This window comes from Ornithodoros turicata, chromosome 6 (genome assembly GCF_037126465.1).
Source record: "Ornithodoros turicata isolate Travis chromosome 6, ASM3712646v1, whole genome shotgun sequence".
NCBI classification, from domain to species: Eukaryota; Metazoa; Arthropoda; class Arachnida; order Ixodida; family Argasidae; genus Ornithodoros; species Ornithodoros turicata.
The window spans coordinates 32,281,651-32,353,739 of record NC_088206.1 but is presented as its reverse complement, the minus strand read 5'-3'; the positions used below and the strand labels follow the sequence as shown (position 1 = coordinate 32,353,739).

Here is a 72,089-nt window from a genome sequence, read left to right as displayed (position 1 = left end):
GGTTTCTGTCCCCGTGTCATCCTGTCGTTGTGCCGGCAAATGGGGGTCCTCGACGCGTATTATGTACCGCTTCAGGCGATTCACATTCACGACGTCCCGTTTTCCTCTTCGGTTTTCCACCTCCCAGTCGTTTTCTGCCGTTTGTCTGGTGATGCGGAAGGGCCCGTGGTATGGGTGAAGGAATTTACTGGTCCTCCCTCGCTTTGCCGTTGGCATCTTGACGTAGACCAAGTCGCCCGGGGAGAAGGTCTGGGTCCGTCGCCGCTGGTCGTACCGTGCCTTATTTGTCTCTTGTGCCCTCCTCTCTCTTTCCGCCACTAGCTGCCTCGCCGTTTCCCATCGCTGCAAGACCTCTTCGTTCGGTGAGGATGATGACTCCGGCAGCTGAAGCATGGCATCAATTGGCAACGTAGGCTCCTGTCCGTAGAGAAGGAAGAAGGGGGAGTAACCTGTGGTTTCGTGCACTGAGGAGTTGTAGGCGAAGGTGACGTATGGGAGGAACTCGTCCCAGTCGCGGTGGTTGCTGGAGACATACTTGCTGATCATGTCCGCAAGCGTTTTGTTGAACCGTTCACAGAGGCCGTTGGTCTGCGGGTGATACGCCGTTGTTCGTGTGTGGTTGGTGCCAGTCAGCCGGAATAGTTCCTCCATCATTTCTGCGACGAAGTGCTGGCCTCTGTCTGTCACGACGGTACCTGGCGCGCCGTGACGCAGTACCACGGTCTCCATGAAGGCCTTTGCCGCGTAGAATGCCGTCGCTGCCGGGGTAGCCATGGTTTCCACCCACTTAGTGTGGTAATCAATAATCACCACTACATACTTCTTTCCGTTCTCTGTTTGCGTCAGTGGGCCCAAGAAATCCATGCCGACACGTTGGAATGGTATTTTGGCTGGCGGCAGGGGCTGAAGCATCCCTGCAGGCCTTGTCGATGGGGTTTTTCGTGTCTGGCAGTCAGGGCAAGACAGCACGTAGCGTGTGATATCAGAGAACATCTTTGGCCAGAAGTACCTCTGCTTTATTTTTTCCAGGGTCCGGCGCAATCCGAGGTGTCCCGCCGTGACGTCATCGTGGCAAGAGACGAGAATTTCCCTCCGGAGTGGCTTCGGCACTACCAGCACTAGTCCTTCATTGCCCAGGTGTCTTGTTGAACGATAGAGCACACCGTCCAGATGACGGAATGCCCGTGCGGCGCGCTTCACCTTTCTCGCCACGGATGCCTCGGGGTGTCGTAGGTGCTGTATGATCGGCTTCAAGAAAGGATCAGCCTCCTGCAAAGCGCGGACGTTTGTTCTCTCGTCCCCTGCCACGAACACCGGAAATTCCTCTTGACCTTCCGGTGCAGGGTCGTAGGGCAGCCGTGACAGGGCGTCGGCGTTGCAGTTCCGTGTGCCTGGCCGGTGACGTAGAGTGATGTTGAATTCTTGGAGCAACAGACTCCACCGGATAAGACGTCCGTTCGGGTTCCGAGTTGTCATGAGCCACGTTAGGCTCGCTTGGTCCGTCACAACAGTGAATGGTATGCCAAACACATACGGCCGAAACTGGCGGGTGGCGTAAACGACGGCGAGGCATTCTTGCTCCGTGGCACTGTAGTTTCTTTCTGCCGTGTTCAGATGTCGGCTGGCGTAGCTAACCACGTGCTCTCCCGATTTATCTTTCTGTACCAGTACTGCACCAATCCCATAACCACAGGCGTCCGTGTGGATTTCGACTGGCAAGCTTGGGTTGAATAGCCTTAAAACGGGGTCCGTGGTCAGTCGCCGCCTGAGCTCGCAGAAAGCCTCTTCGCATCTGCTGTCCCAGGACCACTTGACGCCATTTCGGGTGAATTCTGTTAGCGGTTGTGAGATTTTTGCAAAGTCCTTGACAAATCGTCGATAATAGTTGCAAAGTCCTAAGAAGCTTCTTGTCTCTTTTGTGTTCCTTGGCCTCTTGCATTCTTTTACGGCACGGATGTTGTCCGGATCAGGTCGGATGTTTTCTCCGTCGATTACGTGGCCAAGGTAGCGGATGCTGTTTGCCGCGATGATGCATTTCTTCGGCTGAAGGCGCAGGCCCGCTCCGTCCAGCGCGTCCAAAATACTACGAAGATCACGGAGATGCTCCGTAAGGGATTTGGAGAAGATTATGATGTCGTCAAGGTACGCAAGGCAGATTTTCCAAAGTTGACTGGAGAGCACTCTATTGATCATTCGCTGAAAGGTGGCGGGCGCATTGCACAAACCAAAAGGTACTACATTAAACTCATATAGTCCTGAGCTGGTCGTAAAAGCAGTCTTCTTCTTGTCTTCTTCCCGGATGGGCACCTGCCAGTATCCTGACGCCAAGTCCAATGTTGTGAAGTAGCGCGAACCATGGAGGACGTCCAGGATGTCGTCGATCCTCGGAAGTGGGTGTGTAGCGGACGACGACAACGACGACAACGATGGCCACGCGCGTGGAGCACCGGCTTCAGTTCCACCGGCGCGGCCATGGAGATAGGCCACCGTCACCGCCTCTCCGTGGCATACCATCATCGCCGGTCGGGGCTCATGTAGAGGAACTCCACCTCCTCTACATTTGGTGACCCGGACAAAGAACATCACGTCCGGAGCAATTCGGCCCTTCACCATCCCAAATTTCTGACCACGCCATCGAGCAGCACTACCTCCGGCACACACGGCCCACCTTCTCTCCTACCGCACTCTTCGCTCTCTCTCACCTATGCTTCTCTCTTCGCTCAAGTCTTCTCACGCTTCTCACTGCCGGCCGCGACACTCGAGCCTTGCGCTCACCTGCCGGTTGCGGCAGTCGCGGCAGCCGACGCCTCGGCACGCTTAAGCCCGTCTCGGCACCTCACTCACTCCACCTGGGACTATCGAGCTTCGGCTCCCGTGCCGGTCGCGGCACCCCAGGACCACGACACCGAGCACCTCACTCTCTCTGCGACGGATCGCTGTCCCCGTCCACACCCACCACAAGGATGACTACCCACACACGGATCGCTGTTCCCGTCTTCATCCCCTCTGAAACGCCGCCAACGTGTGCCGTGCCCCTGTTCGACCACACGCCACCCCGTCTATACGCCTACCACGGCCGCCCGTTAACTCCAGCTCTTACGATGCGTCCGCAACGCATCCGACGGCCGGGGGACCCCTGTAGCGGACGACGACAACGACGACAACGATGGCCACGCGCGTGGAGCACCGGCTTCAGTTCCACCGGCGCGGCCATGGAGATAGGCCACCGTCACCGCCTCTCCGTGGCATACCAGCATCGCCGGTCGGGGCTCATGTAGAGGAACTCCACCTCCTCTACAGGGTGAACGTCCTTTTTGGTCACAGCATTCAGGCGCCTAAAGTCAACACAGAATCGCCAGGAGGCATCACGCTTGCGAACAAGCACTACCGGTGAAGACCACGGGCTCGACGACTCTCGTATCACGCCCTTCCGCAGCATTTCGTTGACTTGTTCCTCGATCACCTGACGTTCGAATACTGCCTTTCTGTAGGGATTCTGATGAATTGGCCTGGCGTTGCCCGTTTCGATCTCGTGCTCGATCACATGAGTCAATCCCACTGGGCTCTCGTCGGTGGAGAAGAGGTGGCTGTATTGCTGTAGTAACGCTCGGATGGCCTCTTTCTCTTCTGCTGGGACATTGTCGCTGATCTCAACGTCTTGTAGGCGGCCATGTGACCTCTTGGCGTGTGACGTGCTGATCTCTACTTCCTGCAGGGGCGTGGTTCTACCAATTGTGGCACCTCGTGCAATCGTAAGCGCGGACGGCGACGGGTTTGCAATGCGAACGAATCCCCTGTTACATGACACGTTGGTTAGTGTGCGGGCTACAACAGGCTGGGGCGTGTCCTTAAGCTTTATTTCAGGTTCAACAACGAATGTCCCATTCATGGCTATAGAAACTTCGAGGAGGACCTCGGAGTGGGGTGGTACCTTCGTTTGTCGTGTACAGTGCGCGCGGATGGGTTCCTTGTCCCCCAACGGCGGGGAGATATCATCATCCAGGCGAAGCGGGAAAAAATGTCCTTGTAGAAAAACTGCATTATTTGGAAAGTCCAGCACCAAATTCGAGTCCGTGCAAAAAGGTAGTCCACATAAAATGTCGTATGGGCAGCCTGTGAGCACAACAAACGTAGCCTGCACGTGTACGGGCCCTATGTTCACCGCAAGTTCCACCACTCCCTCACTGCTTGCCAGTTCACCATTAACACCGCGCACTGCCGACGTTGCTGGTCGTATAGGTTGTCCTGAACGGCGTGCGAATTCACCGGATGCTATATTTACAGCGGCCCCAGTGTCCAAGATGGCGTCAATGTTGATGCCTTCGATGGTGGCTGGCACGGTGATAAGGTGTGACACATGATAGGTCATGCATACAGGGTCCTCTTGACAGGCTTGGGGTCGGACACCTAGACCCCTGCTAGCCCGTTTCCCTGGTGCTGACTTGGTCCTTGCGCTGGTGCGGCTGCCGCTGGCTGGGAGGCCAGGTAAGCCTGACTCCACTCCGACGCTGGTGGCTGCCGATACTGCTGGTGGGGGCTGCTCTGTTGTTCCAACGTTGGTTGCCGGAATGTCGGAGACAGGCGTGACAGTTGAGCCGCGTGTATTCCTTGTGGGGGGGTTCAACGGGTCGCTCCGGGCACTGTCTCATTATGTGACCCGATCGATGGCAGCGGAAGCACACAGGCTGGCCTGTTTGACTGCGTGCTCGTCGCGGAGGGAATTGCTGTTGCTGCACTTGGCCCATCCTCTCTATGGCTGCCGTCAGTGTCCGCACGCTGTCCTGTAGGGCGCCCAGAATCGCTCTTGTGTCTTGACCCATGTTCGTAGTTGCAGTCCGGTGTCGGTCTTCTCTCGTGTACAACACGCTTGCTGGGTCTGTCGCGAAAGCCGCGTTCGTTGCGAATCCTGGTAAGGGATGAGTCGGCATGGTCAGCAGAGCATGACGGGCCATGGCGCCCACGTGTGTCAGCCTCTGCAGGTGTTGAAGAAAGTCCGCTGGTGTTCGTGGATTTGTAATGGCGACGCGTTCCATCATCTCGGGTCGGAGGCCACGGAGAAGGCACCTGACCTTTTCTGGATCCGTCATCAGAGGGTTCGCTCGGCTGCAGAGCTGTAGTATGCTGGATACGTACTGCTGGGGGGTCTCATTTGGTTGTTGTCGCCGTTCCTGTAGCTGTATGAAGGCCCAGTCTTGAACGTGCTCGCCTCCGAAGTCTCTCTGCAAGGCTTGCTGCCAACCGACCCAGGTGTCTTCCTGCGCTTTCGACCCTCGGAGCTGTGTGACGAACCACTGTCTCGCCTCGCCCTGCAGTGCAACCACCAGGTTGTTCGCTTTTTGTGCGTCGTTCCACGACATCGCTGCCGCGTAACGCTCGTATAGCTTCAACCAGTCATTGACGTCTTCGTCCGGTGTTCCCTTGAAAGTGGGGGGCGGCCCGTATGGCAGGAGGTAGCTGTTGGCGGGGGCTTCATTGACGGCCATGATTTCCGGCTCTTTTGTAGTACCTGGTATGGTTCTGCTTCTTAACACTTTGTCGTTTCCTGCTGACGTTGACATTAATTTTCTTCTTTACTTTAGCATTCTTTCGCAATTGCGAAGATTTTGTTGAAACGTTCGTTTATGCTGCGGGTAACGGCCTCGTCGTAGTCTCGCCACTTCTTGCTGGGGTCCAGAGGCAGCGTGCTCTGAACGCGTGCACGTCGGTCCCTTCGTTGTCTCCCTCTTGACCGTTTCTCGCTTGGATTGTCCATTATATTCGGGGTGTCGAGCCTGCACCTCCACCAATTTGTCGCGAGCAAATAACCGACAAACGCACCGTCACATTTGCGTCACCGTGGCTCGCTTGTCACGACTACTCGGAGTGCCCAACTTGTCCGATACTTCGGGCCCCAACGAGGGCAACAGGGTCGCCGCAGACGCCGGGAGGCCAAAGTGCAGAACAACAGCCGACAGTGGTCAGGGCACAAGAGCAAGACGCTGCTGTCGAGCTGTCGTCGGACACTCGAGTCCCCCGGGCGGTCTCCCGTCTGCCTTTTTAACCCGTTGACCTCGGTGAGGGGGAAGTTTCTGACCTCAATCCCTCTAGGGTACCGGCCCGCCTCGTGGCAGGGCTACAAAGTATGGGCACTCCGGCGCGCCATCCCGCGGGCCACAAGAAAACCATGTTTATTCTAAACGGCATATATCATTGCTCGCTACACTCTGATGCTGGGACACGGTGCGGTTCCGAAGGTTCTGGCACTTAGTTTCTTATATCTTGTCATGCATGCCAATCGCTCGCTTTTGGGAACTGCAAAATAAAGTCGGGATCTAGTCTCTAATTTATGTTGACGAACACTGAAATCTTGAACAACACATTACTTCTACATTATACACTATCGCTTTGGTGTTCAGTTTCAAGTTACTTCTGTACAAGCATATGCTGCTCAAAGCGTTGCACCGGATATTTTACCACCACCACACACACAAAAAAAAAGGAACAATACTGCAACACCACCAATATATACCTGCCAGAAAAGCTAAAAAGCCCTAATTCCAGTAGATATGGGATTTACCCCCCCCCTCTCCCCCCCGGTACACCAAGATGAAAATCGTCTTCGAGAAACAGGAAGTGCATGCACTGAATCCTGTACCGCGCGTGTGCAAAACCTGCGACAGAAGTGCGTTCTGGTACCCTGGTATTAAATTCGTGTATGGTGGCATGCGAAACATGTAACTCTCTATCCCAGCGGATGCATCACAATTACGACAAAAGGCTCCTGTTTCCCAAAGCATTGTGCATACGCGACAAGCTCTCGTGCAACAGCTAGAATGCAAATGCGGATTAACCAGCCCAATGACATCATTACCCTACACTGCGAGGTGTTCCCGGGAACTAATACTGATCAATGCAAACCATTATCAATGTACATCTCGTGGTCGTGCGTTGCGGTGATGTAAATACGCGTACCATCCTGTACGATATCGGATAACAACCTTTGTGCTTCTTCGGGTGTCGTGTTTTATCGCAAATAAAAAAAGAAAAAAGTGAATAGCTTCTTGACTGCGAGAGCACCACGCTTACGGAGACATTCAAGCCGTCCAGCCAACGCGGAGCCCCCTTCACGGCGGCTTCCCCGCATTCTAAAATAAAAGCTTCTCGCTTTGCACTAAAAAAAACTGTAGGCGAAAAATTCACGGAGAGATTGTTCCTTGATACACGACAAGCGTGTTTACTTATCAAAATATTTTTTTTCTGCTTCCACTGGACACACAAGTACATCTGAAAGAGTGCATTACAGCAACCTTATTTCAGAGGAGCAAGTACCTGACGGAGCGCGAGCGCCGCGCCGCGGCCACAATTAGACTCGAGGAATCGAGACCACGCTTTCTCAACGGCGGCTCGGCAGAGTTCGTTCTCCTTACTTCTCCTCCGTGGGCTATACGTAGAGGTGTGCGCCGCGCCGCGCCGCCGGGCAATTTTTGTTCGCCGCTGCCGCCGGTTCTCTGATCGGCGCACCGCGGTCGGTGAACGAAATTTTAATTTTTTCTGCGGATTTTATAAATCAACAGGACCAAAAACATGAGTTCCTGGGAATAATATTGTGACGGTCCCATATTATAGCGTTCGCCATAACATTAGTTATTATGGCGAACTGGAGCTTCAGCTCTCAGCAGCAATGAAAGAGCAATGGTATTGGCACCGCCCGCAAAAGATGATAGCAACTTCGAGGAGTGCATTGTCAGACGTGGAGTAAAAATTGGGAGAAGGAAGACAAACATGCTAGTGTGAAGTCTCCCTCACAAATGCCTATAGCACGTTCGCGATATGTCGTGACACTTTAGGCTAGGTTGGGTTGGGTTAGGGTAGGTTAGTCAAATGAAATCTGAAGATGAACTCACACAGATTCCAACGGTGACAGAAAAAATAAAAGAAAAGAAGAAAAACTCTTTATATCAAGAGGCAACTTCATCACAGAATGAACATCGCGATCATCATATTCGTACGAGAATGTTCCCACCATCTGAGTCGTCACGCTCTGCAGAGAGAAACCCGAATGGCAGATTCCAGGAATACATCGCATTCAATAAGGTGTTATAAGGAAATGTATTTTCTAATTTAGATAGCCTAATAAAAAAAAGTACGGGTTTAGGAAGCAGACAGTTCGTGGACGCGAGTCCGAAATAACCAAGTAAAACGACTGTATCAAGAAATGATGCTACACCAGGTTGATTTTCACATTTCTAAATTGGTTCATATACGAATCAGGCGTGGACCTTAGGGGAGGGGGCATGGCTTGGTCACCCTAAATTTCCTTCAATAAATAGCGCTTCAATTGACTTTAGGTAGCGCATGTGTATAGCATGTTGTCAATGGTCTGAGCCCTATACCCCGAGGAAAATGCTGGATCCTCTAACGCACAGGGTAAACGTAAAGAACAAAACAAAACAAAATATGGGTTTCACCGAATGAAGTGAGCCATGAATAGCATGGCGACGACAGAAATGGGAAATATTTCATGTCAAATTTACCCCATTTCATTACGAAGTACATTCCCTACTACAATGGTGTTGAAGCTGCTAATACAATGATAACCAGAGCCGTAGCGAGGAAAGTTTCCGCCCAGGGCGGGGTTAAAGTCACTGTACCCGGGGGAAGAGTATCGCATTCGCTTTCCCCGTGCCGCCGCCTTGATCATTCGCCGAGGCGCGTCACGTGGTGCGTTTTCCTCCTCTTTGCTTCCAACCTCCCGCCGGGTCTACGGGGAACGCCATAGCTGGGACGCATGTGCGCGTACGTTCGTGCGCCGCTCTTGGTTTTTTGTACGTGAAATGGATCTCAGAGAGCTAAGGAACTACGAACAACCATGTCTGGATGTTGTGCTGCAACGGGACAGAGTCAGGCAAAGCATTTTTCTGCATTCCGGCGGGCAAGAGTGACGAGACGCGTAGATCGGCACAGAACCTGCCGGAAGAACTTCGCGCCTACGAATAACACACGCTTGAGCGAGGTAAATTTCGTGGCGTGTTTATTTTTCATTGCAGAACCTTTGCACACAGTATTGAATAACAGTTCAACTATGTGAAGAACAGCCGGACGTATCAAAGTAGTGCTTGTTGGATCTTGCCATTGCGTTCCTTTTCCTGCGGCGCTAACAAAACGCCACTATCAGGACCACCTCACACGCGATGACTTCGAGGACAAGGAGATTCGAAAGAAGTTGAAGTGGACGGCAGTCCCAAGCAGTTTTGCATACCGGACACCTACGAAGCTGAGGAAGGCTCCTATCTTCCGTTCTTCGCACGCTCCGAGGAGTCAACAAAAGACTTGCACACTGAAGTTGATGACAACCTAGTGTAAGATCAAGGGGCAGTGGAGGATGGTAATGCGTCGAAATATATGTAGATATCCACTATGAAAATTATTGAAACTTATGAAAACTATTTCTAAATACTGAGCTGTAATTGTAAGTGAATCAACTTTGCAGAGGAAGTCAACACCATCACAAATTTCTGTGACCAGAGCATCGAGGAATATGCACAGGAAAAACCTGCAGACAAGTCATGTGATGGTCCCCTCGACGAGGTCGCAGAAACGAGCAAAGGCTGAGACGGAATGTAGTGAGTGGAAGCTCACGGTCTACTCCTCATGGAAGATCAACTGCTTGCGTTGGATCGGGCGATTGGAAGAACAATCCACAGCACTTTATATGCGCGTGGAAAAAAGTTAGCATTCACATAGCCATTGAACGTGTGAAATAGAAATTTAATTGCGAAGGGATGAGAATAAAACTGGTGTAGGTTATTTATGTCGACCTGAAGCCATAGGTGGGCATTTTGGTAAAACCTCACTCGCCCTCACCCTCACGGCCCTCACGGGCTCATTCCCTCACTCGCCCTCACCCTCATGGCCCTCACGAGCACAGGCCCTCACTCGCCCTCACCCTCACGGCACTCACAAACGCAAGCCCTCAGGGTCTTACCCTCATAAGGTCTCCTGTGAGTGCACTCATGAGGTCTGAGGGGCGCCAAGTCTCTGTGAGTGAAGTCACTGGTAAGGCCTGAGGTGTGTGAGGTCAGTATGAGGGCATTCAGAAATGAGGTAAAATGACGCATACCAGACGTGCGCAAATTAAATTATGAAGGCATTGATGATATGGTTCCAGCAACACAACCACCGGCTGTGTACACTTTAAAGGGCTGGTGTGCACGTATTTAGCAATTTCGTCTACGTCGCGCTGGGAACACAGCAAAGCGTCCTGAGCTGACTGATTAGTTGGTGATATGGTTGCAGTGACCCAACTACCGAGAGGGTGCACTTTAAAGGGCTGGTGTGCCGGATTTTAGCAATTTCGTCTACGTCGCGCTGGGAACACAACAAAGCCTCCTGAGCTGACTGATTACTTCATGATATGGTTCCAGCGACCCAACTACTGGCAGGGTGCACTTGGAAGGGGTGGTGTGCACGTTTTTACAAATTTAGTCTATGTCGCGCTGGGAACACAGCAAAGCGTCCTGAGCTGACTGATTAGTTGGTGATATGGTTCCAGTGACCGAACTACCAGCAGGGTGCACTTTAAAGGGCTGGTGTGCCCGTTTTTAGCAATTTCGTCTACGTCGCGCTGGGAACACAGCAAAGCGTCCTGAGGTGACTGATTACTTGGTGATATGGTTCCAGTGACCGAACTACCGGCAGGGTGCACTTTAAAGGGCTGGTGTGCCCGTTTTTAGCAATTTCGTCTATGTCGCACTGGGAACACAGCAAAACGTCCTCAGCTGACTGATTACTTGGCGATATGGTTCCAGCGACACATCTACAGTCAGGATGCACTTTAAAGGGCTGGTGTGCACGTTTTTACAAATTTAGTCTATGTCGCGCTGGGAACACAGCAAAGCGTCCTGAGCTGACTGATTACTTGGCGATATGGTTCCGGCGACCCAACTACCGGCAGGGTGCACTTTAAAGGGCTGGTGTGCCCGTTTTTAGCAATTTCGTGTACATCACGCTGGGAACAGAACAAAGTCTGCAGAGCTGACTGATTACTTCGTGATATGGTTCCAGCGATCCAACGACCGCCAGGGTGCACTTTGTAGGCGCTGGTGTGCCCGTTTTTAGCAATTTCGTCTACGTCGCGGTGAGAAAGAACACAAATCGTCCTGAGCCGACTGATTACTTGGCGATATGACTCCATCGACCCATATACAGGCAGGGTGCACTTCAAAAAGCTGGTGTGCCGGTTTTTAGCAATTTCGTCTGTGTCGCGCTGGGAACACAACAAAACCCAGCACAGTTGGCTGTGTTCCCAGCGCGACGTAGACGAAATTGCTAAAAACATGCACACCAGCCCTTTAAAGTGCACCCTGCCTGTAGTTGGGTCACTGGACCCATATCACCAAGTCATCAGTCAGATCAGGACGCTTTGCTGTGTTCCCAGTGCGATATAGACGAAATTGCTAAAAACGTGCACACGAGCCCTTTAAAGTACGCCCTGCCTGTAGTTGGGTCGCTGGAACTATATCACCAAGTAATTAGTCAGCTCTGGACATGTGGCTGTGTTCCCAGCTCGACGTGGACGAAATTGCTAAAAACGGGCACACCAGCCCTTTAAAGTGCACCCTGCCTGTATAGTTGGGTGGCTGGAACCACGTCACCAAGTAATCAGACAGCCAAGACGCTTTGCTGTGTTTCCAGCGCGACATATACGAAACTGCTAAAAACGGGCAGACCAGCCCTTTAAAGTGCACAGTGCGTGTAGTGGCCGGTGGAACCATGTCACCAAGTAATCAGTCAGCCAAGATGCTTTGCTCTGCTTCCAGCACGACATATACGAAACTGCTAAAAACGGGCGGACGAGCCCTTTAAAGTGCACACTGCGTGTACGTGGGTCGATGGAACCATATCACCAACTAATCAATCAGTTCAGGACGCTTCGCTTTGTTCCCAGCGCGACGTAGACGAAATTGCTAAAAACGGGAACAGCCGCCCTTTAAAGTGCACCCTGCCGGTAGCTGGATCGCTGCCTTCATAACTTGCCCACGTCTCGTAAGCGTCATTTAACCTCATTTCTGAATGCACTCACACTGACCTCACACCCCTCAGGCCTCACCAGTGACTTCGCTCACACAGACATGGCGCCCCTCAGACCTCATGAGTGCACTCACAGGAGGTCTCATGAGGGGCGAAACCTCATGAGTGCACTTACAGGAGACCTCATGAGGGTAAGAACCTCATGAGTGCACTCACGGATGGCCTGATCGCGGGCTTGCCCTCACTCACCCTCACCTCAAAGGCGTGAGGTGAGGGTGAGGGGATGAGTGAGTTCGCCCAGCTATGCCTGAAGCTGCACACACGAGCACTATAGTTTTATGTCCACAAAACAAGTGAACTAAAAGAAAAAAAAATCTGATCTATAGAGCGCAAACGAGACTCGACCATGCCTTTTAGAGTCGAACACGCGCCAACATAATTCGTCTGTTACCTACAGAGTACAACAAACTATACTGTAGTGACGCTTGTGCCCTGTTTCATTGAGTATTAGCCGAGTCCCACCACAGGAAGTCACACAATTTTTGGTGCACAGCCGCGAAATCAACGCGATGTAACACTGACTACAGCTATCCTAACACGCGATCCGCGGCGGCTTGGAAGCAATATGGCTGCCGGAGCAGACGACGCGGAGCGGCTGCGGTACTCTTCCCCCGGTACAGTGACTCTAGGCGGGATAAATCTAAAGCGCCCCCCCTCTCCCACTGCCGTCAGAAGCCCAATAAACAAAGAAATGAAACGCTTGTTTGCGCTGTCGAGATCGTAAATTCAAAGTTTCTTCGTTCCCGCTTTATTTTGTCCAACCAACCTGCTAGGGTCTGCCGCTTTCGGCGCCCTCTCAGGCGAGGGCGCTCAGGGCGGCTGCCCCTCTCGCACCCCCGTCGCTACGGCTCTGATGATAACTACAATGGTAATTTGTCTGTATCTTTACCGAATCTGCGAGTCTCCCTCTCTGCTCGACGATTTTGTTCAGCGATTACCACTGTATCAGGTGAAGTCAGGAATAGTCCAGTAGAATGAGATATATGTTAGATGCGCTTTCTGTCTATGAGAAAAACATTACCTTCACTGTACACACTTCGGAGTTCAGTTGACGCGATTGAAGAGATTGGTTAAAATGGATAAAACGAACTTATCGCGACCTGTGTCGATAACAAGCGCGCCGGTCACGGGTACGCCCATCTGAAAGAGGGCGCTGATTGTGTTCCTGTATGTGATATAAGCGGGGCTGGTGGGAAGTGGAGAGAGTTGTTACTCTGGGAGTATCGGCCGTATTCTGTTCGCTAAGGTATGCAATAAATCCTTGTTTGCTGTTTGAACTTTTTGCTTGCTGTGTCTTCCTCGGCGACGGAGCGGACCGACTGACGCCCCGAGGTTGTGGAAACACGGTTTTTCCACAACTGGCGCCCAACGTTTGGAGTCACAGTTCATCCGTTCGACAGCGGGGAAGACGCAGCACGCGTTGTTCATTTTTCGTTTGGTACGTTTTCTTTTCTTTCTTTCTTTTCTTTCATTCAGAACTCCGCCGGTTTGTTGGTGTTCTTTTTCCGGGGTGTCATTTTTTTTCTTCTTTTTGAGCTAGCGCTTTTGTTTGTTTGAGTGTGTTTGCTTGTATTTGAGTGCTTTAGAGCTCCCACTCGGTGCCCGAGCCCCGGAGCCGATGCGCCATTCGCCGCCAGGCCGATACAACCACCGGAGCAAAGGCCCTGTTCATCAGCGGTCCCGTTCAGAGGAGACTCTGGTTTCGGACAACTCGGCGCCTTCGGAGCCGAAAGGACCAGCCGAGGACAAAGAGGTACATGTAGTGCCTCCGTCCGAAGGTACGCCAACTACGGTACCTGCAGTGCCGCAGTTGGACTCCGCTATAACGACAGAACTTTTGTCACGCATGACGGAGTTATGTTCGTTGGTGGCACAACGCCTTGATGCCGGGTCGGTTTCGCCGCCGCAGGCACAGCGCCCCTGCGACTGAATTTACCGGTCCCTACCTTCTCAGGGTATACCGATAAAAAGTCGGTCGCAGACTTCTTGGATGACCTTACAGCCTATCAGACTGGTATGGGAATCTCAGATGAGGTCCTGATACAACGCATCCTGCAGATTGCTTTGATCGGAGACGCCGCTCGCTGGCTTCGGCTGCAGTCGAGCTTTACTGAAGCGCTGGCGCAAGGGGCACGCACAATTGAAGGCGACCTGTTAACAGAACTCGAGTATCGGCCCCCGCCGCCGCCTGAATTGGCGTTAGAACCGCGCTGTGCGTGGTCGGCGGGAGCAGCCTCGGTTGAGCGCCCACCCGCAGTGGGACTGGATGAGCACAACCGCAATTATTATGCGGAGCCATCACGCCGAGCACCTGATCCCTTCCGTTATGAACAGAGGGCGATCCCCGCTGGAACGAGCCTTGGCAGACCCGTCATGTCCCATAATCATGGTCAACGCGGCTATTTAGCTGGCGAAACCCCAAGGAGGCCGCAGGAGCAGCGGCACGTTCCGCGGCAGCAACGCAGAATGCCAGCCGGCTGTTGGACGTGCGGCAGCCCGAACCACTTTCGTCGGGACTGTCCGCAGCAAAGACAAAACCCCCGAAATGTGCCAACGGGAAACGGTCGCAGCCGACGCCGGTAAACAATCGCTCAGCGACGTCGGCTATCTGCCGAAAGAGCGAACGAACGGTTACAATCCGTGACCCCGATAATTCAGAAGCCGGCTTTGCAAGCAGCAAGAAAAAAGGAGACGCCTTAGCTCCTTTTGCTCTTTCCGTCCGAGATAACATCGAGGACAAAGAGCCAAACATCGCTGTTCAAATTTTGGGGAGAGATTACATCGCCCTTATCGACACGGGAGCTACAGTCTCCCTTATCGGCGATTGTGTTTACGAGCACTGCGCATCACGGAATGTGGAATTGCAATCCACAGATGTCACTCTACGTCTTGCTACCGATGACGTGATTCCAGCACAAACTGCAGTTGTGCTCTGGCTTCGCTTTGATGGGAGACGACGAAAGCAGCGCTTCGTCCACCTTCCTAGCCTGGCAGTGCCCGTTATCCTGGGCAGGGACTTCATCATCTGGCAGAAATTTGTGCTGGACCTGCCCAATGAAGGATACGCTTACCACGGATCGTCAGGATTTTTTCCTTTCGCCGTGCCACAGGACAGCAGTTCAGCTAAGCAAGCTGCAGCAACGTCCGTCGAACCGTCCCCGCTCCCGACTGTCTTGGGGTCATTCCATGGTCCCGAGGAGGAGCGCCGTCAGCTTGAACAAGTACAGCGGCAGTTTGACGGTGTCTTCACGGAAAAACCCGGTAAGTCGTCTGTGTTACAGCATAGCATAGACACGAGTAACGCTAGGCCCTGGCGTTGTAATCCGAGACCATTGAGTGTGCATAAGCGTGCTTTGTTAGACGCTGCTCTTGATGAAATGCTCCAAACCGGTGCAGTTCAAAGGTCCCAAAGCCCTTGGTCGTTTCCTGTCGTCCTGGCTCCGAAACATGTTGGTACGGCTAGGTTATGCGTCGACTTAACGCAGTAACTGTAAGGGACTCTTACCCCTTTCCGTCCATCGAGTCTATTATGTATTCCCTGGGCAACGCTACAGTGTTTTCAAGGCTTGATTGTAGTAGAGGGTTTTTGCAAATCCAAGTTGCCCCGGAGGATGTCCCGAAAACAGCCTTTACCTGTCATAGGGGTTTGTTTGAGTTTGTACGGATGCCTTTCGGTCTGTCTAACTCTCCTGCCAGTTTCCAACGGCTAATGGATACCGTATTGGGAGATGCGAAATATAACTTCGCGATGGCGTACATGGATGATGTCGTAGTGTTTTCCAGAAACTTTCAGGAACACTTGGAACACCTGTCAATCGTCCTTGCAAGGATGAAGCAGGCGGGGCTAACCATCAACCCCCGCAAGGTGCAGCTGGCATCGCCTAGGATCAGCCTTCTCGGCTTCATGATGGACGGAGGAACCATCAGTCCTAGCGATGACAAGCTAAAGGTGATCATGGAGTACCCGGTTCCCGGTAACGTAAAAGCCTTGCAGCGTTTCTTGGGTATGGTTGGTTTCTACAGACAATTCATTCCTAATTGCACTGAGTTAGCGCAGTCGCTTAACCGGTTGTTGCGCAACAATACACCCTGGCACTGGGGAGAGGAGCACGAACGATCATTTCGAGCTCTTTCTCACGCAATCGCTAATACGGCCAGGCTATATTTGCCTGACCTGAACAAACCGTTTGTAGTGCAAACAGATGCTAGCGATTATGGTGTTGACGCAGTTCTCTTGCAGGAACATGACGCTATTCTCTGTCCAGTGGCTTTTGCAAGTCGCACGCTGAATCCGGCAGAACGGAATTACTCCGTCACGGAAAAGGAATGCTGGCGATCATCTTCGCTCTCAGGAAGTTTGATCTGTACCTGGACGGCACCACTTTCACCGTCCAGACTGACCACCAGGCACTTTCTTGGCTGCAGCGGCTCCGCAACCCATCTGGACGTCTTGCCAGGTGGGCCCTGTCGCTACAAGGTTACTCCTTCAACGTGGAGTACAGGCGGGGCTCGACGAACGTGGTAGCAGACGCGCTTTACCGTGCGCCTCTACCGGAGGGGGGAGAGGAAGGCACCGAGGCGCCTTCTCAACTCCTGGCAGCAGCACAAGTGGCACGAGACGTATCTTCGTCTTGGGGCACGGTCGTGAGCAGAGAGCAGCTCCTAGACGCTCAGAGAGCGGACGGCCTTTGTCAGCGGGTGTCTCAATGGTTAGCTGAGCAGGACTCTGCAGGCACCGGAATGACTGACGGACGGCACGACTCCTATCTGCTGGGCGAGGATGGCATCCTGTTCAGATACATACCCCAGGCGGATGACGATGACGGCTCATCCCCATTCAGAGTCGTGGTGCCACGGAAGTTGCGTAAGTCTTTCATACGTTACTTTCATGATTTGGCCTTGGCAGGTCACAGCAGTGGCAGGAAAACTTGTGAAAAGTTATGTCGTGTTGCGACATGGCCAGGAATGAGGCAGGATGTAACTAAGTACGTTCGCACTTGTCCCGTATGCCAGAGAGCAAAACCTCGTGGTGGTTTACCCCCTGGGCGCTTACAGCCTATTCAGAGCAATAGGCCCTGGCAGATAGTTGCTTGTGATGTGATGGGACCGTTTCCACGTAGTCCTAGAGGTAACCAGTATTTGATTGTGGTTACTGATCATTTCACGAAATGGGTTGAACTGTTTCCTCTCAGGACGCTGACTTCCCAGAGAGTGTGGGAAAGACTACTCGACACCTTTTGCCGGTTCGGGTTTCCTGCTCAGCTCATCACAGATAACGCTACCTACTTTACAAGTAAGGTGTTCTCAGATTCTTGCGCTGTCTTAGGCATTCAGCACAAGAAGACTTCCCGATATCACCCTCAGGCTAACATTACCGAACGTGTTAATCGGAACCTGAAAATGATGTTGGTTGCTTTTACTAGTCAGCACCACCGTGATTGGGATCTTCGCCTGGCTTAACTGGCGTTCGCTACACGGACAACAGTAAACAGATCTACAGGCTTCACCCCGGCGTTCCTGAACTTGGGACGAGAGGCACCTTTTCCAGTGGAGAATGCTCTACGCCTCTGGGATGGCATTACCCAGCCTCCTTATTCAAGGTTCGCTGAGGAACTCCAGAGTCGACTGGAAGATGCAGCTCGGACGGCTCGGGAGAATCTGGACGTCGCACGGTTGGACCAGGCTCGCCAGTACAACCAAGGTCGACGGAACCTCACCTACAGCGTCGGTGACCTCGTCCTTCGACGGACTCACCCGCTAAGTGATGCCGCACGTGGCTTTGCAGCTTCACTCGCAGATAGGTGGGATGGCCCCTTCGAGGTAAGTGCGTGCTCCTCCGGCCTCACTTACAAGCTTCGTCGTTGTGACACGGGCGAAGAAACTGGGCCAGTACACATCTCGGACCTGAAAACTTACCACCTCCGAGACCCTGAGGGCGAAGAAGCAGACGATCAGCTTCCTCCTCTAGACCTGGACAAGGATCCCGTTCCCGGACCTTCCAGGCGCTACAGTTTGCGTCCCCGCAGGCGGCGCATGTAGCTGCCACTATCTCCATCGCTAAACGTAGTGCTTGAGACTTAGTGTACAGTGTCTTGTTCGTGGGTAGTTTCATTTTAAATCGAACAACGTGTGAAAGTCGTATTTTTTAATTCGACCAGAAAAAATATATGTTAGAGGACAGTTCAAGCGACGCAAATCGCGCCACGTGCGACGCTCGTGCGTGAAGTAGTTTCCGCGTAGGAGAGGGGGAAAGTCGGAGGCTGCTTGGACGCGCTTTCTTCTGGACCGACTTTGACGGGATCTAGCACCGCTGACTTTATGTCTTGGAACTGGAGGATTTTTGTGATTATAGGCTGCACCATAGACACTGTCCACAGCCACCCGCAGAACTCTGAGAGCCACAGATTTTCTGTTAAAAAATGCCAAGCTTGGCGTAAACGTTCAAAAAGGCCAAACTTTGTTACCAATTTTCGTCATGATGGAACGTCTGAGAACATCGAGCTTAGTGCCATTCGATAGGACGTTGAAAGAGCTTTCGTGCTGTATAGAATTCATTTTTCTCAGCCCAGTTGTTTGTGTTATTAACTTGAGAATCACACATGGTAGGCTAAAATTGCCAATGTTGCATCTCAATTTTCTCAAAAATGCCATCTTCGATTTCTTTGATTATTTTTCAAAAGGTGGCGTCATGTCTGTACTTTACACGTCAAGTGAGACAATCTTTTATTTTTGGCTGAGAGACGCGCAGCGATTTTTTTTTTGTCAGGCAGGGTGCACGAGGCTGCGGCCTTGCGCGCCCCACCCACGACCACGCGACCTTCAACCTCTTCTTTGCTATATGTGTCTCGTTGACGGAGAAATCAATGACCACACTGCGTGAGCTTGTTGTAGTGTCCCCGGAGCATCACTTTACGTTTACCCAATGCTCTCTCAGTTCCGTCAGGCTAATTCAAACCGTGGGAGAGTACATGAGTTGCCTGTTCGCCCTTGACAAGAAGCCCCAGTTCGACGAACATACCGACAAAGCAGCGAGAAGAAACGAAGCACTTCGTAGAGATCTTTATCCACTAGTAACATCTTAGCTTTTGTTTCAGGTTGCCGCCACTCCCTCAGGAAGTGTGAAAGTCACATCCTTTTCATTGGTAAAAGAACGAAGAACGGAAGTTTCGAACAACGTAAAATGTGCCCATTGCGAGATCCCTGCAGGTGGTGGCTGCCACCATTGGATTAGCATCATCCGATAGCTGTACACATGTCCTTTCACATGATATAAGGTGAATGGGTTCAAGCGCGAACAGGCAACTCATGTACTCTCCCACGGTTTGAATGAGCCTGACGGAACTGAGAGACCATTGGGTAAACGTAAAGTGATGCTCCGGGGACACTACAACAAGCTCACACAGTGTGGTCATTGATTTCTCCGTCAACGAGACACATATAGCAAAGAAGAGGTTGAAGGTCGCGTGGTCGTGGGTGGGGCGCGCAAGGCCGCAGCCTCGTGCACCCTGCCTGACAAAAAAAAATCGCTGCGCGTCTCTCAGCCAAAAATAAAAGATTGTCTCACTTGACGTCTAAAGTACAGACATGACGCCACCTTTTGAAAAATAATCAAAGAAATCGAAGATGGCATTTTTGAGAAAATTGAGATGCAACATTGGCAATTTTAGCCTACCATGTGTGATTCTCAAGTTAATAACACAGAAACAACTGGGCTGAGAAAAATGAATTCTATACAGCACGAAAGCTCTTTCAACGTCCTATCGAATGGCACTAAGCTCGATGTTCTCAGACGTTCCATCATGACGAAAATTGGTAACAAAGTTTGGCCTTTTTGAACGTTTACGCCAAGTTTGGCATTTTTTAACAGAAAATCTGTGGCTCTCAGACTTCTGCGGGTGGCTGTGGACAGTGTCTATGGTGCAGCCTATAATCACAAAAATCCTCCAGTTCCAAGACATAAAGTCAGCGGTGCTAGATCCCGTCAAAGTCGGTCCAGAAGAAAGCGCGTCCAAGCAGCCTCCGACTTTCCCCCTCTCCTACGCGGAAACTACTTCACGCACGAGCGTCGCACGTGGCGCGATTTGCGTCGCTTGAACTGTCCTCTAACATATATTTTTTCTGGTCGAATTAAAAAATACGACTTTCACACGTTGTTCGATTTAAAATGAAACTACCCTCGTGTGATTACCGTTTCTTTCATGACATATGCACGAGGGCCTTGCCAGACCCTCGCCGTTAGGTGTTTCCACTTGACGGTCTCTCTGTTTTTCAATTTTTTCAGTGATGGCTCCGAAACAAAGCACACAGAAGGTTGCGGCCGGCCCAGCTCGTCAGCATCAGCCGGCCCCGACAGGACGTCGAAACCGTCGAGACCTGAGAGCATCCATACCACCGAGGTCTTCGTCAGTTGCCACCTGGACGGTGGTGGCGTACAACCGTCCCGTCTCTTGGGCATCCAGGGCCCGCTGGTCCTCCCAGCCCAGGCCACTCCGCGGAAGCGACCCGAGCCAGGTCCCTCCTCCCTTTCGAGGACTCACGCTACAAGACAGGCACCCCGCCGACCCCCCGATTGCCCTCACCGAGAATGAGAAACGTCTACTGTGCCCCGTCTGCGGGGTGCCTGAACTTCACCGTGCTGCCCACCGCCGTGGTCCCCTACATCGAGCCACAATCGACGCACTGAGAGAAGGCAGGAGGACTGTCTCGGACGTAGCAGTGGCTGTCCTCCAGCGGCACCGCCCGGACCTGCTCCAGAGACAGGAAGGAGTCCCAGCGATCCCCGACGACGTTGTGCTGGACATGCCCGATGTGTGAGGGCCGTATTTACTTGGACTTTGGGGGGGGGGGGGGGGGGGGGTATCGCGACCTGTGTCGATAACAAGCGCGTCAGTCACGGGTACGCCCATCTGAAAGAGGGCGCTGATTGTGTTCTTGTATGTGATATAAGCGGGGTTGGTGGGAAGTGGAGAGAGTTGTTACTCTGGGAGTATCGGCCGTATTCTGTTCGCTAAGGTATGCAATAAATCCTTGTTTGTTGTTTGAACTTTTTGCTTGCTGTGTCTTCCTCGGCGACGGAGCGGACCGACTGACGCCCCGAGGTTGTGGAAACACGGTTTTTCCACAACTGGCGCCCAACGTTTGGGGTCACAGTTCGTCCGTTCGACAGCGGGGAAGACGCAGCACGCGTTGTTCATTTTTCGTTTGGTACGTTTTCTTTTTCAGTCAGTATTATATTCAGTATTCAGTCATGCCATGACTGAGACTCTCATGATTTCGCCAATGTATCATGACTGGTTCAACAACCACTGGATTTTGCAGTGTCATGCGGTGTGTTATGACTGCTTTTTGTCATTATGACACTTCATGATGATTTTCATGATATGCGCCATGAATCAATTTAATGGGACTATTGCTGCTTCAAACAGTGTCATACCGTGTTTTATGACCAACGACAGTCATTACTACTTTCCATGACTATTTTCATGATATGCGCCATGAATCAATTTTATGGGACAACCGCTGCTTCAGTGTCATACAGTGTTTTATGACCTGACGACGGTCATTATGACCTTCCATCACTATTTTCATGATATGTTCCATGAATCACTTTTATGGGACTACCGCTGCTGCAAACAGTGCCATGCAGTGTCTTATGACTATCGATGGTCATTAAAACATTCCATGACTATTTTCATGAAATGTGCATTGAACCAATTTTATGGGAGCAGCGCTGATTGAAACAGTGTCATACAGTGTTTTATAACTACCGACGATCATTATGACATTCCATAACTATTTTTGTTATCTGCCATGAATCCATTTTATGGGACTACCGCTGCTTCAGACAGTGTCATACAGTGGTTTATGACTACCGAAGTTCAATATGACATTTCGTGACCATTTTCACGATATGCGCCATGAATCGATATTATGGGACTACCACTACTTCAAACAGTGTCATACAGTGTTTTATGACTGCCGACGGTCATTATGACATTCTGTGACTATTTTCATGTTATCTGCCATGAATCAATCTTACTGGACAACCGCTGCTTCAAACAGTGTCATGCAGTGTTTTATGACTACCGACAGTGATTATGACATTTCAAGACTATGTTCATGGTATGTGCCACGAATCACTTTTATGGGACTACCGGTGCTTCAAACAGTGTCATACAGTGTTATATGACTACTGATGTTCAATATGACATTTCGTGACTATTTTCGTGATATGCGCCATGAATCGCTATTATGGGACTACCGCTGCTTCAAACAGTGTCATACAGTGTTTTATGACTGCCGACGGTCATTATGACATTCCATGACTATGTTCATGATATGTGCTATGAATCAATCTTACGGGACTACCGCTGCTTCAACCAGCGTCATGGAGTGTTTTATGACTACCGAGAGTCAGTATGACATTTCCAGACTATTTTCATCGTATGTGCCATGAATCATTTTTATGGGACTACGACTGTTTCAAACAGTGTCATGTAGTGTGTTATGACTACCGATGGTCATGACATTTCGTGACTATTTTCGTGATATGCGCCATGAATCGCTATTATGGGACTACCGCTGCTTCAAACAGTGTCATACAGTGTTTTATGACTGCCGACGGTCATTATGACATTCCATGACTATGTTCATGATATGTGCTATGAATCAATCTTACGGGACTACCGCTGCTTCAACCAGCGTCATGGAGTGTTTTATGACTACCGAGAGTCAGTATGACATTTCCAGACTATTTTCATCGTATGTGCCATGAATCATTTTTATGGGACTACGACTGTTTCAAACAGTGTCATGTAGTGTGTTATGACTACCGATGGTCATGACATTTTGTGACTATTTTCATGACATATGCCATGAATCAATTTTATGGGACTGCCGCTGTTTCATACAGTGGCATGCAGTGTTTTAAGACATTTCGTGACTATTTTCATGATGTGCGCTATGAATCAATTTTATGGGACTACCGCTGTTTCAAACAGTGTCATACAGTGTTTTATGGCTACCAGTGGTCATTATGACGTTCAATCACTATTTTCATGATATGTGCCATGAATCGATTTTATGGGACTACGGCTGCTTCACACAGGGTCATCCAGTGGTTTGTGACGACCGATGGTCGCTAAGCTATTCATATTCATAAAACACTCTATAACACGATGTGAAGCAGCTGAGTTACATCGAGTCGGTCATGGTAGATATCATGTAAATATGATGGAGTGTCATAATGAGCGTCAGCAATCATAAAACACTATAGGACACCGTGTGAAGCAGCGGTAGTCCCAGAACATGTTGGTTTCATCAAAATTGGAATATGCAGCCCGTGTGTGGAGTTTCAGGGATATTTGTGTGACAGGCTAGAGTTTTTTCAGAACAATGCTATGAGGTTCATATTTAATATACGTGTTCGCAGAGCAAGTATGTCCGAGATTACAAGGCGTTATAAAAATACGTTATTGGCAGTGAGACGTAAAATAGCTTGGCTTGTTCTTATACATAAATTATATCATTCTGGTTCTTATGTTACCCCTGCTCATTTTTCCTCGTCGTGTAGAACGTCCTTACAAGCTAGAATCAAAACTAAATAAGTTACAGACGCACATAGATACTCCACACTGCGACTGGGTATTAGCGAATGGAACGACTTGCCAGCAGATGTTGCCGCACTCTCAGGTCATTGTAGCTTTCAGATAGCCTCCGAGAACATGTTCTTTCGATTGTAACAGTCAAACTTGCCTAAAAATTTCTATTTTGTGTATCTTTTTCTTCCACTTATGTGACGCTTTTACGTAGAGGGTTTTTAGGGAAATGAAATGAAACGAAATAACGTCGGTTCATGCCACCTATAATGGAAATTGTCATGTGATGTCAAAATGGCCGTCTGTAGTCTCAAACACTTGTGACACTGTATGAAGCAACGACAGTTGAATGAAGCCGAGCTATGACCCATATCATGAACATAGTCATGAAATGTATTAAAGACCATTAGTAGTCACAAAACACTATGACGTTGTTTCAAGTGCCACTACAGACTAAATCTCATGTCTTCAGAATCCCACCAAAGTTATGTTATTGAAATAGTCGTCTCACTTTACATTCCTGCAAAATATCTTTGCTCTATGTGACGCGAAAGCCAGAGAAAAGTAATTTTTATCTTTGAGAACTGTGACATCATGTTAGGCTCCGACGGAGCCCCCGGCTCTCATGTGGCAACGTTGTTGCCCTTGGCGTCTTCCGTGGGGCTCACTTTTTGCTACCACATATTTTGCTTACATATTCTGCTACCTTCGAAAAAACACAGGGAGGGGGGAAGACATCTATCCCATTTTCGCCTTTTTCAGTCAGCGTCACGTGACTTCTCTACCACGTGACCCTCCTCGGACTCCGGTGTCGTGGCTTGGAGAAGAGTGCCCTCTCTAGAACATGTCATCATCACAATTTGCGGCTTATGGTTACGTCACCCGCTCTTGACGTCATCGAAACTTGAGGAGGATCAACGGACCTTCAAAAATTGACCGAAATGCACAGTGTTCTCAAATAGGATTGAAATTTCCTGTATAAAGTCCTTGAGTCACCTTCTTTTCGTGGACTACATAAAATAAATGCTGTTTTCAGAGTCCGGAGTGGCACTTTAAAGCGGCGCTAGTCCCGTAAAATTGATTCATGGCACATATCCCGAGAATACTCATGAAATGTCATAATGACAGCCAGTAGTCATAACTCACTGCATGGCAGTGTTTGAAGCAGCGGTAGTCCAGTAAGATTGATTCATGGCAAATAACATGAAAATAGTCATGGAATGTCATAATGACCATCGCTAGTCATAAAACACTGCATGACACTGTCTGAAACGCTGTAGTCCCATAAAACTGATTCACGGAGCACAACTTGAAAATAATCATCGAATGTCGTAACGACCGTCGGTAGTATAAAACTCTGCACGACACTCTTTGAAGCGGCGGTAGTCACATAAAATTGGTTCATAACAAATACCATGACTTAGTCATGGAATGTCATAATGGCCGTCGGTGGTCATAAAACACTGTATGAGAATGTTTGAAGCAGCGGTAGTCCCATAAAATGGATTCGTGGCGTATATCATGAAAATAGTTTTGGAATGTCATAATGACTCTCGGTAATTATAAAACACTGCATGAAACACCGGTAGTCCCATAAAATTGATTCATAGCACATATCATGAAAATAGTCATTGGACGTAATAATGTCAGCTGGTAGTCAGAAAAGACTGTATGACATTGTATGGAACGCCGGTAGTCCCATAAAATTCATTCATGGCACATATCATGAAAACTGTCACGAAAAGTCATGTTGACCATCGGTAGTCATAAAACACTATGGCACTGTTTGAAACAGTGGTAGTTCCATCAAATTGATTCATGGCACTTATCATGAAAATAGTCACGAAATGTCATATTGATCATCGGTAGTCATAAACCACTGCATGACTGTTTGAAACAGCGGTAGTCTCCTAAAAATGATTCATGGCACATACCACGAAAATAGTCACGAAATGTCATAATGACCACCGGTAGTCACAAAACACTGTATGACACTGTTTGCAGCAGCAGTAACCCCGTCAGATTGATTCATGGCACATATCATGAAAATAGTTCTGGAATCTCATAAGGACCGTCGGTGGTCATAAAGCACTGTACGACACTGTTTGAAGTGGCGGTAGTCCCATAAAATCGATTCATGGCGTATCATGAAAATAGTCATGAAATGTCATATTGACCGTCGGTAGTCACAAACCGCTGCATGACACTGTTTTAAGCAGCGGTAGTCCCGTAAGATTGATTCGTGACACATAACATGAAAATAGTCATGGAATGTCATAATGATTGTCGGTAGTTATAAAAGGCTCTGTGACACTGTTTGAATCAGCGGTAGTCCCAAAATTGGTTCAATGGACATATCATGAAAATAGTCATGGAATGTCTTAATGACCATCGGTAGTCATGAGACACTGCACGACACTGTTTGCAGCAGCGGTAGTCCCATAAAATTGATTCGTGACGCATATCATGAAATGTCATAATGACTGTCTGTGGTAATAAAACACTGTATGCCACTGTTTGAAGCAGCAATAGTCCCATAAAATTGATTCATGGCACATATCATGAAAATAGTCATGAAATGTCATAATACCGTCGGTAGTCACAAACAACCAGTATGACCCTGTCTGAAGCAGCGGTAGTCCCATAAAATGGATTCATGGCAGATAACATGAAAATAGTCATACAATGTCATAATGATGGTCGGTAATTAAAAACACATACTGTTTGAATCAGCGGTAGTTCCATAAAATTCGTTCAATGCACATATCATGAAAATATCATGGAATGTCTTAATGACCATTGGTAGTCATAAGACACTGCATGACACTGTTTGCAGCAGCGGTAGTCCCATCAAATTGATTTGCGGCGCATATCATGAAAATAGTCATGGAATGTAATAATGGCTGTCGGTGGTCATAAAACACTGTATGACACTGTTTGAAGCAGCAATAGTCCCATAAAATTGATTCATGGCACATATCATGAAAATCATCATGAAGTGTCATAATGACAAAAAGCAGTCATAACACACCGCATGACACTGCAAAATCCAGTGGTTGTTGAACCAGTCATGATACATCAGCGAAATCATGAAAGTCTCAGTCATGGCATGACTGAATACACACTGAATACATTTACACGTGTTGCTTGGATTAAATTGAGTAGCACTTGGATTAAACAGGTTGGTGTATGGATTAATTTGGTTCACCACTGGATTAAATTGGGTAGCGCTTGGATTAAATTTAGTGACCAATGGATTAAAATGAGCAGGAAAACCTGTAGTTGTGTGAGTCCGCTCGGTTTTCTAGGGCTATTCGTACCGTACGCTTTCAATCGTCACCTTGCTTCGGTCACACCGTACCTGAATTGATAGCTTCTAAAAGTAATGCCATACCACACAAACTGTTGCGTCGTTGGGTGCACAAGTACGTATGAGAAAGCAGGGTGTAGAAAAATTAGTACTTGTTTGTGTGGACAGAAAAATGGTCCCGCAGGCTCCTGCGCGCCCAAAAATACAGGGGCGTGGTTAGGGATAACCGATGAAACACATCACAGTTGACCGAGTGTTACCTGTTACCATTAGCTCTCCCCATTTGTTGAAAAAGGAGACATAGGTCTTTCTTTTCCATGTGTTAATAGATAATAATATCTGCACAACATTCACTAAGTAACATAAAAGCGACATCATTTGTTGGTCAGGCACGAGTTTTGAGTTTAAGAAGAGTTTAAGAAAGCTTGAATGTAAAAAAAGAGGAGGCACCAGTTTTGCAGTTGTTATACAGTTCTCCCCTACATCATTTCCCTGTCAATGTTTATGGATAATAAAAGCTCTCGCCCTCTCATTCATTGCCTTTACAACTCCGCTTCTGCTGAAGATACGGTTCATCGACATATAAAGTATGACAACCGTAAAACCTGTCTGACCAGCAATAGGAATTCACTAGCATCCAGGTTGAATTGGGAACTACATCCAAATAGAGTCACTAAATATTTTTGTGACTCTAGTTGAACGAACCCCACGTACAGCGAGCGTGAGGTCGGAGCCAGGAGAAGGTAACGTGCCTTTTTGCTTACTCCTCTGTAATCCGTCCTGTTATAAAAGAACGCGGGTACCATTTTCCCGGCATATCTGCAAGAAATCGGGTTGTCTGTACTCCACTGAATAAAAGAGAGAGAGAGTAACAGAAGGAACTGACAGAATGCGCTCAATACAACTGGTGCAGCGAATGTAATTGCTTTTATGTACCTCACTAGATGGTGTGCAGCTTTTATAGTTCATTAACATCAATGTTAATTTAGAAAGCCTATGTCTCCCAATTTGAACAAACCAGGAGGGCAGATGATCGCACTTGGTCCACTAGGATCTGGTTAATCGGCTCTCCACATCGACTGCTCTATTTTTGGGCGCCTGGAACCCTGCGGGACCATTATTTCCGCCCACGCAACCAGGGACCATCTTTTTTCGGGACCCGAGAGTGCCCCACCTGGTACAAAGCCCCACAGTTTACTGCCAAATCCACATGATGTGGACACGAGAACAAGATGGGTATCGACCGTCAAACGTACGTGTAACAAAATAAGCTACTCTGTCGATTCTATCTGTCTTCTTTTATGCCAATGATCCTAATTAGTTGCCATATTAAGACCGTATATCGTTTGTGTTGTGTTGAGTGATGTTATGATGCGTGCTCTCAATCCAGACACAAACTTCCAACTAGCTTGGACCTTGTCGCTTTGTCCGACTCAGCTAACGAGACTTCTGCATCCCTTTGCTGTAGGTGCAACCTTTGCAACGTTGCTGTAAAAAGGGTAAAAGAAAACACACGCAAGTGCGGGGCGCACGAAGAAAAGCTAGAAGAATTTCAATAACACTGACATGCCTTAATGACCCCGAAAGTAGTCGTTCAGAGTTTAAAGCAATTGAATTCCGCAAAGTTACACAGCTTATTCACACGTTTTTGATTTTCATGAAGCCTGCCACATACACTCTTGACCGGTTTTGATATCGGACGGCTCACACAAAACTTCACTTTCACTTTCCCACCACTACGTGGCTGCGCAAAGCGCCACGTTTAGTCTGTGCACGAGGCGTATTGGGAGAACTTTTGGGAGACTTTTCTAAATTTAGACGTCCATTAGACATTTACTATCCCACATTCTGAACTTTTTTATGTGCCTATAAGCTCCCCTAATCATGGATATTGCTCAATACAGGTCGCCTACCAATACATGAACCCATAAACATATACCCCCTCAAGAGGACGAAAATGAGAAGACGCAAAATTTTTCATATTCGGAATTAAACGGGCGATGTGGTCCAGTTCAGATAGTCTTGTCATTTCGTAACATACTGCTACAGCTATTGAAAACTTTAAGTGTCAAGCATCCAAACACAGCACAAATTTGCATTTATCCTCTTTATATTATACCAAAAAGGAATTCAAAATTGAAAAACTAGAAATTGTAACAAGTAAATAACATACAGAGAGCTGTCCAAAGATGCAAGTCCTGCGCCACAATGCACATTATACAACCACATACATTCATCATTGAATGAAAGGAAAACAGATCTACATTTAAGATAAATAATGTTAATTTGCTAATGTTTCATCAGAAATGTCAACATTGCACTTTGAAATAAATAGTGTACAGTAGCCATATGTAAATATAAAATCTCACAAAATAATGAACGGACTTAACTATTCTGTACAACCTACTCACATGAAGCTGCTTAGCATAGCCAAGACACAAATACCTCACATCAGGACATGAGAAGCTCATGACCAAGAAGAAAGACTGGAAACTTTGGGAGATGGTGAGGCATATTTAAAAACCTACAATGCATCAAGGAACAGGACAGGATGAGTTTGTCATGCAGACCAGGTAACATTCACCTGTGTAATTGCTCTGGCTGGACCTTTTGTTAACCACACTCTCTCACTGCAGGCAACAATGACTTTTGTGGCTCTTATGAGCCACTGTAAGGTGAAAATACACCCAACAAAGGGGAAGTGATGGAAGCATAGAGCATAACACGGCCAAAGAGGAAGTGAATCAGTCATACACTGTTCCTTCTTACAGTTGGTGTCTAGACAAGACATTCACTCCATAATAACCCTTTACGTTTAATCTCAGGTTTAGCATATATGTTCACCTTGTTTAAAAATTGCCGCTTGTCACAGCCCTCAATTTGAAATCACAAGGAATAAAGGTAGAGCTTGTGCCACAAATGTGAGGAAGGCTGTTTCAGTGAGTCTTTATGTGAGCATTTTGATCTGGCAACTGTACAATTTAGTCGCATGCACATTACCGTTGGCATTACTATGTTGAACCGTACAGTGCTCTTAGATGTCATACATTCCTGTATCGCAAAACGTCATAGAATACATAATTGGTGCCAGACTTCCTGCGCTATATTGCTATTCCCAGTTATTTTCTCCCACAATGTGTGTTTAATATACCAGAAGAGCTACAATTATACAGAACTGCTTAATTTCTGTAGGTGGTGGTTTTAGCACGACAAATAAAAACAAGCCCGTACTCTACAGTATTTCTTCTTTTTAAATTCACTGACAGATTTTATATTAAAAAAACTATGACAGCAGCATACATGTAGTTTTTGCAGCGTTGCAGCCAAGTTGCAGCCAAGTTGTACGGCCAGGGGGGCATCCTTTCGAAGAGTGTATGTACCAAGACGACTAATTTCAGAGGTGTTTCAGGATTTGCATTTTAGGATTCTTTAAAAATGGAATGGCTTTCAACAAAAATGCCCAGAATCCCCTAATTGAAGAGTTAAGTTATGAATTTGAGGTAGTCATCTTGTACGAGGGTATGGATGTAAACAGCAAGATAGAAACACTACTCACAGAGGATGAGTTCGAAGATGAATACACCAGACAAATAGATTATCAGAACTGAATTGGCACCATAACGTTCAAGACAAAGGAGTTCTTGTCGGCAATGAGGAATGCTCCGTCAACGATTGCCGGAACACCCAACGCCACTACCGATGGAATAATTCTGCAATGTCCGAAAGCTCCTCAATCTAACCAAACCTCACAGACACAGGATCATGTGGCAGTACGACTTCCTAAATTGGACCTCATGAAATTTGACAGAAAAAGACAGTGCAGGGCCAGTGCGACGTAGAAACGACGAGGAAAAGTGTACGAGCAGAGGAGCAACGTACTGTCATTCGTTTCCTGCACAGTGAAGGGCTGAAACCCATTGAAATTCACCGATGAATGAGTATTCAGTACGGTACTGCATGTTTGTCACTGTCACAAGTCTATGAGTGGACGAGAAAGCTCCAAGATGGAGCATTCAGTAACCGGTTCGCCATAACTAGGTCAGGCATGCCGAGTGGAGAGAACACATTGCGCAGCAGCTGAGACTATCGCGAAGGAAAATCGCCGCATAAAAGTGGATGAAATAGGCACACGTCTTGGTATGAGCCATTGGTCAGCAGAGGTGAGCATTCCTCACGAGGGCAAATGAGGGTGAGGGTGCCCTCACCCTAAACATTTCTAAAAGAAAAATTGAGGTGAGGTGAGGTGAGGAAAAATTCTCAAAAGAGATTGAGGTGATGTGAGGAAAATGTTTCGAGAGGGAGGTTGAGGTGAGGTGAGGAAAATTTTTTGACAAGCACGTTGAGGTGAGGTGAGGTGAGTGAGGAAAAAATTCCAAAATTGAGATTGAGGTGAGGTGATAAAACTTTTTTGAGAGGGATATTGAGGACATGTGGAGCGGCTATTTTCAATTGCACGATCTCTTAAAAGGGCACCGAGAGCCAGCTTCTTTTATTACCAATGTAGCAGAAATTTTTTTGTACTGTGAGCATAGGCTCTCTACACCAAAATGTGTTCGCTGTAAGCGCGTTAGTTTCAGACTTTCAGTTGAGTCAGATACATGATACACGTGTTAGATACACGCACAAGTGAATATAGCTTATGTGTGCTTTATGTATTGAGCTTAGATTTCAATACAATCAAACCAGTCATTTGAGTCCCATACATCATGTGAGACACATGAACAAGTCATTATAGTTCCGTATGCTTTGAGTGTTTAGATTTCAACAAAGCCAAACTAGTCAGTCTGTAAGCAGATGTCTTTCACGTATTATTTGGAACGATATAGTACATGACAACCAATGACCTTGTCAGAGACTGATGTATGAAATGGAAGCAAAAACACGGGTTTTAAGTGCAGTAAGCGCAAATAATGGCATATATTCCATATTGCCACAAGTTGAAATATTGAGCTTTTAGTACGGCAATGAAGTTAGGTGAAAAGGCACAAGATGTCTGTGTCTACATAAAGTAATTTAATTAGTGAGTCAACACATAAGTCACTATAGTAATCTGTATAGCACGTGTACCTGATTGCTTTAAAACAAGGGTCTTGAAGAAAAGGTCCCCGAATTCCGGCTACAAATGAATACGTCTGCTATTTAAATAATATTGATTGATAATATAAAGTCATAACAGACAAAAATGCAAAATGTACAAGTAATTCGAAGTATAGCTGCATACCATCCCGAAAACAACTTCCGCATCTCCATTATCATTCTCGCTTGAGCGATACTCTATAAAAGCCATTCCTGCCTTGCCAGCATGAAAAACAAACTCAAAATTCAATGTTGTTCCAGCCTGTTTCCAGCCAGAACAACAGTTCTCTCATGTTCAAAATTGCTCGCTTTGTGCAACTTCTCTACCCATGCACCCTACGTCCAATTTTTACTGATCGTACATGTAGTGGACACTTGTTTCAAGAAGGGCGAACCAACCAAGGTAATGAATCTTAGTTGTGGGTACTTGTAACTTGTTGTCAGGAATCAACCAATGAAGCAGTAAAAAGCCAACTACAACGTATACACCTACCCGCTCCTAATAGTTTTTTTATTCTGTGTTAGCGCCGCGAAGCAACTGTGGCTATGAGCGACGCCACTCCTAATCGAAAGAGCAATTGCGAAGTGAAAACGTTTTACAGAAACAGGTTAAGGTAGGCTCGACGAGGCAAAAATTATAACAAGTGAATATAATTTAGAAAGAAGGTTGAGGTGAGGTGAGGTGAGGAAGATACTTCAGAAAGGGTGAGGTGAGGAAAATTTTTCAGAAAAAAATGAGGTGAGGTGAGGAAAAGTGTTCTGAAAAATCTTGAGGTGAGGAATATTTTTCAGAAACAAACTGAGGTGAGGGGAGGAAAATAATTTTAAAAGGGAAGTTGAGGTGAGGTGAGGAATGAAGTTCCCCAAAAAATGAGGTGAGGTGAGGAAAAACATCTGTGACAGAAACTGAGGTGAGGGCAAAGATCGTGAGGGTATTTGCCCACCTCTGTTGGTCAGCACACCACATAGTCTACGATCTCCTTCAGCTCCACAGAGTGTCCGCAAGGTAGATGCCTTGCCAACTGACAGCAGAAACGGCGTGTGGATGCCTGTCAAGCGCTATTACAACACTTCAAGGCAGAAGGCGAGGGCTCTCTGGGAAGAATCGTAACAGAAGATGAAACCTGGGTGCACTAACACTAGCCAGAAACAAAGAGAGCGAGCAAAGAATGGTGGCATATCACGTCACTGAACCCGAAAATATTCCACACTAAACCATCAGCGGGGAAGGTAATGCCTACTCTCTTTTTGGGATGCAAATGGTGTGATTTTGTGGCACTACACCATGAGATGGCACCAGTGTGACCAGTGCAACATACACAGATCTTCCACCTTCACCCTTCCATCAAGTCCAAACAGCATGGACTGCTGAGATGGACGTTCTGTTGCAGCACGACAATGCTCTTCTTCATACCAAGTGTTCAACTGTCTCAAAAATTCAAAAGCTGCACTTGGAATGTCTGCCACTCCTGCCATATTCCCCAACCATGCCCCGTGTGACTACCACATCATTGGACTGCTCAAAGTAGCAATGGAAGGCAAGTGTTTCATTTGCCGACGACGAAGTGCACGATTGGTTGCGCACACAGCCTTTCTTTCTTTTTCTAAAAGCATCGCAGCACTTCCAAAGCGCTGGAAGACCTATATTGAACACCATGGAGACAACATAGAAAAATTATGTCTTTGTATACCTTGTTTGTTGAATATTATCAGGGGAAAAAAAATATGACTTTCATTTGACTCGCCTTCGTAGTTACATACTCTCTTTCGAGAGGATACCCACCTGGCTGTATAACTGAAATGAAAAAAAAAAAAAACGACATCTATGCTGCTCTCATAGCTTCTGTATATAAAAAGCCCTATATAATGCCATCTCTCCAAGTGTCCCATGCTCAAGGGAATGTAACACGCTAAATGCGTAACACAAAAGTAGTTATTTGTTTACTGCTTTCTCTGACAACGTGCTGCTGGAATGCACCAGAAACATAACTCCCCTAACACAATATGACAGCAGTACACTTTGCTAAGAAACAAAACTGCTTACTGAGCTACATGCCACATTAATGAACGTTTTCACTGTATGCAGAAGAAACAAATGCACATTAGTGCATGGCTTCGTTGGCCAAATACATATCTCATAAAAATAGACTATGGCCGTTGCACGCAGTAAGCTGGCAAAAATTCAGTCATCTCAGTAATCTACAAAGACGTTCACTCAAATGTACAGTAGCCAATGCCAATTTGATGGCAGTAAAACAAAACATCAAATACAACCAAACAAGAAGATATCACATTGAAAAAAAGAAAGAAAAAAAAACATACAACGAATGATATAGACAGTGGTATCAGCTTAGCAGGATGGACTACTACTATAAGGGTTAAAAAGTTAGGCACTATTATTAAACTTACAGGCAATTGAGAATTATGGCAGCGGATGGGTTAAGAAGGTGTACACCCTTGTTCCTCCTGTTACGACCCTCCTGCATGTTATTTATATGCTGCTTATTATTATTACCTGGCTGTACTGGTATAACCTGCAGGAACCTCGTTACTTTGCAAATACACAAAAAGTAGTGAAAAAGAATTGTGCTGTCGATTGCATTTGAGCACTTACCATACAATTCAATAACTTCTTTTTTTTACCAAGGTTGATATTAAATCAGATCAGTGCCTTAGAGGGCAGGTGGTGTATAACTCCACTCAACAAACAATACTATCAAGTTGTAGGTTCAATTCCACAAGCACAAAAAATGGCTTCCAACCTTGAACTTATACTCAGGACATATTTTATAATACATAGTACATAATATAACACATGTATCAAATATAACATAGCAACATATTTTATGAAACATTGTGTATGACAATGGAGAACACAAGGTAGCCTAGGAGATAGCACATACTATGTTGCATCCCTGACAGTGGGTGACCACAGTTATGCATGTTGCTCGATAACACAGAACATAACTGTTATCATATCACACATTACATGCCATAAATTGTGCATCATAAATGTGGCTGGAGCTTTCAATGTATCGACAAGGTCAAGAGCGAGCTCCATGGCTACAAGCGTCTGCTTTGGGGCTCCTTTACGACATCAATGTGCGTTTCCCAACTTTTGCCCAGACACACACCTCTACATACTATTGTAGTGTCAGAGTTCGGTACATGACACCCCGGGCCCTCTGTCGATTGCAATTGAGAACATACTAAATACAATGTATACATTGCTTATGCACTTAAAGCAGTCATTGATGAAGCAAATATCTATATCACGGTGGCCTTAATTGCCATCCCATCATAACCCACATCTATCCATCCAGCATGTCAACCGTAACGACAACTTCTGTACTGGACATTGGACAAACCACATTGCTGAACATTTGAAATAAATCAGAGCAGCACACATACATGAGCCCTGCCTTGGTGCACATGCAAACTTATGCACGTGAGCTGCACTGTTGTAGCTGCACAAAATACCTCAACCTTGCAAGCACTGTTTCTTGTGTCTCTGCTTGTAGAGATAGGTGTGCACCACAAACTGGACAAGTTTTATTCAAGGTGCACATATCTCAAGCTCACTGTATAACGAAAGGTACAAAATAATCAATTTCAAAACACACTAGTGCTATGTAGCATTTTGCCACTAGTGCTGTCTAAAAACCAATAGGTTTGAATTTTTTAGTGTAGAACATAGGTAGAACAGTAGATGAGAGAGCTCATACTTTGGCTCTTTGTGTATGATATGGCTTTTGCAGCTGGCTAATCTTTTTCTGGCCTGTTTTTGCTGCGCTTAGGACTTCTATTGATCATGCACACTATACATACAAGTCACATGTCATAGTTCATGGCCAGTGATTACTAAGGAATCACCAGTCAAACTCAAGACTCAGATCAGGAGATTGAGTGCAAAAGGAGGTTAAAAATTTCTAAATTTCTAAATATGAATAGAGGAAGACTGCACACCAAAACATAAAACAAGGAGACATCTCCAAAGCACTGCTCTATTTGTAGTAAAAGCTCCGAAGGTGTGAAAATTCAGAGTGACAGAACACTTGCAGTGCACAGGTGTACAGACATCTCACCAGTAGCAGACTAACTAGAGAGAAATATAACCAGCCTCCTCCCCGTCTCTGCAGCGTAGTGGCGCCAAAGACGTGAAGCGCCCTCTGCGAGCATGTGATTCTTTTTATGCATGTGGTGCAGTATTTATCGTGTATCGCCTGCTGCGAAAAGGGATCCGTTAATGGAGGGGGGGTGGGTGCAAACAGGTCTCACACCAGATGACGCATACCCTAGTGACCCCATTGAGTGCAATCCTATTAATCTGAACCTGAAGGGGACCAAGGATTTGTTCGAATAAAGCAGAGTTCAAACTAAAGGGAGCCATTCTGAATGAGGGCTTGATGCGTTGGGAGCGCATACCGTAGCATGACCCCCGTTAATCCGACATGCTCACTTTATCACCGGTTTTCTTGGGAACTGTTTCATCGCCATGTAAATCCACCCCGTTAATATGACAATTCACTTATCCGATAATGATCGAGATTTGTGTCATGAGTAGAGTCAAACACATGTATGTCCTCTCATTATTATGACTGTGGCACTTGACCCTCAGACTACCCCGAAGGAGAGGCTACCACGTATTTCAGACAGAGGGCGACATGTGTTACAGTAGGCTGACAAGGTTGGAATGACTCCTGAACTTGGGATATTAACACAGACACGATAAATAAAAGACGAAAAACTCTGAATCCTCAGACCATAACAACATCTGAAAAACATCCTCTAAATATGCAAAATATAAACTCCGAATACCCGGAACCCTACCTACCTATAAGCAGGGATCGGAACCGTTATTTTTTCTGGTTCCGTTCAAGTTCAGCTCTGCAGCAGTGCAAAATATCATTTCGAACCGGTTCAGAAAAGTTAATTTGGAGCAGATCACCATGAGAAAAAGCAAGCACATCCCTACGATTCTCAAATAATACAAATCTACTTTTGTTAGTGCTGTTGTCGACACAGCAGTGGTTCAATGCAATGCTGCATGTTACAGATCTGCATTTCAGGTCCAACGTTATGGTAGCATACTGTATGTTCAGTTATCGTATACACCCTGTTACATCCTGCTGAGGGACTGAACGTATTTTCACACCGTAAAATAAAAACTTCGGGTTGCTGGCTGACAAAAATCGCATACAAGAAGCCTACAACTGCCAAAAGCAAGAAGAAAAATAAAACACAAACAATGACGCTTCTTGTCCTTTCGGACCACATATATTCGTATATTAAATTGTGCCATCTAACATTAAATTGCACGCTTAGTGTTGGCTCAGGCCCGTTGGAAAAACGAGCAGTCAGACACTACCTTTTCTCCTTTAGCAAAAAATTTCAGTTGCCATAGCACGATCTCCAACACAATTGTGTTTCGAATGTCATTTCAACTTACATTTGGTGTCCGAAGTACCCGATGAATGATCGGTGTTACTTCGGCTGGTGAAATCAAGCACTGCCGGATCTCAAAACTAACACAACTGAATGAACGGAATAGCTGCGAGGAGGAAATACCAAATACCTTGTGCATTTGGGTTGAAATTTTGTTTTGTTCAGTTTCGGTTTCGTATTTGTTTGACAATGCGGCTCAATCTGCTGTGTAAATCGCAGTTCCAATCTCTCACAGCGTACATTATGTCTGAACTGTTTCGCGAATCGGTTCTGATCTCTACTTATAAGTTATGAGTAAAATTCACATTTAAAAAATAAAGGTGTCCCTGACGGGCATGCAGCACGTCAGCCGTCGCGCAGCCGATGCTTCGGAGCCAACGCTTAGTCTGGAGCATATGTTAGAATTACTGGGCACTTTGCCCCGTTGAAATACACGCAGCTTTGCCGGGACCCGACCATCAGTTCCGACTGTAATAACCATGAAGACCGGCTACAAATTGCATGCCATGAGCCCTTAGTCTATCTCACTGCATCCAACCACTTCCCCTTGTTGAAGCAATGGAATCATGACCTGGGGCAGCAGGGACTCTTCTGCTATCGCCAGTCAATCCCATAGTGAAAAAGGTTAGCAGACATAAACAGTACTTCTAACCAGCTTTTCTACTCTTCCTGTCTGGGCATTTCAAACATTCACGTTGATAACTAGGTGGTAATTTACGCAACTTCCCTTCTTACTCTTTCGTACATCAGTCCCTTCAACAAAAAATATTTCATGGCTGGCAGTGCCAGACGTTTAAGCAATGCTTCATGCCACAAGGAATCTTCAAAGATGTTGGCAGAAAGTAGAGCGGGTGCTCATACAGATAAACATATCATCCAACAATCCTTTTCAATTCGTTTCAGGAAGATTTCACACCGGTATGTATGTTCTGTTCTGTAGAGACTAAAAGTTGATTGGGTCCACATGAAAAACCCTGTACAAAATGGTCCTTTGAAACAAAGCAATGCTGTGCATGTGTGACATCAACATGCTTGATGCAATATATTAAAAACAGCTTACAACAAAATGGAAGATTGGAATCATGATCCTACACTTAAAACAAAATAGTGTGCAACTGTATGTACATATTCACAGTCACATGTATATGTACATGTATAACTTGTAAATATACTTGCTGAGGGACAGTCTTCAGAGTTCATCGTAGTAGACAGGTCATTTTAGAAAAACGTGGTCCCTGCCATGCATCCAATCCATCCATCCATTTCATCATGCCTTTCCAGTTGTGCTTCATCTGTAACAATGCAAATTAATTGGTTTTGGATTATAGCGCAATAGTACATGTAGATCATCATACAAGTGAACGTAAACAGAGGAATGTAGTCAATGCCTATGCCTAGTGAGGCCAAAATCTCCATTTTATTTTTTCCTTAAAACCAACCAACCAACCAACCAACACAGCAGGTTCTTAGGGATGAAATGTGCAACTTTAGTTCCGCGAATATTGAGATTTTCCAATACGAGTCTGATATGAATATCTGCAAAATTGCCCTTTGAATATCGAATCGACTGTCATGCCATAAGATAAAGGCTTCTAATGGCAACAATTAAGACCAAAGAAACTAGCACGGTCAGAGTTGCATGTTGCTGAACCTTAGAAAAGTATCCCAGGACACGCACTTGGAAAGGGCTAATAATGAGCATGCATTAATGTATTTCCTTAACACAACACATACAAGCTTATCTGTACATGTACAGTCAAATTATGTTTACAATGAAACGATATGGTACTCTCATGAGGCAAACGGAAAAACCATAAAAACAACTTGCACTTGGAAAATCTTTTGTGGACTCTGAACACCTGTGTTGGCATTGTAAGTGCTGGTGAAGTGGACAGACAGAATGGAAGTGACACTTTCAGAACATGGGATGGTTTACTGATGAGCACATCTCAGCTCATAGGCTATCAAGAAGGAAATTGAAGGTAGCAAGTGCTCTCTTCTTGCCGTGGCAATGCCTTCTGCATTTGTCGTGTAAGTGAGAAACAGTATAGTTTCACTGTGCTCTCACACGAGACCATCGTTTCTGACAGTAATGCGCATTTACAATGCTAATTCATTAACGTTGTAGAACCATGATCCTCGACGATGGCCTATGGCTGCGTTTATCTCGTGCGATCATTTCCGTGACGTTTGTGTTCAATGCTTCCTCCATTTCATCTAAAGCCATGTGCGTCTTGCTATCATCTGTAAAAAGAGTTTGTGCAGTTCGAAATGATTCTGCAGCGTTATCATCATCCTATAGTTGGTATTTTTAACCTGCCGTCGCACAACTCCAGGATTAGAGAAAATGTCAAAATACAGACACATCTTACTTCTCGCTTATTGCTGTCATTGCACATCCATGATTCGATTATACTGCTGATGACTGATCCAGCTTCAAAGTATATCAACTAAAAATGTCACTACCATACCTGCCAACCTTACAAACTTTGGAAAATTAGGAAGACTGCCCGCAGCATGAAAGGGGGGGTGGGGCATTAATTTTGTGCACTAGAAATAGCATTGCTCACGTGCCTATTGTGATGCCTCTACATCATCAGTAGCCACTACCAGTTGGAGCTGCAACACACTATTGTTGCTACAGTCAATCGCAATTGCGAAGACAGTCTCAGGCTATCCATCATTGCATTTTAAGCGGCCACACTCATTCCACCAGTGATGACAGTGGTCTTCGTCCGTCCACACCTGTGGCACTTTGCTTCCTCACATTTTGGGAACATCTTCCGGAACAGCGGTCACACGTGGTCGCTTATGCTCCGCGGCTGGTTGTGCTCAACCAGAAAACCCGCGAAAAGGCACTTGGCGCATATGAGGAAATCGTGCAGGTATTTCTTCTGTTTGGAGAGTGCCATCGGAGGAGACAAAACTATCGTACGAGACTGGACTGACGATAGGACGATGGCACGTCTTCTCGAGAACCATGGACACAACGAAACACGTGATCTGCCTTGACCTCCTGCCATAGGTAGTCGTGCCGCGAAACACGTGTCACAGGCTGTCCAATTCTTCAGGAATCCTTCAGGCGCAGTTTTTAGAAGAAAATGAGAGAGTAAAAGCCCAAAGACCCAATTTTGCGAGAGATTAGAGCACGCATCCGTACCATCGGGAGACTGAACGAAATTCGAGAGTCCTCCGAATAATCCTGTAGAGTTGGCAGGCATGTACTACCACAAATATAACCTAAAAAAATTTAACTAACTAAATAATGCGTTCAAGATACTGGTTTTGGCTGTGCATGCAGTGGCAACAGTGAACCGCAGTGTTCAGCTCAGCACCAACAAAATTTCAAAATTTAATCAGTATTTAACCGAGCTGAAGTTCTCACACGGATGTTCAGAGTTTGTTGGCAATAGACGAGTTCAGAAAATCCCAGAGTGCTTGGCGCCGCTCTGAACTGTGGGAGTTTACTAATACGAAAGGAACAGGTGGCCTCCAAACTGTTCCGATTTCTCCCCTACCGGTCCATTGTACGCGACGTGTCAAGGTCAGCGAAAGCGAAATGTGAAGGATTATTCTTAGCTCCCCCGCTCAGCAAGCGTCCAGGATGCAATGCGTGAGCAAAGAGCACTGGGATTTTCTGAACTCGTCTATTAACTGAAGCTGTGAGTGTGTTGGAGACCAGACAATGCATGAAGTGTTCCGCAGTTTCACACTGTACTACGAGGGGTGTTCAAGTCAAACCGGGACTTCCTGTCTCCTGAGTGTACAAATGGCTTGCACTACTTCTTTTTCGTTATTTTCACACGCCACAGGCCTCCGCGTTCACTACGTAGTGGTCCAAAGTTTGTGCAAAACAGAAGACACATGCTGGACAAGATGGCCGACAATGAGGTGAACACGCACATCGAACGGCGAATTGTCATGAAGTTTCTGGTGAATGAAGGCGTAAAGTCATCTGAAGTTCACACAAGACTTCAGACTGTATGACCACGATACACTTAGCCGCAGCAAAGCGTTTGAGTGGTGCAAACGGTTCCGAGACTGCCGTACATCAGTGCAGGACGATCCCAGTTGGGGCGGCTCAGAGGCCAGTGTCAGAGTTCCTGAGAACATCCAACTTGTGGAGCGCCTGATCCTCAAGGACCAACGGATAACATGTCTCGAACTGGCTCGAAAGACAGACACTTTTGTGGGAACGTTGAACACTATCATTCATGAACGCCTCCAGTTTCGGAAAGTTAGTGCCCGTTGGGTCCCGAGGCAGCTCTCCGTGTCTGACCGGCAGAGAAGACCGGAAATCTCCAAAGAGCTAAGGTACCGTTTCGACACTGAAGGACAGCTGTTCCTTGATTGGATCATCACGTGCGATGAAACGTGGGTGCACCATTTCACTACACGCTGAGTCTAAACACGCATCAAAACAGTGGAAGCACCCCGCCTGCGGATAAGGACATGGCCACTGTTCTCTAGGACAAGGCTAGCGTTGTTCATGCTAATTTTCTGCTCAGTGGTACCCCCATCAATAGTGCATATTACTACGAGGTTCTCAGGGATGTGCATAAGGCGCTGAAGCAAAAGCAGCCGGGCATCATCACCAGAGGAGTCCTCCTCCTCCAGGACAAGGCACGCTCGCATATCGCGCATCTCACGACACACACCTTATAGGAACTTGGCTGGGAGTTGCTGCCATATCCCCCTTACAGTCCAGACCTCGCCCCCAGTGATTTCCATTTCTTCGGGCCACTGAAGGCGTTCCTTGCGGGCCGCCACTTCAGCTGCTACGACGAGGTCAAGAATGCGGTCCGATCATGGCTGCTACGTGCCAGTAAGGATTTCTACGCTGCTGGCATCCACCCTCGTGAAACGCTGGGACAAGTGCATTAGTGCAGCTGAAGATGACGTTAGAAAATAAAACTAATTTCTCGCCTGTAAGTTCATTTTACTTTTGCGAAAAACAAAAAGTCCCGGTTTGACTTGAACACTCCAACCTCCAAGCTCCGTGCTTCCGGTTTCTGATTACGTCATCGCATGATCCTTTAAAACCGTGTCTTCACGACTTCGACTTCAGTGAGAACGGCGGCAGCGGTTCCGGCAGTATGTCTAATCCGTTCTTCATTGCATTACAGGTTAGTAATGCGGATGATAACTCCTATAGTAGTGATGATCCCTGTCTGATACTGCTGCTGCCTTCCCCACGGCTTGTTTGTATTTGTATGTCATGTCAACAATTTGCCCACAAGTTGCTAGCAATTCTATTATCTGGTGATGTCGAAACAAATCCTGGCCCGATGACAAAGGCTCAGGAAGAACAGCTAGCCATGGCGTTGGAAATACTGTCTAGACTAGATACCAATGTAACCACATTAATGTCCAATGTGAAATCACTCCAACAAAGACAGCAATCCACCGATAAAGCCCTATCTTCCCTATCCTCTAAGCTGAACTCGGTTGAGAAAGACTTGTCATAGGTTAAGAGCACTCAATCAGACATTCTGAACAGCATTCAAACGGACATTTCTGAGATTCATCTATCCAACAGTGCCACCTCAACACACGTGAGGGGCCTTGAGTCCCGGTTGAATGACCTTGAGGATCGTTCTCTAAGATCTAACCTTATTTTTTATGGGCTATCTGACGTAGCTGGAGAAACATGGTCTCAGTCCGAATTGAAGGTCATCGATCTGTGTAGAAGTAAATTGGGTACAGTCGAGCCCGTTTATAACAATATTGACGGGAACACGAATTTCAATTGTTATATCAGAGTATTGTCATATGCGAGTTTTCACGAAATAGTTGCGCAGTAGGTGGTACAATCGGGAAACATGCGAGAACAACGTAATGCAGATTGGCCATACCTGATTTATTGCAAAAATGAAAACAACATCGTTTGCTTCAGCCTTGGACCGCTGTTGCAAACACTCTTTTCTAGTTTATCCAAGCACAAAAAAAAGTTTTGGTCGAGGCCGCGTGCAGCCACGAACTTCCTGAGGTCCGTGATAGCCTCCACAGCGCGCTCCACCGTGACTGGGCGGTCGTCTTCATCATCGTTTTCACTTTCACTGTGTTCATCGTTTTGGGTTGGGCACACCTCCTGGATGATGGACGCATCTGTCGCTTCCTCACGCGTTGATGCGCAGCTGTCTGCGTTCAGAAAGTCCTCGAGGGTCACGTCGTCTAAGGGCGCAAGCCGCTCCCACGCTGCCTCCACTTCTCCCTGGATTGAGGCTGCCTCCACATCCTCATCTACCGGGCCTGTGTTTTCGTCAGGAACGCGTATTCCAGCTTTAACAAAACAGTTCCGCACTGTCTGGTGCTTCACTTCATGCCAGGCAGCGTACATCATTTGTACGGCCATGCATAGGGTAATCTTCGTCACGGGAGTGGTACGGGCCGCCGGGTTGGGTGCGAGGTCGCGAAGGATCCGTTCGATCACTCTCCGCTTGTAGCAAACCTTAAAGTTTGCAATGATTCCCATGTCAAGTGACTGAGTTTTGCAGGTGCTGTTTGGAGGTAGAAACAGCAGCTCCACGTTAGACAGCCAGGGATTGATGCGATGTGCGCTGCAGTTGTCTAGCAGGAGGAGGATCTTCCTGCCTTTCTTTGCCATTTCTTGATCGAGCTCGACAAGCCACTCGGCGAACAGCACCTTCGTCATCTATGCTTTTGAGTTACTCCTGTAACGCACGGGCAGGCTGTACAGGCTTCGGAAGTCTCGTGGTTTCGCTGACTTGCCGATTACAAACAGCTTTTGGCGATCGCTGCCGTCCAGCACAGTAGGACTGTCACTCGAACTTTGCTGTGCTTGCCACCAGCACAGGTCTCGTTCCTCAATGCATGTGTGTGTGACGGCAGGAGCTGAAAAAACAAGGCAGTTTCGTCTGCGTTGAAAACATCCCGGTCGTCGTACGAGGCGATTTTCGCAGCGTGTATGTCCATCCACTCGTCGATATTCGAGGTGTCTGTGGAGGCTGCTTCGCCGACGATTTTCTTAAATCGGATGCCGTGTCTCTCTTTAAAGCGGTGCAGCCAACCGTTTCCAGGACTGAACCCCTCGTGCTCAATCAGAAAGGCCAGTTGCTTCGCTTTCGCTGTGAGAACGGCACCACTTACGGGGATATTCCGGCCACAGACTTCCAGAAACCACTTGTAGAGAGCGGCCTCTACGTCCGGGAGTGCTGCTCCCCGCATTCTCTTTCGTTTCCCGGACGCTCCGTCCAGTGTCGCGGACGCAAGGATCTTGTCCCGGTTCCTGATGATTGTAGAAACGGTCGGCTGCGAAAGACCATACTTTGTAACCAAGGTCTTCACTGGAATCCCGGAACGATGGTCGTCGAGGATGCTGTACTTCGTCTCGAGGCTGATGGCTTTTCTCTTCAGCTGACTTCCCGACGACGCGGACGCCATGGTTGCGAGTGCAGTCGAATATCCACGTGCCTATACGATCTGCAATGTGACGTGCTGTCGGCTCAGCAGGCACTCCCGGCGTCGAAGTGGAGGGGAAAGAGGAAAACGTCTCTCCGCTACCCTCTCTGAGGTCGCGTGCGTTAGCTGCGGTTACGCAGTTTTGTCCCGTGACTCACTAATCCCTCTGCCCGGGCGTCTAATCCCCAAGGATGCAAAGTGGCCTCAAAAGTGTTCCAAGAAACATAGCTTGCATTGCTGAACGAATGAAACCCTATTCTTGGAGTTCTTTTCTCATTTTTTCCCCCGGGCTCAGAGCAAAATCTCATTGTTATACACGAGCAAGGCATTCCTCTGACCATTGTACAAACGAAGTTTTGTTTGAATTTGTGTTTCAATGGGCTTACTGACGGGATCCTACAATTTTATTGTATTATCAGAGTTATTGTTATATTGAAGATTGTAATAAACGGGCTCGACTGTATTCAGTGTTCACCGTCGGATTTTGAACATGTACATCGCACAGGTTCTTATCATGCCAATAAGGTCTGCCCCATTTTTGCAAAGTTTTGTTCTTTTAAACTCAAAGACAAGGTACTCTTGTCCAGTCATGCCCTTAAGGGAACGAACCTAAGAATTTCCAATGATTTTTCTGCCGCTACTCGACTCGCCCGGCAGAAACTGGTCGAGTTTGGCAAAAGCCAGGCTGTTCCTTTCAAACTGAGGTACGACAAGCTAGTCGTCGGATCCAAGAGCTACTATTATAACCACGAAGAATTTTGTGTTAAAGAAACTCCATCGTAGCTAAATAATGTTCATGTTGTTCCACCCGTTGTCATCACTGAAACAGTGCCATCGCTCTCTGTGCTCTATACAAACATTAGAAGCGTCATGCCCAAACTTGATGCCCTGTGTAGTCTATTGTATGACTGCTCCACGGACATTGTTATTTTAACTGAGACGTGGATATCATCTGATGTCTGTAATGATGAGCTTAACCCATGTTTTGCCGATTACCGTATATTCAGATGTGATAGAGAAGGAAGGAGAGGAGGTGGTGTACTAATTGCAGTAAAAAAAACACTGTCACCCACCCATATTGAGTTAGCGTTGAGATTGAATCTGTATGGGTGTCTTTGTCACAAGTGTATCCTAATCTTCTTATTGGCGTGTGCTACAGACCCCCTGGTACCCCTGACTCCTTTGTACAGTCCCTACACGATTCCTTATCATATATTGTCAGCAAGTTTTCATGTCATCACTTAATTCTGCTCGGTGATTCAATTACCCTCATGTAGATTGGACCAATGTGAGAGCTCGCTCATCTGCTAATGGTGCCGCATTGGTTGACCTGTCCCTAACGTTCAACTTAGAGCAACTTGTGTCTGTTGCTACGCGAATTACATCTTCTTCGGAAGCTGTACTTGATTTAGTTTTTGCTACGCATCCTGATGACGTGTCATCCCTTTCTGTTTTTGATGGGTTGAGTGACCACAAGGTCATACATTTCTTGTTAAAATCGAGCACTCCTACCCATCATAGGGGCACTTCAACGAAAGTAATCAGAGATTATAAATGTGCAAACTTTGAGGCGATAAACGATGGTCTACGTATGTTCCATGTTGCTTTTGTTTTGGGCTTCTATGAGAGGTCTGTTAACGATAACTGGTGCCTTGTCCGTGACACCCTCAACCGCCTCACCAAATTACATGTTCCTACATTACGTATAAGACGCCATCCAAAATCGGCCTGGTTTAATAAAGAAGTCAGGGTACTGCGTAATAAGAAAAAGCGACTATTTAGGAGGGCTAAGAGCTCCAACTGTCCTAATTCCTGGAGTGATTACAATTTGTGCGCTAGTTCTTATAAATCTGCGCTGAGGAAAGCTAAGAACAAACATTTCAGTCGTGACTTACCCTCTCTGCTAATTAATAACCCAAGAAGGTTCTGGCAGGAGATATCCCCCCGAAAAGATAACATAATCCGTATAACTGACTCCAGTGGGAACCTGGTATCTTCTAACATGGCTGCTTACTTATTCACAACACATTTTGAATCGGTTTTCGCTCCCAGTCACGAAGACCGTTGCGAGTATACTCCCCTTCATTTTTGTGCAGACCTAGGCAGCATCAGTGCCCGGGGCATTTGTAAGTTAATTGAATCTTTGAAGCCATCCACGAGTTCGGGGCCTGAAGACGTCAATACTAAAGTTTTACGCATGACAAAGGAAATTTCGAGTGTCTTCCTTTCCTACATATTCTCCCAATCCATACAGGAGTCTGTGCTGCCGAATGACTGGAAAGTAGGGAAGATTGTTCCAGTCTCTAAGTCAGGCGACAGCTTAGTTGCCAGTAACTACCGGCCGATCTCGCTGACCAGTGTCTGTTGTAAATTATTGGAGCACATTATTTACTCTCACGTTGTGCAGTTTTTAGAGGAGAGCAACTTTTTTTACCCGCTACAACATGGCATCCGCAGACAACGGTCTTGCGAGACCCAGGTTGCATGCTTTCTTCACGACATCTTCATGAATGCGGATACCCGCTCACAAACTGACACCATTTTTTTAGATTTTCGCAAGGCGTTCGACAAGGTACCTCACCATTACCTTTTCGTAAAGCTCCGTGCGACACATATTGACCCTAAGTCTTACAACTGGATCCGCGAGTTTCTCACTAACCGTTCCTCATTTGTAATGTGCAACGACTGTCCTTCTTCCTCTTTTGCTGCGACGTCTGGTATCCCCCAGGGTTCGGTACTTGGTCCCCTTCTTTTCCTAATCATCATCAATGATCTCCCTAAGAACATTTCCTCCAATATACGTCTTTTTGCCGATGACTGTGTAATCTATAGGAAAACCTCTTCACCTGTTGACCAGATTGCATTACAATACGACATTTCTCTAATCCACTCCTGGTGCCTGACTTGGAACATCCCTCTTAATCTTGATCAATGTAACCTCATTTCTTTTCTTCGTCACAGCCCTAACCATGTTTTCATTTCCTTATTCGCTTGACAGCTACGTTCTTGTCAGGGTCGACTCTTACAAATATCTCGGTATTCATCTTTCCCAGGATTTTACTTGGAACAAGCACATCGAATCAATAATTAAGAATGCTAGTCGCTCCCTGGGGTACATTAGACGTCACGTTAAGTCGGCCCCTCAAGGTATCCGAAAATTAGCATACGTTTCTCTAGTTAGATCCAAATTGGAGTATGCTTCAGCTATCTGGGATCCCCCTCAGCGCTACTTGTGCTCTGCTTTAGAGGCTGTCCAGAACAGAGCAGCTTGTTTCATTGTCAGCGACTACTCGTGAAGTTCTTCAGTAACGGCAATTAAACAGCTACTTGAGCTCCCTAGCCTAGACAGTCGCCGAACTGTCGCCAGGTTATCACTTTTTCACAGATTCGTCCACAGTATTCCACCTAACCTTTCTCCGCTTACCTGCTCTACAGTTATATTCCCACGTTTCGACCATCCATGCAAAGTAAATCGTTTTGAATGTCGAACAGACACCTTTGCGAAATCATTTTTTTGTCGAACCGCAATTGACTGGAACGACCTTCCCTCTGACCTAGCTGAGCTCGCTGACTATGATAATTTCTGTGGCCAACTTTCCGTTTGATGTCTGTACTCCTTTTATAATGTGCTATTCTGTTTTTTTCTATTATATGCTTTACTTTTCATGCCAGCCAGGCAATGTGACTGTTTCAGTGTTTTGTATTTTTTTTTCATCGTCTTTGTGTTGCTGACATGCTTGTATCGTCCTACTCCCACATGTTGCGCTCTATGAGCCTTTGGGGTACTTTAAATAAATAAATAAATAAACACCCCTCGTAGTTTCAGTTTTGGTTAGAGAACGTGTAGTGATGCATTAGCAGATTGAGCATGACAACCTCAAAAGCTCCGCACATCGCTTTGTAGCTGTTGTGCTATATATTTATGTTTGTCGCTGTTTCCACAACGCACAAATTCAAACGTGCAACCCACAACGGCTTGCTAGTAAGCTGGTATGATATTCAAAAAAATTAGCATGTACAAATTACACTTGTGTGAACCTGTACGCTTCCACCACTGAAGTGGATCCTTCTCTAATGGTAAAAGGCCTTCCTCACAATAATCACTCATTTCTTTCTCGACGGGAAGATGTTCGGACGCAGGAACGTTTGAAGCCTGCTTGTCAAAAGCTTCCCGAACCCCGTGTAAAGAGGTAGTGCTTGGTTGGGGTACACTTGCTGGGAGGCTCAGAAATATCATCCATAAGCTGTGTGGCATGGTGCTGCACAGTGTCTTGTCACAGTGTGATTCATGTCAACTTGTGAGTACCTGTGGCATACACAGTTCCTTTGTAGTGAGGGTCCAAGAGCATTGACATAGCAGCAGTTTCATCAAGATCATATTGTGGGAACCAGACAGTAAGAGCTCTGGCAGAGATTCCAGCAAAGTTAGATTTCTATTTCTGTTGTGACACACATTCTAAAAGTTCATGAATTATGGGTATTTGGTTGGGTAACGTGGCATATTTCTCACCACTCAGAAGTGTTGTGGCATCATACAGGGGTTTCAACATCTCCACAATGTCAGCAACTTCTCTGCAATTCCAAAGATGAAAAGCATTCAATAACTGCGTCAGACGTTGCAAGCTCGACAGTAATGGCTTCTTTAAGCTCCAGGAGTCTTGAAAGCATCAAATACTGGCTGTTCCAACATGTGTCGACTTCTTGCACCACGTGGAAAGCAGGTTTTTTCATTTGCAGCAACACATTATGCAACCTTTTTGTGCTGCTAGACTGTGTTTGTAGTGTCCTGCCCTACAGGCATGCGCTTTTTGCATAAAGTACTTAAAGGGGCCATAGACTGGTATACAAGGTGCACATTTCTCTGCGTTACATTATTGCAACTTAGGCAGTGAAAGCTCCTTGCAATTACTAGCGCTCAAAACCAAAATGTGCTTGCATGCGGATGAAATATTCACTGCACTCTTTCGCTTTTTAACTCCTCCCTGCGCTCTAACTTTACGTCATTTTGGTGTGGCGCTTTCCTCACCAATCACGATCAAGGATGGAGCACGGAGCCTATGTGTCAAGAGTATCACAACCTATTCAAGCAAACTGCAGTGGAAGAAAGCACAGGAACCCAAAAGATTGTTCAGCATAGAGCCCCATCTCTAATGCGCACCAGTATCCAGCCACATAGGATTTCAGAAAAAGTCTAAGCCTCTGTCCATATGGCATTTTTCTGGGAGTTTAATTAGCATAGTAGGAACCTCATGAATTTCATCTCGCTTCATTTGAAATTCTGGTTAATTTGATCGATTGCTGTGGTCCTGTAATTCGCTCGTTGCAATCTGACCTCACAATCTGAAGAAAACTGACCCGTATCCCACATAATTTGTAACTTCCCTCATCATCTACCATTGGCTTCCCACCCAACAGCAACCTGCCATAAAAACCACGTGCATGCTTTGCTCACTTCCCTTTTTCAGCCACCAATCATGTGGCACAATGGAATCTCAACGCTCTTCCTTGCCTTGCCTACCCAGCGTCCCAGCTGTGCTGTGCCATTACACATTATGCAGACCACATTTTGGCTTGCTTTCGCTTCATGCTCCCGTTGAGATCAACTTCGAAGTACACTTCTTGCCCGTGGAGACAGCCCGCAGAGGACATGGTGAGCTACAAGACGTTGACGATTAAAGAAAAAGTGGTGATCATCACAGCCATGAGATCTGCAACATGCTGTAAGCTCCTGCCGGTGATGCAAGCTCTGAAAAGGACTTAGCGTCTTTCGAAGAGTACGCCAGGATAGAAGACATAGAACAGACCAGCGCCACAACTCTCATGGGGGAAATATCGTTCTGAACACCTCTCGCGCAAATGAATAGAGTGACAACGGCAGCAATGAGCCTGCACATGTGAGCCATTTTTGGAAGTTCTTAGTGCACCACCTGAGTGCAAGTTCAGAACCATAATGTTGCAAGAATGTTGTACGCAACTTTGTATCAGCCAACGTCGCGTGCAGCGATATGATGGATTTCGTAGCCCACCTTCGACAGTGACGTGCGATATAAATTTCGGAAAGCAGCAGACGAAGATAAGTAAGCTTTTCGGGCAAATAAATACATTTTCCTTCACCATGTACCCGGGTTCTCTTAATACGAACGCCCGCTTACTTCAGAATTTTTTCGCCGGCCAGACGGCTTCGAATTAACGAGGTTCTACTGTAATTTATGGTAGTGTGCAGAGAAGCTTTGCAGCATTGAAAACTCACAAGTCGGAAACTTGAGTGACTCAGTTCAGAGCGAGAAAAACTTGAGAAACGCCTGAGGGGTGACCGGGATGCAGATGGGCACAGGGTGACCTCTCTCTTCACCAACTGGCTTGCTTCTTTCCACATCATCCAGCTTCAGGCAGGGGTGGCCAAATGACTGAAATTGCTGGGTATCAGTTCACCTAATTTATGTTGTGTTTCAACGACATTCTAACTTAAATTTGGAATCAGATGATAAGCCACTGAATGATTAACCGAAAACATGTACCTTCCAGAAGAGGCACCTGCAGTGCCGACAGAGGAAAAGACTATCCGCATACTCCTCTCGCAGGCCATGCTTTCGCTGCAGTCTGCGGAACATTGTGTGCCAGTGTGCAACTTCAGACTTCTTTTCGACTGTCGAAGATTGTTTTGGTGAGTTCATCAGTAAAGTGCTCAGTTGGTGCTCAAGCTGTGCAGGGCTGAAGTGGAATAAGCAGAGCTGGTGCCAGATGTACTCTTCATCAATGAGTTCCTGAAGCACAGGATAAGCCTTGCCACTGTTTACCAAGTCCCTGCATCATTCACAAAGGCTATGTGGAAATATGGAATGTCAATTTACATCATTATGTTAAGATTCACCATCATATACACCATTAACATCACCTTGCATACTAGCTAATACTGGCTACCCCTTCCGTTGGGGTGAACGACGTGGGATATTTAAAAAAAAGGAGCACCTGAAGTACAAACATGCCGTGCTGCTGTTTCCCAGGTCTCTACTTGGAACAGGGACTGCGCTGCTAACACTAACCACCCGTTCCTTCGGACTGTACCGCATAGTGAATTAATGTCAGAAAGCATATCACATGGTTGGCCATGCTGCTGTTTAGCAGCCCTATGATTTGAACAGAGGTTGGGTTACAAAACCACACCGAAACTATGTTGTCGAATTCAAGGACTGTTAATGGCACAAGAGGTGTGTTTCAGGCAGGCAAGCTTGTTCAGAATTATATGAACACAATGGAATCTCAATTAAATTAACACCATGGGGACACAAAGAACATTGGTATCAACTGAAGTCAAAATCACCTGATTATCAAATGATGGTGATGAAGCTGGCTAGGGTTATTACATCAGAGAGTACATTAAAGCTACAATAAGACAACGATATGTAGGGTTACACCCGTAAAACAAGGTAATATATTTAAGGTAAAGGTATACCTGTGACACACATAATGTATGACAGAAAATAGTATTACTGCATATGTAAAAAAATGGCTATTCAGTGCAGACCTGTAATCAGTGAGCTTCAGCAAGATCTCACGGAGTAACTCTGGAGGCAAGTGTAGAAATTGTGGATGTGGAGAGTCAGAAGGTGGACCCCTGATCTGTATGCTTCTCCGTATGCTGACAATACGCTGCAAAGTGCGCTGGTGCTGTGCCCACAACTGTGTCGATCCAAGAGGACGACCCCAGCACTGATACTTGCGCAGCGTCTGCTCCATGTCCTGAAGCAGAAGCTGGATAACCATTGTTTCATTTTAAACTCCTAAAAGTCTTCACATCACAACTAAAAACATGAAGACTGTGCTCTACGTGCATTGATCAGCACTGGCTCACATGAGCGCTTATAAGCATGTCCTTGTAACTATGGCTGACATGGAATACATGTTGGCTGCCATGTTGGTAACCAAGCCCAATAAGTTACATCTCACTGTGCTGACAACATTGCAAGCACGTGTGTTGCACTCATGGGTAAGCTACATAAAAAAATAATGAAGTTAGTTATCTCGTAGAAAAAGTAAATGGGTGATAGACATATTTTTTTCGAAATGTAGTTACAGCTACAGCTACCACATTAGAGTAACTTTACAGCTATCTTTCAAGAAAAACATGCCGAGTCAATGCAACTCTCAGTGATAAACGGGCAGTAAGTAAGCAATAAACGAAGCGGTGTGTCGGATCAATTGCGGGCACATATTCCTATGTGTGTCTTTGTTTCTTCTCAGTTTTCCATTTCCCTACAATCACTGTTGATACGAATTCTTTTCTGGTCCCAGCTGGAATGCCTATTCTTCCCATGTATTACAGTTTGGATGACGAATGCGTTAGCTTGCCATTGCAGATGACACGAACGAGCTGAGGATGCGACAGAGGTCATTCCTAAAGTAACGCGAGAGCGTGTGAGTCATGCTGCTCCTTTTGGAAAGGGAGGGAGGTCCTCACCATCCTCACCACGAATTCCCTTACATCATGTTGCACAATGCAGACAATGGCTCTCCCTTTGGTGGTGGTGGAGGAGATAAGACCAAAGTCCACAGTCCAGAACGTTATCACCTTACCTCTGTTTTGACCTTTTTACCCCCCTCACAACAACAAACCGTAAAGCTGTGTGACATCGCACTGGCTTAGGAAAATAGCCCCAGAACACGTGGAGGGAACATATCAGGACAATAGGTGACTTGACTTTCTAAGAATCATGAGAAAAGGTTTGACTTCCGTGCCTACGCTAGCAGATGATGCACGCGATGGGTGCTGGAGGTGGATGTGCCTGGCTCTAGAAACATCTTCAGAAAGCGGTAAAGCGCGACTGTCAGAACTTGACTAATAAACTGTGTTTCTCTGTGTGTGTACATAAACTAATTTACCGATGGTAAGTACGCACGTAATGTAATATTGAGTATAACGGCTGAAACAAGTAAACTTCAAGCATGCGTCACGCGTGTCAGCAGAGATGTAACCACTTATTTTTGTGCTGTTTCCTTTTTAGTAGACACATAGAAGCTGTATGTAAACAAGGTGCACGCACACACTCTCGATGTACCACAGACCGAGTCGACACATCGTTTGGTTGACCTTTCTGATTTTTTCACATGCGTGCACACACACACACACACAAACATACACACTGCCACACACACTCACAAAAAAAAAGTGTGCGATTTTCAGCTGCAGCTGAAAACAAAAAAATGTGTTAATATCAAAATGTCAAATATTCGTTTTTGATGTTGTGGGTTTCATATTCTCCCATACATTCATATGTAGGAGAAGTATGCAGCATTACCGTCGCTGTGCCTATTCCTGGTAGTCGTGAAGGGAATAGTCAGCCCTTCACAACAGCGCCACAGCCACCCATACTGCTTCAGAAGCGACTGGGAAACCAATTTTCAACACAGCGATCAGAAAGCCTATCGGAACCTTGAGGCACTTGACATGGAAGCAAGGACACTGACGTCATTTTCCGGACGAAATTACCGGTGACCCACTTCTGGCAACATTACACGTCACCAATCCTCAAGTAAGCTTCACCTAACGCTTGTGTGCTTTAGGGTGAAGCTCGCTTTAGAACACTGTCGCACGACTTGCGGGTGGGCCTTCTGGATCATCTCGTGAATTTGGGCAGCATTGGCCAAAAACGGAGACACAAAAGCGTTATGACTGGCGTCTTTGACTGACAGTAATGGGAAATGAACAGTCCCTGTCTATTTTCTTGCCTCAATTTTTATTTTGGTGTAATTCTTTTGATATGAATTTCGGATGATACAAATTTTTTCCGCTGCCCTTTGTGATTCGTATCCTCGAGATTCCACTGTATATACATATACAGTTGAACCCGACTATATCGAACCCGGTTATATCAAATTATTGCCTATATCGAACATCCGAAACATCCCCTTGAAAATAGCATGTAAATGTATAGGCGCGCTGTACGTCTATATCGAACAGCCGGCACCGCTGTCACCGGCTATATCACACTACCGCTGGAATCCTATGACGCGCCCTTAGTAACTTCCGCACATTTTTCGCGATTGAAAAGGACAAAGCGCGGCTCGGAGATTAGGGATGAAGCCATCCACACGAAAAGGAGTTGGAAATGAGGGCAGGCTGCCAACGGGAGAAGTTAGTGACCCCACGGAGCTTTGTTTCGCACGCTCCGAAGTGAGAAATCACGGGGTCATGCATCATGCTACCTTCCCCGAGCACGCGACCTGCAATGGAATCGTCCATGCCGGCCGTGCGCAGCGCGTGGCCGAGACGTGCCCAGTGGCGACTGGCGTCGGAGCATTCCTTTGGTAGGCGCCACCATTTGAAAGTTGGCACGAATGAGGCAGCCATGGACGCTAAGAAAAGGAAGAACCTGGACTTCGCGACCAAGCTCGACATCATCCGACGTGTTGTGAATGGAGAAAAGAAGTCTTCCGTAGCAGAAGCATTCGGCATCCCACGTCAATGACGTCAAGCGTGAAACAGTAGCGAACTGCTTTCGCAAAGCGGGTTTCGTAGCAGTTGCAGATGAGGCGTGTGTGGATGCCTTAGACGACGATGACGACTTCGAATACGCTCTGGACGACGAGCTTCGAAAGGTCGCAGAGTTCCCAGAAGCCGTTCCCACTGATCTGACGGCACATGATTTTGTAAGCGCCGACGACAATGTGCACGTTGTGGCAGAGATGACGGACGCGGACATCATAGCGGACGTTGCTGGTGACGACGTCGATGGTCGATCCAAGCGGCGATGAAGGCTCACTGGGAGGTCCTAACGGCGACGATGCCATGCCCACAGCCACAGAGATAGCTTCGGATTTCGCTACCATTTGTCGCTGCTGCGGGGCAATAGAAGGAGCTGGACTTTCTCATTTAGGAGGCCTCGAGAAGATCGAAAATAGTGTAATGGACTTCATGGCTCGCAACAAGAGACAAGCCCAACTCACGGAGTTCTTCCGTCCCAAATAAATGTTGTTAACTGTCCTGTTGCCCGCTTTGTTTGTGCAGTTTCTGCTCTCGTTCATGCAAATCGGTAAGCTCCTGTTTCATACTATCCCAATTAAATGGTAATTAATATGGCACACGCGAATGTCGGTTAAAATACGAACGCTTTATATATCGAATTATCGATATATCGAATTATTTGCCGATCCCCTTCGAGTTCGATATATGCGGGTTCGACTGTATACGAGGGTGTTTCTTTTTATTCGTTAGATTTTTTATAAAAAGCTACGGAAAGATGCAGTTCCCGCAATTGAGTTATACGTCAAGGCAGACATCCTCTCAAAGACATTATGTACCTTCTAAATGACTAAGTACCTAAAATTTGCTAATTAACTTCTTAATTCGGGGACTTGGGGTAAAAGCGAGCGTTCAGAATGAGAGACAATCCTCGATTAAAGTCATTCCACCTTTAAAACAACCGAAGCGAGTGCGTGCATTGAAATATCCATTGCCAAATATTGCTATGAAAATGAGGTGAACGCGAAACAGCGCAAACCAGATGCGCGGGAGAAAGAGGGTTCATTCCACGTCAGAGGGCCACGTGGTTTGGAGTGATGGAGATAATTGGAGCAGGTTCTGATCTGCTGGGGAGATCAACCGCCTTGTGGGTAGGAAAGGCTGCGAGGGCAAAGGACACGCACTTCTTAAGTGAGCAGTTCCGTTTTTGCCTCATTTGCATCGCAATGTTTGGCGATGAATATTTTAACACATGTGCTCACTTCAGCATTTTTAGAAGATGGAATAGCTTTCATCGAGTATTGTCTCTCACACTGAACACTCAGTGTTACCCTAAGTCCCATCATTAACGAGTTAATTAGTGAATTAATGAATGAATGAAAGTGAGTTAATTAGTGAGAAGTAATGAAAGGTAATGAGTCATGTAGAAGTTACATACTGCCTGTGGGAGGACGTCTGCCTTGACGTATAACTCAACTGCGAAAACGGCATCGCTGCCGATCTCGTAGCTTTTTTCTTAAAAATCTTATAAAAAAACTGCAAGTAACATGGGCAACGGAGAGACATGCAGTCAAAGGATTTTTTTCTGCGAGGAACATTTGCCACATATTTGTACCATTTTTATTTCATGTGAATTGATGGAAATTTAATTTTTGAATAGACCTCTCCCTGCTTGTAAACAAATGACGTCATAGTGTTTGACAACTCCACCAATTTGGTAGAGTTGAACTACGCTCGATGGTGATGGTGATGTGATAAAGGAACTACGCTCGAAGCTAGAGGCGAACAAGGTCGCACCCGAAAGCCACAGTCTTGAGGGGATTGCGATAGTCCCTGGGGACGCGACCTTTGGTCCTACTTTCCTTTCGATAGGAGGTAGCGAACAAGTGTCCATTAGTGGAACCCAGCCCTCCCCCTTCTGATTTGTTTCAGTTTCAGTCTGTCTACCAACGTCATGATGACGTTTCTCGGGTAGAGATTTATTGAACTCCGAAATTTCCCAAGTCAACCTAATGTTTCTTTATGAAAGTGGGTTCCTTGCGATCATTCTACTCAGTATAGCACCTGTAACACACTGCAGTGCAACGACAATTGCTGAAATAAATCTGCTGAAAATCCACAGCAATGGGTCCTTGGCTCCGCCTCCTTTTTGTCAGCCAACTGGCGCGATGGCCGCGAGAGAGGTTCTACTATACAGGGTGTGTCACCTAAAGCGATACAAAAATTCTAACTGGCGACATACTCGCCGGAGGATTGAGAGACTTTTGGCAATTACCTTCTGGAAACCTTTGCCACCATTTAGGAAGGCTTTGGACAGTTTTTAATTGAGGGAAATTTATTTTTTTAATCAAACTTTGAAAATTGCAAAGCTTACCTCACCTTCTTTTTACAGAAATATGAAGCCCTCCACGGGTAACTGCAGACCCAACAAAAACTATGCACAGTATCGCAACAGAAATAGTTGAAAAAAATTTGTAGAAGTGCTGGTTTAGCCCCGCCTGGTTGATTGCCACAAAGAAGCGTTACTAAAACTGCGGCGATAGGAGGAAGTGTCAGTGTCATCCTATATACAGTAAAATCTCATGAACTCAAACACCCACCATCCGGACCAGTTAGTTTGACTTAAGCAGTATTTTGACTTATCAAACAACTGCCAAATTCTGATAAAAATTGGCCCCCAAACTGTTGCATAGTCCACAAATGGATCAATATGACCTTTATTTGTAGTTATAGCTTAACTCACACAATACTCTGCAGATATACTTCAAGGATTACAAACATAGCCACTACCGCTGCAATTACTACAACCCACTGGTTGTAGAAAGGAGTAGAGGTCACAGAGGAGAAAGCAGTAGAGGTCATCCAGAGTAACGAAAGGTAATGAACGCTCAGAGCGAAATTGTGCACAAATTGTGTATTACCTAGCGTTATGTGGTGAAGAAAGCTCGATATTTTGTGCCCTTCTTAGCTTGATACTTATTTTATGACAAAAGTCGTTTTGCGGTACGCGCTGCGCAGGTAGTGGCGGCGGCCATCTTTATTTCACTTGGAGTGTTCTATTTAGCGAATATCTCTATTTAACGAAACAAAGAGCCAGCATTTACAAATTCGTTATATAGAGGTTCAACTGGTTGTATATATATAAGTCCCAAATGCTGCCACACCAGCACTTAACACCTGCTTCGGCCTAATTGGGCCATCACCAACGGTGCGTAGAAGGGCGACGTTTGAGCGAGTGGCGTCGGAAGGTCATGTGGAACGTGAAGTCTCCCGATCAGGGTGAGAGACTCTGTCAGCTGTCAGAGACAGCTGTCCAGTGCTGGTGTGGCGACGTTTAGGACTTATAAACACATGTTCTACGTGCAGACCTTCGGCTACTTTTCTTCCGTTACTACATACATATTTTTCATTACTTTTTTTTTTCTGTGGTCCACATGCAAGGACATAGGGCTGTAATAAACTTTTGGATTGTGTGGCACGTTGATTCAATGCACGTTCAGTGAATGTGTGTTTAGAGTTCCAGGCAACACGCAAGGTTGCAATGAAATTAAAATTAAGGTGGTTTGTGATGTATCTAAAAACTGTAACAGACCAATGCCGGGAACATGAAAGGACGCACGCACAAGCACTGATCCGAGGTTCCTTACCTGTAACACATGAATGTTCTGTTGGCTGTTGGCAACCTGAAAGGCCACTTCTTCAAGCATAGTGAACAGCACCTTGGTGGCACAACCACTTAATGTAGTCAAATTCTCAGTGATCAGCAAGTGCAAAAGCTACAAAGGAGACAAACAGGTATCACAAAACCAATATTTATACATATCTCAAAGAAGATAACATGCTGTGAAGTCTCACATTCTTCAGTTGTTTTATGCCAAAATTGAGGGCCACTTTTTAACAGGACACACAAAAATATGAAATGCTAATTAGACTAGTATATCAAGTAATGTCTTACAAGAAACACTATGGGAAATCCTTCTTTCTGGTAGACATCCTTGAGTCCTGACATTCTGACCATTGAATGGATTATTTGTATGTGCTCATTACTAAATAAAAATCGTAAGTTTTGAGTTTTACTTTGGATGCGTTCAGCACCTTCAGCAAAAAATATTCCTGAAAAACCAAAAACAATGGAACGAAAGAAAAGTGTCGATGACTAGTGATTTTCAGTTAATAATTGGGTAATTTGTGATGCGTTCGTTTGCTCAGCTCTCAATTTTGTATCTAATGCAAAAGCTTCACGCACTTTGCAGAAGAGATGCACATAGGGGTTACATACCTTGCAAATATAATTGAACCTTCTGATGTCTCGGATACCGCTTTGAAAATCCAAACGTCTGAATGCTTCACTTATTGTGTTGTAACCCGCCACCTGCAACCAGATTTCAATACACTTACAAAAAAGTACCATGCAGACATATTGTGCAGGCAAGCAATGAGTACTAAGGATCATCAATCACATCTGGAAGTACAACACCCAACGGCCAACAACATATGCCAAAAGTACACAAATTAATTATGTTGTCAGATATGAGCATTACATATCTGTTAGGTAAACAAAAGCACACATGCAAATATAAGTTGTTCCCAAGATGATGTTGCTATAACTACTGATTAACTAGTAAGTTAATGTCGGTATAACTACAACAATCCACCAAGCGTGAGAACATACTCCAGCACTTCTCAACAACATACCTGCCAACCGGACAAACTCACAATTCAGGAGACTGCCTGCAGCGACGTGGGGGAAGACGCATTAATTTTGTGCACTCGAAATAGCACTGCCACTGTTTTGCGATTCCTCTACGTCGTGGGTAGCTACTATTGGGTGTGGCTGCGACGCACTGTCGTTCCTTCCGTCAACCGCAGTTGTGAAGATTAGTCTTCTCAGGCTCTCCAACATTGCATTTTGAACGGTCGCAGTGATTTCATCGATGATGGCAGTGGTCTTCATCTGGCGCTTCACTTCATGACATTTTGGAAACATCTTCCGGAACAACAGTCACACGTGGTCGCTTACACTTCGCGGCAGATTGTGCTCAACCAGAAAAGCTGTGCAAAGGCACTTGGCACGTATGAGGAACACATGCTGGTATTTCTTCTGTTTGGAGAGAACCATCGGTGGGGACGAAACTATCGTACGAGGCTAGACTGACGATAGCACGTCTTGTCGAGTAACACGGGCACAATGAAACACATGATCTGCCATAACCTCCAGCCATGGGTGGCCATATCGCAAAACAAGTGTAATGGGCTATCTAATTCTTCAAGAATGCGTTTGCGCAGCTTTTAAAGATAAGCCCAAGGCCCCAATTTTCCGGGAGATTGGAGTGCGAGCCCGTACAATCGGGAGACAGAAAGAAATTCAAGAGGATAATCTGGGAGAGTTGGCAGGTATGCAACAGATAACCAGCAATTTGCTCGCTTCCAGGTCTATGGTCACCAACAAGTCATACCTCACGTGTACACTTGAGAGTAATTTGGCAAAAGGGCTGCTGGAGATATTTGCGACTGCTCTCCAGTTCCATACAGACTGCATTCTCATTGGCATCACAGCTGTTGTCATTGATGTTTTTCCCTTTGTCATGTTCAGCATTTTCCTCTGGCATTTTCCATAGTCCAGCCTGCCCACCTTCAAGGTCTGTGAGGCTGCAGAATCAAATTATTATTTGGTTTCACACTCTGTTTGTCAACAGTGAAATTAGCTGGAGATCTACTGTTGTGTGTGCACCAATGACGGAGAAAATGTTATGCAGTAAATCATGTTGACGAAACATTTACATGGCCTACTGCTGACAGGTATTGTTATGCATAGCACACGTACACTCTGTCAGTTAAGAAGGCAAAATGAGCAATTATGATAACAGAAATAACGAAACAATGACATGTGCCCTCTGTCATGAGAAAATCAAACCTACAATCAAGACTGCATGATGCAAACTACTCAAATGTGCAAGCCAGAAAGATGGGAAGATCCTGGCTTGCAGGAAGGTAACTTTAGCTTGTTGCTTATCCCTATGTCAACCTGTCATGTTTATACACTAAAGTCAAAACACAATTCACAAAATCTTCAAGGTTGGCCTGACTTAGCCCCAAATTGATTCATTTGGTAGCATTTCATAAATAAAACATTAACACAATTTTTGCAAAATTTCTTGTTCTCCGCATGGAAGATTCTACTAACAGCAGCTCATCAACTTGTGTTTATCTTTGCAGTACCTAAGAAAAGAAAGAAAACTGGAAATGGGCTGAACCATAATGGGGTTTCAGCATCCTTTTTCAATAAAGCTCAAGCATTCACAGTTAGCTCCATAACTAGTACTCGAATTGCTTTGAAATGGTGACTCAGTTTTAAATTATATTCGATATTAATTAATCAATCATTCAGATGAACACAAACAGACAATGGAAAGTGCACACACTAGCTGGTAGGTGTGCTTTCATTGTCCTATGTGTGTTCTTTTCAGTAGCTTTAACTGCAATATTCAAACACTAAAACTTGCGCATTCTATTGGGACACCAAATATGCATCTACAGGTACTTCCAATATGCTTTTAACAGTAACAAGAAAAGATGACATATAGCTTTAGTTTTATGGGTGCTACAAGACTTTTCTGGGAGAATTAATATGGGATACTGAGAGGATGGCGGGTAGCTGGTGAAGATTCATACTGCAAGAAAACTTTGAGCTTGAGGAACGGAAAAGCGACGCACGCACGAAGATGAAGAAGCTTTCGTGCGTTTCATTCTTTATGTTCAAGCTCATGGTTTTCTTGCACTAAGAATTAACACGTTGTGCATCCAAAATGCAGGGGGCCAACAAAGTAAAAAAAGAAAAGAATGAACAGTTGTCTAGAAATTAGCCTTGACAGTTAGTTAAAGCACAGCAGTCTTGGATACTGGGGTTCCAGACCTTGCTGTGACAGAAAATGTTTTACAATGCAACTTTCCACCAATTCCACATGACTAAAAGCACTAAAACACACAGGAGATGACACACACAGATAGCACTATCTGTGTGTGTCTTCTTCTCTGCTTTGTCTTTTTAGCTTTTAGTGGTATGCAGTTCCAACAGGCACAGTCTCACATTTTAAGTTTTCTACCAATTATCTGCATTACACAACAAGTCACCCTGGCATTCCTCACCATTCGTTAATGCAATGAACAAAAAAAAAAAAAAAAAAGAAGAAGAAGAAAAGGACACAGTTACTAAATATAGATGCAATTGTAGTAGTACAACATTTCTTCAACATCTGTGAACAGCCTGCTAACAAACACATGTTGCATCACATGCATGCACACAATTATCACAGTCACATAAAAATCACCACTGCTGAGTTCTCCTTCAATACTGTGAAAAATGGACACTGTACACAATGTACCCATTTCTTTGTCACCTTGCCCCGTATTGCTTGCAAGAGGAACAGTTTCATTGTTTGGCATCCTGTTTCCTCACCACGGAGAACAATGTCCAAGCAATGGAGGCCAGGAAACCAGCATTCATGCGAAGATGCTCAATTTCAAGTGAAAGGGGTATTCCACTTCTGGTAAAGATTATGTAGAGAATTAATATCCACATGCAAAAGGATTAGCAAAGCCCTTGCCATTTAACACCATTATCAACTACCAATTCCTTCTACAGCAAGAGCAATTATGTTTTAGCCATTTTTACAATCTCTTCCTATCATGCCAGTTCTTCTGTAGCGCCAGAATGTGACATCTGCAGGAACCACAGACGTAAATTCTTTCTTGCTGTGCTGACCAATTTCAGACGAGCACGGGGAAAATGCATGCAGAAAAATTCTGCTATGTTTAGGGAATGTTTCGTGGAACTTGAATTTTGAGATGAGTATTCTATGCAGTTGTACCAAAGAGCCAATCTCAGATGTCAGATTATAATCTGTTCAAGGCTTCGCGAGTAATCAGGAACTGACGATTTTTCTGTGACACCCACACAGAATCAAAACTTTCCTTGGTGAACCTGACACTGACATGCATGCATACATTTTCGTGGTGAGAATGAGGGGGAAAGGACGAAAGTAGTGTAAATGTTGCCAAGGTGTGGCAAGTGTGTAACAAGATAGTGTTACAATAAACTGCACTAAGTGGGTCAGCTTGACATTGTGAAACTTATTTGCTAGAAATTAAAACTTTTCTATAAATTTTATTTTTTCCTACAAACTAACAAACCTTTCTGTACTTGTATGGCATTGCTAATATTTTGTGAGACTAAATTTGTATAAATATCATGATTATAAAATTTGAAAAATTAGGTCTCCACAAAAATTACTACTCTTAGGGTACAACGAAATGGCTCAAACACATACCTGCTGCCAGTATTTCAAATTATAATTATCGCACTTGCAGACGTGTCTTACTTCCGATTTTTAGCTATTGTGATAGGGCACCTAAGTTTTGTTTTGTCGCAACCAGTCACCTCAGCTGTAATGTGTGATCAACTAACAGCCGTTATAACAAAAGTAAAATGTTTTGTTTCATATATATCTAGCCACTGCACCTCAGACCCCTGTGCAATTCCTTTGCGTCACAACTCAATTTACAACATACAATTTCGATACACACAGAATTTCTAAAATGTGTTTTTGAGGGGCTATTATGGGGTGTTTTGGGGCAGGTGCAAGCTTACATGCCATGTTATTGTTGCAGTACAACTTGATTGCACTTGTCACAATACTACGAATACTATCATACTAATACTTAATGGAGCATCCGTACCAGATGTTCTTACACAAAAGCACCATCCTGTCTATACCTACACAATCTGAAAAGTGTAGTCCATGTACTTAAATGGCCTTCAGAGCACGTAAATATTATGTACAGTAAAACATAAGAAAATGTTTCTACAGTCAATCGAAGCAGTGTCGCATACAATTTAATGATCAAATATTTGGCACTAAGCACAAAATTCAAAAGTAAATTAGCAATGATGATTTTGCCCCCTTTCCCTGGTATGGTGGCACGAAATTAGACATGGTCAATAAAACACTCAGGAGTGAACAGATGAAATTAATGCAACGAACGAGTGCATGCAACATGCAGTTCACCTATCATGATACAAAAAATGTATAAAGTGCCACCAAGTATTATGTTTTCAGGGCTTTACCGAGTTTATGCCATGCAATCGATGCATCTCATACCATATTCTCCCAACATATTGTTTGTGTATTTGAAGCAAAAGTGTCATAAAATTAATGTAAATTTTCAACAAGTATGCCGCCTGCAACGATACTACCCGAAGGTCGATTTCCGTCTCCTCACCAGAGCAGCTGGCAAACTTCCAAAACTGGGTGAAGAAGCTCACGCTGTCGCTAGGAGAGAAATGCCCGCACTCTATAAAGTTACCTGTTCTTGGGGAATCCGTATCTATGAAGTTTTGCCGCTCCTTTCAAAACTTTGTGCTGATAGGAAGTGCATGCTTCAAAGCAAGTACAACAAGCCTGCATCTTAGGATGCAATGAACTTAAAATAGAATGCTACACCTGCCATGCAAATGTTTCACGAGTTGGACACGGAAGACCTATAAGAATGAACACCACATAGTATGTTCAGTTAGAAATGATGTTGCAGTAACCATTCTAACCATGCTGCGCCTGAAATGGCATGCTGATCACGAGTGATTCACAGCCATTTACAGCCAATTACAATTATTTACCACCCAAAGCATTCCCTCAAATGTTTGGTGACACCCACCTCCCGATCTTTCCGGTGCACCCCCTACGGGGGCCTTAATTGTTTCGACTTTAGACATAATGATGCTACAAAGTAATAGGAATAACGACCCCATCCCACATTTCTTGCAACACCTCCCATGGTTGCGATTCTGGGTAAACCACTGCTGATCACATGCTCGTATTAAAACACAAGCTGGAACCCCATGTGCACTTGTCATTTAAAATCTACAGAAATCCTCAATATCCGTCCTTCAGAGGTACTGGAAAAACAATTTGATTAAAGGTTGGCTTGTTTTGCTCTTATCCTTTCAAGAAGCAAACAACTTGGTTAAACGAGACAAGACCCTTTGCAAGCCCACTGTGCAGCAGACAAATTATTTTGCAGAAATTCCTACACTCGCTACACTTTGTCCTTTATAGTTTATACGGCTCCAAGCAAACTATGCTAGTGCAGCACAAGCACGACGTTTATAGAAGCTTAGCAGTAATTCTAGCATACTGACGAAGCACCCAAAAAATAATTGTTGGGGCAACGATTACCAGAAAATAAATAAAATGCAAGGAAGTCTGCAAAAAGAAAAACATGAAGGTGCACCAGATGCAGTAGAAAGGGAACAGCGACTTCCTAGCCACTTCCAGGTATGACCAGTATGACTCGCTTCAGGTAACATAAAGGTCAACAGAAGAAAAAAAAAAAAAGAATACCGAGTGAGAAAGTAAATTAGTCTAGTGCACGTTAGAGGAAACAGAGGGGAACAGACCAACCGTGATTCAAGAAGGCTGTGAAAATACAAGGAAATGTCCTACTTTACGCATACCAGTGAGAGCTTATGCACGCATCATTCTGACGTCAAACCAAGAAAATGAAACAGCTTTGCGACTGGCCGTCCTCGGGAGCAGTAACCACGGAAGGTCGCCATTTTGAATGGATCAGCTGGGACAATAAACACAGCTCATGTGACAGTCTCCGCAGTCAGAAATCCCAGCAGATTGCCATAAACTTCACATTCAGAGCCGTACAATGCGTCAGTGTGTACCACACACAAATTAAGACAAGCAGTAAAAGAAACGGCGAACCCTTAAAAACAAAAATTGCCGTTCGTAGTGACTTATGCAAGGTCAATCATCAAATGGGCAGACGACATCAAAATGCTTAGCACTACATTTCAGTCCATGTTTAGAAGTGTAAGCAATCATCAACACATACCTTGCGCTTGTTGGACATGACAGTACAAACGAAATTTTCATGTGCGTGGGCAGATGTTTTGACCAGACACCGAGAACATGAAGCATGTCAAAATGCGCAAAGCAGCCTGTTTACAAAGACTTCCTTACCCCTTTTCAGCACAGCAGTAAAATTCCAAGATCTTCTTTTTCTCCCACCCTTCGTTGGTTTTCACCCAAGTTTCACCTGGTGAACGCCAGTCTCTGCCGATGAACGGCATGTTCCAGATAACGACGCAGTTTCACTTCGTCACAGCTGTGTGTAATTCCTCGGTCCCAGGACAATTCTACAACGCAATATATGTGACTACAAAACAAGCGTGTGTTACCCTCCGTTCGCTTATTCACATAGCAGGTAAACTGACAGCTACGAGTTCGTTGATTGCGCGTCCCTCTGCATGGCTTTTGTTGACGGATATGACGTTTAATCACGTGAGCTGCATAAACCTTGTCAGCGCCATCTACGCAATCGTAGCGGACAGGTGGACGCGCGTCGTTTAAATTGAGAGTAGACTTACAGGTAAGGTGAGTCCGCCCACATTTGTATGGCTACATGATGCGCGTGCCGCAGGGTAGGACAAGTTTAAAATGAAACACACAAGACGAAGAGAACAACGCAATATTCAAAGACTCTGCTGCTAGTATATGGAGGAAATACCCCAGCCAACACAAGACGGTGCACAAGTAAGTGGTTTATCCAGAATTTCGTCCTCGGTGGGATGTTTTGCTACGCACGGGGGTGTGACTTCGACAAAATATTGCGCAATCTCACAAAATCTTAAGGGGTGTGTAGGGGAGCGGGATAAATCACTGGCACAAGTGATGCAGTAATGATCAGTGATTTCCCCAGTAATCGACCTCTGGGGTGGTGCCGAGCTTCCAAGGTGGGTATACTATATATATTTTTTAGTACGTACGTGGTTATGGGTATATGTAGGTATATATATTGGAGCTAAGCTGTATTGGGAATTTTCAGGAAGTGTGTTGAAAAAAAAAAAAAAAACTGGGATGGTGTAGGAAAATCCCTAGTAATGCTGCTGAAATGTTGACAAGTTTCGTCAATGTTTCAGGGGCACAACTGCAATACCACCACGATGTTTCTATTTCAATGCAATATTTCACATGCTGCAGTGTGAAACATTACAAAGAGTATTCTGATGGCAATACCAATAAAAATGCCCTACTTCTCTCTACTGCTGGATTTATAGATAACAAAATCCATCCCCCCTGGATGTCCGCTGCAGTCACACCTTATAAGGATTTCCTAAACCCATGTCTACTGCGCCGTCGGACGGCGCGCTAACTCCCAATGTTGCGGCACCGCCGGCCGACTCACGATCATTGGAGCTCGATAAAATCGTTTTGACTGGCGTTGCAGTTCCGCAGATTGGCTTCACCTCACTATGGAAATGATTTTGAGGAGCGAGGCAAGCTGCCACAGCCGCACTAAACTAACCGATGGCATCATAGACCAGGCTAGTTTAGATTAATGATGAGGTTAGCTTGCCTCGCTCCATTCTGGTGAAGCAGATTTGGGTTAGTTTAGTGTGACTGTGGAAGCTAGCTTCGCCCCCCCCCCCATAAAACATTCCCATAATGTTACCAGCCAACGAGCTAGCCTCCTCTGCACAATGGCCTATAATGTGAAGTAAAGGCAGTAATTTAATTGATTTGTTGAACAACCGGGGTGTTTACATATGTACACTGCGATATAGTGGTCACACCCTAAACTTTTTTACACCCTTTCCAGTGTAAAAATGGTGTTTGATAACTCACACCTATTTGGGTGTAAAGTCTGTAGGGTGTAAGCAGCTACACCCCTTAGAAAGGTGTACCTCTGTATTTGCTTTTGAAAATTTATTACAGCATTTTAAAGATTGAGACCGTGACTTGAATGTAGGCCGCACCATACACCGGTGGTGACGTCATTTTTGTGTCAAATGGTCATTTTGCTGAATATATTCACGGGAACGTGCTCTAACTTTTGTACCTGCCTTGATGCGTTTCATGCTGTGCATTGGAATGAAACTTAGACTTCGCTTCCATCGAATTACCGTCGTTTTGGACTCACTGTTCGTGACGTCAGGGTGAGTAGGAAAGCGACACGGGATATGGTTCGGGTGTTCGATTTAATTAAATGGTTCGATTTAATTCAATTCCTCGAAAACTATTTCATTTTCAGATGTGTCCTTGCATATACAGTATGTACGCCGGGAGGAGAACGTTATTCAGCCGGGATCGGAATACTCGCTGGGGTCCCTACTGTCCCTTTTTAATCTGATTTTTCTTTGCCATTCTGATGTCATTCGAAGGCCGCATTAGATTGAAAGAGTTTCATCAATTTTTTTTTCCTGCGTGGTTGTGTACATATTAAGTGCAGTCCATTACTGCCATGCCCATGTTCACCTCTGAGACCCCAAATAAAATATCCACAGTTACTGGTCTTGGTAGTTGGCCTGTGTAAGAAGTCGGCTGGCATCATTTGCAGCATATCATTTACTTATGTGCAGTTCTAAGTAATGTGCATGATGTTCAGTGCCACACTTAAAAACACTGGAGTGCATGGACTATCCTCACAGCACAGAACGAACAGAAGCTAAGGTGCATAATCCCATCGCTGCTAAAATTACAGAAATGCTGTGTGCATGCTCACCCGCCTTTTACACCCTATGGGCCTGATGACCTTCTCACGCAGGGGTGTAAAAAGCAGACAGAAGGGTGTAAACAGCAGGATACACCCCTTTACACTCAAATGGGTGTTAGACAGTTAAGTGTGGGGTGTAAATTGTGCAATACACCCTTTTAACACCTAAAGAGGTGTGAATTTTTTTAGTGTGCACTGAGCCGGCCCATGGTGCGGGAACACTGGGCGCTTTCCGCACCGTCGGACGGCGCGACAACATTCAGAGTTTGCGCACCGTCCGGCGGTGCAGTAGACACAGCGTTTCCAAAATTACTCGAAATCGTCCTTCTGGAGAAAATCAAATGCGTTCCTTACCCGTCCTTGCGTTTCACGGCCCGAAGAGTAACTGACGGAGAGACGATCCGCAAGCTGCAAGACCGCAGAGCTGACGGTGTTCACAGGCCGTTCACAGACCGAAATCTGTCCTGGCTGCTGCGTGGTTCTCCGATATGGCTGCCGTTGTCGCCTTGCACTCGGCATGCCTGGCTCCTGTCGACCGCGCCATTCTACCTCTGCAAGTCAGACAATAGCGAGAATCGTTCAAGCTGTTGATTCTTTCAGTCTCGGAACCCAGGCCAGCACTGCCCGTTCGTCGTGCTTCTCTCGAACTTTATGCCTCGGCATCAACTTAGCGGCCTCGGGTGCAGGCCGGTCTCAAGGCAATCGCGGGGCCCGGTGGTGTGAACTGATGCTGGAATGAACGAACACGCACACATACGCGCAAGCATACACACACAAAAAAAGCTGCATAATTGCCAAAGCATCGTTTGCGCTATAAAACACCAAATCATCAGCGAACAAAAAAAAACAAAACAAAAACAACAACAACAAAGATGCTTAAGCACTGTTGGGCAAAACATTTTGTGTGTTCTTTACTACACTTTTGTGCAGTCTACTTGATAGCCTATTTTATACATATTGATATGTGTACAAACCTGTTGGCTAGCGGTAGGTACATATAGTCACAAACTTACAAAACTATGCATAATGTAAAAACCCCGAGACTAGGGAACACGAAGGGACAGACACAACACGATGTCTGTCCCTTCGTGTTCCCTAGTCTCGGGGTTTTTACATTATGCATCATCTTCACCAGCTCGCTTGCTTCTCAGTCATTTTTTCATTTACAAAACTATTCTTCATTCCTTTTTCTTGCAAAGTCCGAAATAATATCTGATAAGTCAACAAATTCTTGTATTTCTTTTTCGATCGAGAGCATTGCCATGTCGATCTGTGGTGTCGTTGCACCCACGCTTTGGAGACGCGTTGGACTCGTATACTATTTCCCCTTCTACTCATGGCGAACTCGCGTGGTCACTTGGTGGCAACACGGTCCAACGCTCGGAAATTGCTAGGTCAGAGGCCGAGCTGGATCACGTGACCGTTGCCACCCGAACATGAGTGCCAGGAATCTAGCGGTTTTAGTTACTTGGATCACGCTAGGGGCATCGCGGTCGCCCGTCTTCGAGTTCCGTCGTCTGTTACACCACGTGAACTTCAACGTGCGGGCCAATGAGGGCACTCGCCGCCGTTGCAGTGCGGATGTGACGACACCGGATATAGTTGGGCAACCCGCTGCTCGGTCGTTTTGAGGCCATGCGAAAAAAGTGTATCGGATCCAGCGTCCGGATACCCTCCGACAGAGGGCGCGCTGGGCATCCGACGAAGGGGAGCGTGACCGAATAGATAAAAGCGGGGGGGGGGGGGGGGGCTCGTTACCACGGAGAGCCTTTTTTTGGTTTGGGATTGCCTGCTGCCGGGAGGCTTTGGTCTGAAGGACAATAAATCTGGTATGTCTGTTTGAATTTCTGTGTGTGCTGCTTGTTCCTTTGCGCGCGGAACGGACGGGCTGGCGCCCAAAGTCACACAGTTTCCACAACTGGCGCCCAACGTCAACGTTTGGGGTTCGAGCTCGTCTGTTCCGTGGCGGGGAACACGCGGCACTGTGTGTAGTTTTTGAGTAGTTTATCGTAGTTGCTAGAGTTTATTGTTTTTTTTTTCGCGTGTGTGTTTTTGTGTTTGTTTTTGAGTTTTTCAGCTCCCACCCGGTGGACGAGCCCTCGGAGCTGATGGCTGACAAGGCGAAGGTGCCCACGCCGCAGTCAGACGCCATCGCAACGGCAGAACTCCTGTCACGCATGACGGAGTTGTGCTCGTTGGTGATTCAACGCCTGGATGCCGGGTCGGTTTCGCCACCGCAGGCACAAGCACCTCTACGACTCAACTTACCGGTGCCTACCTTCTCAGGTTACACCGATAAGAAGTCCGTTGCCGATTTCCTGGATGACCTCACCGCCTATCAGACGGGTATGGGAATTTCGGACGAAGTCCTAATCCAACGCATCCTGCAGGTTGCTTTGGTCGAAGACGGCGCCCGCTGGCTTCGATTGCAATCGGAGTTTACGTCCTTTCAGGACTTCCAGGAGCGGTTCAAAAACGAATTTCTTCCCCCGGATTACGAATACCGTGTCCTAGAGGAATTGCATAAGCGTACTCAACATCCTGAGGAAAGCTTATCTGAATTCGTTCGGGCATTGCAGGATCTGTACAGCAGAGCGGATCCCACTGCTACGGAAGGGCAGCGCGTCGCACGGGCGATCCGTCAGTGCCACCCGCGCTTCCGGCCCTACTTAAGAGCCCATCGCTTCAAAACCCTTGAGGCGTTGGCCCAAGAGGCTCGTTCAATACAAGGCGACCTCCTGGCAGAGCTTGAATACCGGCCCCCTCCGCCCCCGGAGCTAGCGTTGGAACCGCGCTGCGCGTGGTCGGGAGGAGCCGCCTCGGTCGAACGCCTGCATGCAACAGGTTTGGGTGACAACCCCCGTAATCCATACAATGCGGAGTCATCCCACCGAACCCTAGATCCCTTCCTCTATGACCAGAGGACGATCCCGGCAGGAACGAGCCTTGACAGACCCTTCCCGCCCCGAAGTCGCGGTCAACCTGGCCTTTCAGCTAGCGAAACGGCAGAGGGGGCGACACCATCCTGCGCCCCCGCAGCCACGAGCGCCGAACGGCTGTTGGAATTGCGTCAGCCCTGACCATTTTCGTCGGGAATGCCCGCGACAAAGACCAAACACCCGTAATATGCCATCGGGAAACGGTCGCAGCC

General features: G+C 46.2%; 4 protein-coding genes across 6 annotated transcripts; all 4 read right to left on the bottom strand.

Moving 5' to 3' along the window:
• Positions 1 to 3,229: 3,229 nt before the first annotated feature.
• Positions 3,230 to 4,369, bottom strand: LOC135398460 (uncharacterized). Its single transcript, XM_064629860.1, has one exon. The coding sequence runs from the start codon at positions 4,367 to 4,369 to the stop codon at positions 3,230 to 3,232; it is 1,140 nt and encodes a 379-aa protein (XP_064485930.1).
• Positions 4,370 to 29,065: 24,696 nt separating this feature from the next.
• Positions 29,066 to 66,705, bottom strand: LOC135396513 (F-box only protein 32-like). Of its 3 annotated transcripts, none has more exons than XM_064627526.1 (8): positions 66,406 to 66,705; positions 60,835 to 61,027; positions 59,658 to 59,750; positions 59,026 to 59,154; positions 52,445 to 52,671; positions 51,438 to 51,723; positions 51,170 to 51,326; positions 29,066 to 38,789 (listed from the first exon to the last, which is right to left on the bottom strand). In XM_064627526.1, the coding sequence occupies exons 1-7, from the start codon at positions 66,513 to 66,515 to the stop codon at positions 51,195 to 51,197; spliced, it is 1,170 nt and encodes a 389-aa protein (XP_064483596.1). In that variant the 5' UTR covers positions 66,516 to 66,705; the 3' UTR covers positions 29,066 to 38,789; positions 51,170 to 51,194. The 3 variants fall into 3 exon arrangements, with proteins under 3 accessions (XP_064483596.1, XP_064483597.1, XP_064483598.1); XM_064627527.1 differs by lacking the exon at positions 66,406 to 66,705 and adding an exon at positions 66,278 to 66,388; XM_064627528.1 differs by lacking the exon at positions 66,406 to 66,705 and adding an exon at positions 65,889 to 66,072.
• Positions 43,358 to 44,152, bottom strand: LOC135398459 (tigger transposable element-derived protein 6-like). Its single transcript, XM_064629859.1, has one exon. The coding sequence runs from the start codon at positions 44,150 to 44,152 to the stop codon at positions 43,358 to 43,360; it is 795 nt and encodes a 264-aa protein (XP_064485929.1).
• LOC135398458 (tigger transposable element-derived protein 6-like) lies at positions 44,233 to 44,901 on the bottom strand. The gene has a single exon (XM_064629858.1). The coding sequence runs from the start codon at positions 44,899 to 44,901 to the stop codon at positions 44,233 to 44,235; it is 669 nt and encodes a 222-aa protein (XP_064485928.1).
• Positions 66,706 to 72,089: the final 5,384 nt, after the last annotated feature.

Bases quoted from the DNA above. Each gene is read 5' to 3' on its own strand.
- LOC135398460 (XM_064629860.1), bottom strand. From the start codon at position 4,369: ATGACCTATCATGTGTCACACCTTATCACCGTGCCAGCCACCATCGAA.
- LOC135398459 (XM_064629859.1), bottom strand. From the start codon at position 44,152: ATGACGAAGGTGCTGTTCGCCGAGTGGCTTGTCGAGCTCGATCAAGAA.
- LOC135398458 (XM_064629858.1), bottom strand. From the start codon at position 44,901: ATGGCGTCCGCGTCGTCGGGAAGTCAGCTGAAGAGAAAAGCCATCAGC.
- LOC135396513 (XM_064627526.1), bottom strand. From the start codon at position 66,515: ATGCCGTTCATCGGCAGAGACTGGCGTTCACCAGGTGAAACTTGGGTG. The intron at 59,155-59,657 runs GTATGTAACCCC...TCTCCTTTGTAG, and splicing joins GGTTCAATTATATTTGCAAG to CTTTTGCACTTGCTGATCAC. The intron at 52,672-59,025 runs GTAAGGAACCTC...ATGGTTATCCAG, and splicing joins AGAACATTCATGTGTTACAG to CTTCTGCTTCAGGACATGGA.